Source organism: Haemaphysalis longicornis, unplaced genomic scaffold, assembly GCF_048455015.1.
Source record: "Haemaphysalis longicornis isolate Haplotype H1 unplaced genomic scaffold, Haemaphysalis longicornis Haplotype H1 scaffold_12, whole genome shotgun sequence".
Lineage (NCBI taxonomy): Eukaryota > Metazoa > Arthropoda > Arachnida > Ixodida > Ixodidae > Haemaphysalis > Haemaphysalis longicornis.
Window position 1 is genome coordinate 11,562,504 of NW_027526225.1, and position 72,089 is coordinate 11,634,592.

A 72,089-nucleotide genomic window follows, 5' to 3' on the forward strand; every position below is an offset into this window, starting at 1 on the left:
GATTGTGTCGTTTTGTCGTTTGATTATGTTCTGCAAGCATTTAGCCTTTCCAAAAAAAACTAGAAAACAGCGCGGCAGAGTCCTTAGTGTTATGTGCCAAGAAATTCTCACCTACCAAAACTTTCCCATTAAATTCTTGGACGTGAGTCCAGGCTTGGAGGAATGGAATGAGAATGTAACTCAGCGTTTTTTGCCCAGAATGGAATGGGCTGGATTTTGGGACGACCTGTACATTTCTTCTCTGGCCATCTACAGCCAGACTGGCTCTTGAACCAGCAGAGTTTATTTTATTTGGAATAAGTTCTCATTTTCTAGGGAGGGGATTTAGGTCTGTGGAGTATCATTGGGGGATTAGTGCGGGCTGAATATATTTGCTTGGCGGTACGTTTGTGTTCTCTGGGGTAGCGTTCGAGGAACCATGGGAGGGCTTGCGACACACTCTCGGACAGCCATGTGCACTAAGCGGTTACCTGTGGCCCGCTTCATCTTGCGCGGTGTCCAACCAGACGAACGTATAAAAACCTATCGCTACAGTTTGCTGCAACACGGTCCGCTAAGGGCTCGGGGCGTTCATTGTTTACGGCAATGCTTGAACATTCGAGATTTATGTAGAAAAACTGCCAACTAGTCTCCGGGTAACAAGAGTGGTTCAATGTGATGTGCCTTATTGAGAAGATAGCGTTACGTAATGCAATGACAATCAGCAAACAAAAGTATAAATGTGGTAGAAATGGCGACTTTTGCATGGTGAATGACAAACTAAGCTGTTTCTTTGCGGTATACCATACTGACCCTTGCGTTGCCGCAATACAAATTCCTCCCATTTCTTCGAAAAGGGAGGTAATACAAGTGCATGAAAGTGTAAGAAAGGTGCAGACGACGTTCCTGTGGGTTAGCTAATGCCGCTTCTGTGATCATAAGCAAAGAAGAGCATTACCAAGTAACACTTGGCAGGCTTCGCAAAATAAAGCAAGCAGGCAGTAACACATTCTTCCTAGGCGTAGTGGCCGTGTTGGAGAGGGCCTGGTTGACAAGTGTTGTTAGGATCGGCTGGAGGGTGTGTACATAAATGCACGTGGGTGGGCTATGCGTTTCAGTTTCTCGCGGCGAAACAACCAGAGACAGCGTCGTACTCCCGCCATTTCAACTTGGCCACCTGGTGGTGAGTGCTCACAGCAGTGGTTGTCGGAGAATGGGGTACCCATGTTGGAGGGTCTGCGATGAGCAGGTGGGACTACAGGTTTTTAGGTGTAAAACATGTAACACCTCCCTATCAACCCCCCCCCCCCCCAACCACATGGCCCCACGTTCCCCGGTGGCAAAACGGCCCCACTCTGCCCCGCATATGCATAATTATCACCCTCTGCGGGAACCTAACACGCAACATCTTATTCTGAAGATACGCCCTTCCACTTTGATCTGTATCGTCACAAGCATATTGTTTTTCAACATCCTGATATTGAAGCTGCGCACATAGACCTTCTCGAAATCCCTTACCAAGTAGTCACATTTTTCTAGCGCGGCTTTGCTAGCGGCATCATGGGCGTGATCAAGTAGGTGCCTACCTTCTTTCCCACCTCCCTCTCTTCGCACCACCGATTGAAGGTCCTACCCTTCGAAATAAAGAATATATCGCTCAATGAAAACCTCCTCTAGCGCAGCGGAAGAGCAAGCCATTGCGGTGTGCTGATCACGTAAATACGTTACACGCTCGTTAGGGCGAACTCTGTTAAGACAAATGGAGAAAACTGCTCTCCGGTATTCTGCTCTCCGGTATTATGCGCACAGGAAAAAGAGGCCGCTCGGAAAGAATATATCACAGGACGAATACATTATGGTACCATCGAGTTCGACTTCACGGGAGTTCAATGTATTTTAATAGGTATAGTGAATACTGGCACTTCGTGGCTGGAAAAGCGGCTGTTGGTTGTTCAGCACGACATATCACCAAGGCCCTAGCACCTGTCTGCATTAGCGACGAGACGGAATATTTTAGCAGTTCTCAACGCGTGTAATACCATTGTCTCTGTGGTGCATTTATAGGTAACTAATTACAGCCACCAGTAGCTTGCTTCAGCATTAAGGAATTAGAGGAATGAAATTGGACTTCCCGGCGATTCCATGAGTGTTAATGGGAAAATTGTTGGCATTCCGCGGAATCCAAAGGTTTATAATGGCGGAAAGGTCTACTTCCCCGAAACAGAATCGCAATGAAAAGGGGCTGCAGATTTCGTAATCCTGCTTCCTACTGTACAACATAAGCACTGGTGTGGTCCTGTTGACTTTCTTACCTTCGTAAGGTCGTGGGTTACAATCAAAGGCTTGGCTTCAGGTGGCATCTTCTCAAAGCGCATAGGATCTTTTGCTTGCTTTCCGGCATCAGTGACGACCTTTGGTGGGAACCAGTAGCTGGGCTAAGGAAACAAACGTAGTATACGTGATATGGCAATAAGGCTGAAGGTTGTTAAATGAATATTTCAGAAAAAGAAGGTTTAAACATTTTTCAGTATTTCCTTTCTGCAGCAAGAACTATGTTACACATTTTACAATTTAAAGCCCGAAGTGGCACTAGTGTCGGAAGGTGTGTATTACTTATCAGTTAAGAACACCTTAACACACCTTTTCTCTTCCAGGCGACGTCACGCGCCCTTCTCATTTGAAAAGAAAAAGAATAACTGAGAAAGGTAGCTGCACCACATAAAAAATGTTTTGCCCACGCAAAAAAGCCAGCCTTTTCTTCGTGGTGCCTTTTGCACGTTCTAGAAACAGTCCGACACTTTCTGAGGTAAGGTACTTTGCCCAAGAGTGGATGTCCGCTGTGTGTCGTATGCATGGGGCTGTTCAAAAAACACGAGCGAAGTCCAAGCAGGTCGAAGTTTTCTTATGAGGTATATTCCACAACAACACTAAACACAACAACTACTAAGGCTACTAGGGCTAAATGTCTCAGTCTTCACTAACGTACTCTTTTTAGGCTCGAGTCTAGAAGAAAAATTGACATACCGTGTTCCATTGAAGCCCAATTTGTGACAGCTGGCGCACACATAAAGAGCACGGTTTGAACTTCCAGGTCAGCCCCTGATTTTTTTAAACGTCGATTGATAAAGTATAAGGTTTAACAAGCGTATCCTAAACATGCTATGAGGTGCGGCGTAAGTGGAGTGCTCCGGGATAATTTTGTCCACCTGGAGATCTTTATGCGCGCCGAAATCTGGACGTACATGGGCATTTTCTCTAATTTTTGTAAATCGCCCAAAAAAGTTGAATTTGCTTAGCACAACAAACTACAACATAAAAACCTCACAAACATCCCCTTGCAATCTATAATTCAAGGGCAGAGAAAACAAGAAACAGGCAGAAATCGCACGAAAAGTAGGCAGTTCCACACTTCCGGACGACAGCTCGTAAATCCACGAAGGACACATTAAAAACTTCTAGACTAGCCGCATATTTTTGTATTGTCCAAAGAGAAACATTGAATTTAGCTTGAACTAACACCTTAAAAAGATGAAAAGCCCAGAAACATTATCTTGTTATCCAAAGCTTTAGGCGCAGAAGAAAATTGAATCAGGTAGAAAGAGCGCAAAAATCAAGCGCTTGTCTAAACTCCACTCTTGCGGTAACTTACTTGTAAAACCCTGGAAATGTAAAACGTACTGTTAGGTTAAAAAATGAAGAAAGCTCGCACTAACGCGTAAGACTAAGTCAGCGAAGCTTTACGCAAGTTTAACACCATCACGACGATTGCAACCAATGAGGTCTTTCTTCGTTGCCGCAGTGACATTTGTTCTATTACTATTGCTGTAGGTGTGAGCTTCCGTTGTTTCTGGAAGTGACAATTATTGGACATCCCCTTGGAGGGACGTACGCTATGGCATGTTTTTCTGGTTCCGAACAAGTGTTGCCACGCTAATGGAGAATGCTGGAGTCTCTCGTTCCGAGCAACTGTTGCCATGATTACGGCAAACACTCCAGTATTTTGCGAGTCTTGACCAGCGCCTCTTAGTGGGTATGCATGGCTTGACAAACGTGAGCCACGGACTCTGGTCTGTCACCGTAAGGCATGAACACAACAGCGCTCGGCCTTTTCTTGTTTTTTGTTGTCTGCAGGGAAATCCCCGTGAGGCACTTGCTCACCTGCGCTCGGAATTATTTTGGATTTTTCACTACAGACGCCAAGCTAACCATTCGCTAAACAGCTTCGCTGTAAAAATGGGGCTGACAGTTACGATACTCCCTAATCTCAACTTAGAGAGCAGCGGTTCAGCTGTTCCGTCTGTGCCAAGTATGTTGAAGCAAATAATTTCGAACAGACACGTATATGGTACATATCATTGTTATTCTTTGCACATTACTCCTTTTTAAAGAACGGCGCCTATTACAGCCCTAGATTTTTATGGTGGAGGCATTGTGGTCGGAGAAATGAACGAATGTACGTTCGACTTGCAGGAGCACGGGTGCCTGATTCTCAAACGTACGTTCAACGCAAGTAGCTCGGGTCATGGTGATAGCCTTGGGATGCATTACTAAGGAGAGATTTGACGTTCCCGCACCTGAGTTGTAAGAAATTTTTTTTAGCCTTGATAACTACATTAGACTTCCCCACTACTAACAATGAGTAGATGTACGCGCAAATATTACGACGCGCAGGAAGTGCACTATGCCTTTGGTAAGGGCGGTAAGCGGGAAGTAGACTACTAGTACAAGCCAGGCGGTATAGAAGTGTGTGGCCCACAGGTCCTTCATGACATGTACCAAAGATTTCGATAGGAATTGCTTGCAGACCCATCCGCAAGAGGGCAGCCACTCGTGCTGCATTGTAGTGGCCACCCAGAGGCGCATATCGCCTGTTTTTATTGTCAGGACTCAAACCATTAGGGCGTCGGTGGCCCTGAGCCTCTGCTCGGGCGGCTCCTTTAGATTCGGGCCTCTGCTCGGGCGGCTCCTTTAGCATTGCCTTCATTTCAGGAAGTGGTCGCGTCATCGTCGAACGCACAACGGCTAGCGTTGTCTCGCACGGCCTTTTCATACCATCCTCCCCCTAACCCTTTCGACATTATTTCCTCCTCCGCTTTTCTGCTCGCTCTATCTCGGATATCTTCGACCGGCTTTTCGTTGGGTCGCTACTACAACGCCAACATTGCTGTGAAACCGCAGGAGCGGGCCCTTAAAGGATTACACTCTAAAAGACACGCCGCCATGGAATGCTTTCCCGTTGACACCCCGCCCCCGCGGAGGAGACCACCCATTCCGCAAATAAAATAAAGTCGTTCCACTAAATGTGAAAGTTGTTGGAAGTACTGAGCAGGGATTCGTCGTATGGGCTGCACCGCCGTTATCCACTCACTGCTACCACCCTATGCAATTCACATTTCCCTCCCTTACAGTGCTCGCGCGACCCCTGTCCGCAACGGCGCCAGCAGGGGTTGTGTTCTTTTAGTGCTATGATGGAGCTTTTTTGCGTCATTCCGAACGCGCCACTCTTTTCCTGCGCGGCTGGAGCCTTTCTGCGCCATTTTGAGCGCACATTTTCTTCTGCGCGCGGAAGCTGTGGGCGTCATTTTAAACGGGACATTGTTTTTTGCGGGACCGCTTTTTTCGCTTACTCTCGTGAAAACCAATACAAGGAGCTTTACTAACTAAATAAATGCTGGTGCTGTGGCGAACTATTCGAGACTTTCTCCTTCCCGGTGTTCTCTTCTGAAGAATGTCGTCCTTTCAGGCACATTTCCTCGAAGTATAAAGTCGTTCTTAACGCCCGCAAAACATCTTCGTAGCTGCTGTTCTCTTGAAATCGTGTAAATGGGATATCCACAGTCTATTCTTCCTTTTTTCAATTCTGGATATTTTAAATTATTCAACCGGATGTGGCCGCATACGATAAGGCGCCAAGAACGTACTGCCACTGCTTTCAAATAGGGGTGCTCCGCGAACACATGGCGTTGGCAACATTGCGTTATAGGCTGTATGCTTACCAGGAGGAAAAAGTAGGGCATCTGAGGATTATCCGAAGCCCACGGAACCGTCTTGGAAAGATACCATCCAAGCGCAACAAAGCCCACGTCACTCGCAAGCATGACGAGCCAAATTTCCAAAATGGTGACATTGTCCTTCCCGAGAACTCTCCGGGACACCAAGCTCCAATCTGCGCCATCTGTTGAGATAAAAATTAGCAGTGGTTTAGCTCAGCTATGCGTAGCGTGAGCAAATGTTCAGCTGGTTATTCTTAGGTTTCCTGGTTGTCTAGGATTAGCTGATTATCATGCTTACTGCTGCTAAAACAATTTTTAATCCAATCCAATCCAATTCAATTGAATCCTATCGCGGCGGCAGCGGCGGTGGCTCCGGCGCGTCAGCAGTGCGCCGTGAGACGGCACTGCTGCTCGCGCATCCGCAGCACGGCTTTCCAGGAGCCACGCGAAACTACTCAGTCTCGGACAGTGTAGCTCACGCTACAATATTTTCTTTGTCACAGATATAGATCTGTTATGCCTGGGTACAACAAAGCGCAATATAACAAACAAACAAAAGATTTTATTTCCTCAGAAGTACGAGGAGGCAGGCTGGGACTAAAGGCTACAAAGCCTGACAGAGGCCCCAGCCCCCTTTGATACAGTAGAATGATGAGGCAGAATCAAACAAGCTAGAAATTCTAATGTGAGTTACAAAGATACAAACAACATGTAGAGCACAAGACATTACACAACAATATGGGAAAGGTATCTAACTCTGTTCATTTGTTTGTATGTTTTATTCCTGTTTATTTCTAATAAGTACCGAAGTTATGTTTGCTGAGGCGAGAGTTGTGTGAAAGGCACAAGAAACGGTATTTGCAAGACAGAAAAAGCCGGGTGAACAAAATACCACGTGATTGTCCCGAAAAGAAAAGGATATATCAAGCATGTAATGAAATTCTCAGCAAAGTTGGTAATCAAGGAGAGAACTGAATATAAAAACCTACAACCACATCCGATCTATTGCGTTGGGGGAGGCAGCCATCTCCACAGGTCAGTGCGAAACCGAACCTTGTTTTTTTAATCCTCAGTCTGTGCCTTAGGGAACCACACAGCCAGCCAAAATCACAATGCCATCTACCGCCACACCTATTCCGCTAACTTTCTGATCAACCCTGGACGAACGTAAGGCCTGGATACACATGTGTCTTAATGCGGTCAGCTATAAGGAGCGCTTTTGATGTATACAGAAAGAACGCCAGCAGGTGCTAACGCCAAAAAACGCGTACGGAAGCATTGCCGTCATTTTCAACGAAGTCATCACCACTATCAAGAAGATACTAGAGCATAGCACGCTACCAGTTTGCGGAATGAAGATTCGGTTACAGAAAACACGACCGAAGTCATAGACGATTTAGCAATGCGGGCGAGTGCGTTCTACGCCACTTCTGCGCCTGTAACTTTGATAATTATTTTTGTAACCTGTTGTAAATAATTTTACGCTTACTTTGATGAGGGAGTGACCATCTCAAATTCGGGTGACGAGAAGTTTATAGGGCATATAACGTAGATGCTTACATTTCGTCATCCTATTAATCCTCATCTTCATAAACTGGCTCCTTAGGCTTTCATGATGAAGGCGAATGGCGAAAACACCCGTGTGCTCCAGATTTTGTCACACGTGAAATATTCCTAGGGTAATTAAACTGCTCATTAACCTGTGTAACGTAGGCATGTTAAGCCCCACAATCAATAAATCAACAGCGTTGTTAGGTCCACCGCAGTAGGCCTCTCGCTCTGTCGTCCAATCGTTCTGGTTTTGCGCTTCCCTCAGTCTATTCTTTGCCTCCGATTTTCTTACTTCGTATGGTGAGGTTTTCTTTACCAGCTCAGACATATGGACGCAGGAAAGCCGTTGGCGGGTTTAACACAACATACATTTGATGCACATTTTGAAAACCCTAACGCAAAGCACTCAAGAATGAATTTCACACCACCGCTAAACAATCCAACCACTAAATAAATATCCCAAAATACAATGCAAAAGTGTCTACAATAAAGTCCTACATCATTAGTTCGAATCCACTCAATCCTTCACCTTCTAAGTGATCTCTCTGCCACCATGACTGCCTAGTTGTGTCCTACAACTGAATCCCTATTGAACTGGCCTACCCCAGTCGTGGGCGCTGACGTGTCGCACCCTCGCGTGGCCGCGACCCAGTGGTAGCCGTCCTCGTCTTGCTTCGATGCCAGCGTTCGATGCATACGGTCGTTCCTTGAGCGGCGTTGGCTCCGTGAATCCTGCCTGGTGGCCGTGGTCGCTGCCCCTTGGTAGCCGCTTCAGCTGGAGGTCATCGGTGCTGGCGCTCGATGCCCGCGGCCGTTCCTTGGACGGTGTGAGCTCCGCGCGTCCTCAGGTTTCCTCGTTGGCTACCCCTGGTAGCCGGTGTCGCCGGAGGTCCCAGATGGGCTCGGCACAAACGTAGGCTTTCGGGGCCGTGAAAACGATGGTCGACAGAGCATGGACGCTGGCCGCAAGTGCCCGACCGCCGCTGCTGGGGCCACGGTGACACAGGTTCGTGGTGCGCCTAGAATGCAGCAGCCGATGCGAAGTCGGCCCGCTCCCACCCAGCCTCGGTAGGCGTAGTCGGTGGCGTAGTAACGCCCCCCTGGTTCGTTCCTAAAGGTCACGGGCTCCAACCATCTCCTGGTTTCTGGCCACCCCATCTCTTCGTGCACCTGGCTTTTAACCCCTCCGCGGTTTGTCGTGGCGCATTCTCATTGGCTCCTTGCTTTTCAATGTCCATATATGGCCATCACACCACTGGTCACCTACGCGGCGTTCCCGAATTGGCTAACCAGCGCTCTGCCATACTTGACCATGATGCGTCGGGGTTTGGGCGCTGGCATTCGCTGATTGGTGTGCTCTTGGCGGGCCGTTCAATTTGGCGTTTCTTTGTTTTTTTTTTCTTTTTTCTGGGGAGGGTCGATGCAACCCCTCTCAGATGGTGCCCTGACACATGACAATCACGTCCAGCGCTCCAAGTTCTTTTAAAAACCCTGCTTTATCTTCGCCGCCAATGTCCTCTTGTTCCACAACCCTTCCTCACTTCTCATGAGTCCACTGTTCACCACCACAGACCCTTGGCGCACTGACTTCGCCTCCCAAGAAATCGGGATAGCCGCGAGAAAGCCGAACTGTGGTGACCCCGCCATGTGTCCCCTTCGGAGCAGTGACAACGAATGGCAGAGGAAACAGCAAACGCGGGAAAAGTGGACGGGGTGACTTAGGTGCCGAATTGCGACCAACAATTGCCGTCCCCTGCCGGGGAAGCCGTCATGTCGACCGCCCGAATTAAAAAATTGTGGGCCTGGCCGGCCGTTTTAGAAATTTTAACCTACACAAACGACATGCCACCACTGTCAAACACCGCTCTAAACAAGCGACACACAATACAGGTAATTAGAAACGGTAAGAAAAAGTCCGTAACGTGAGTCAGGGTTCCTGTGGTAGCACAGCTCCGATGCATCGCTGAAGCGCGTAAAAACGGACCCGAGCATGGCCCCACAAGAGCACTTTCAGTCGGCTGTAATGGTTTAATGCACACATTCGCGCGCCACCACCTCGCACACACGTAACTGTTCCAGGTTTTCGCGCACAGTTGGTGCTCACCACTGGCGAACCCTAAATCCACTTACAAGAAAACACGCCAATAGAGAAACACCACACACTTCGTTCTCAGTGAGAAAAAAAACATCCTCCTCTAAAACACGTTTCGCATGCTGAGAAGACACACTCGCGATCCACTACTCTCCACAAAAAGGACGCACACAGCACTGAAAGTTCATCAAGTTGTCTTCACATGCTCCGGCAAGTTACGTTCAGTCCCGACGGCTCATGTATACCGCTCCCACGTTCTCGCTTCCCTTGATGTACTCTATCCGTAAGCTGTACTATTAGAGTTAGATACTCCAGCGAATAACGCGGCTATTGGGGACTTGGATTCCGGAGAAACTTCAACGGTTGATGATAGATTTCAACGAGGGACCGTTGGCCATACAGGAACGACTGAAACCTTTCTATACTCCAAACCAAAGCCAACGCTTCTTTCTTGATGGTGGAGTAGGCTGCCTCCCGGAGAAGCAGCTTGCGGCTCGCGTACGCTAGGGGATGCAGCTTCAAGGGATGCCAGTGCATAAGAACGGCCCCTAATCCCCTACTGGAGGCATCAGTCCGGAGCACGGACTCCCTCTCGAAATCAGGAAGCTTGAGGATTGGAGCATGTGCCAGGCGCTCTTTCAAACCTGCGAACGCAGTCTCCTGCTCGTCTCCCCATTTGAACGCGGTAGGCTGTTCCTTTTAAATGCATAGCATTTTAGTAACTCACAATGTCACGCGGCGTTGGCGTGCCTTGTCGTAGTCCGCAGGCGCGCCTTGTCGTAGTCCGCAGCCAGGCCACCACACCATAAAAGAAATACCAGTTTCCGCCGCCCGGATTCGAACCCATGACGCCGCGGGTGGAACGCAAGCTGCCCGGCGCACTACTGACTGAGCCAAGAAACCGACACAGATGTCGATGCACCGAACGCGCCTTATAGGCCTCCTGCGCTGGAGTTTTGGCGACATGCAGCGCCCCTAGCGGCCGACGCCTCTGGGTAGTACAAAAGCAGACGACCATCGCCGCCCTCCATGTGTTTTCAATTACAAGCCAGAGTGAAAGTTGGTTGTGGCGCTTTGTGGCGTGTTTAAATGACTGCATACTGTATGAAATAGCCCTTAAAGTAGTTGCAGAGGCTAAACAAAATAATATCCGCTAAAAGAAGCCGCTTTGTCTGCTTTCTTTTGAGCGAGCTGTCGCGGCGTGGGACAGTATCGCCAGGTCGGGTGGTTTAACTGTTTGACGACAGTTACAGTTTTTTCTTCTTGCGTGCGGTCGACAAAGGACAAAGTTCACGAGTAGCATAAACACGGAGCGCTGCTCATCCTATATCCTGAGGTAACTGCAAAATGTTGCTTCAGCGGGAGCATGCAAGCGAACGCAAGAATAGCGCAGCCGACTCACCTGACACTCCTGGCCTGGCACCGCGTTTGAAACGAGTGGAAATTTTGTTTCGTATTTTCGCAAACTAAATGATTCTTGCGTAACGTTTTACGCCGCACGATTTACGAACGGCAGGGTACATGTATACTAGCGATCGAGTGGGGGGGGGGGCAATATATAGCGCCAAATAAACAAATTGCGCACTATTAAAGGACGCAAAACATGCACCAAATCACACGCCCGCTGCCTGCAGAGATGTGTACTTCTATAACATCACATAACACAGCCGCATACACGGCACGGGGCCCCGAATATTTACATACGATCATCACTGACTGTGTTGGTTTTCTAGCGCAGGGCTCGTCGAGTCTGAACACCGACACGCCAGTTTTGACTTCAAATGGAGTTAGACAGCAAGACAAGAACAGAGAATCGGCGTCCTCCAGTTGAACTGCCCCCCTCCCATCTTCACACTTCGCCAGATTATTGTTAAATATTATTAGAAATTCGCTGAATTTTTTCTTTTGCATTCAAAGCCTCCTCCTCCTCCCACCCGATTTGCCGTCCAGCCCTCCGCCGTGTCGGCTGCATGGAACTCGGCCGTTGCTGATCATTATAGGCTATTAAGTGCGAACTGGGAATGTATGCTGCAAGAGCGTAATTAAGTAAAGTGAGAGCAAACAAGTAAAGCGAGCGGCCTCTTAGTTCGCCCGACCACTTTGTTTTGCGGCCACTAATTTCGGAATCGCAAAACAGATTTCAGTGACGCTTCTGACGGTCGCGGCATTTTGTCACTGAGACACACAACAAAACGGCAAGCTAAGCTGCACACCATGTATTCGTAACGGCGACGCAAACGAGCACTGTTTAATGAAAGTGCACGCAGAGTGTGCAGGTACGCAAAAGAGCGGCGCACGGCAGCAGGCGAGCCTGCGGTCCGCCGGACTCGCTGGCTTTTTAAAGCGCGATCATCGCCGATTGCGTCACTCTTCTTTTTTGATCGGCTGTTTTTGAGAAGTCTTTGTCACCTAGAGTATTAGTTTAAACTAGAAATTTCACTTAAAATTTCACTTCGTACGACCATCGATCGGTGAACCTGCGAGTAGCAGACGCCGTCACGGTCCCGGCACTTTCGTCGGCGCTGTAAACGTATTTAGCGCTGCAAAGCTTTTTCCAGTAATGCCAAGTTGGTCGCTGAAATAGATCGGACGCGTCGAGGATGAGCTGGTGACCACGTCGCAAAATAATCGGGAGCGTCGAGCTCATTTTGCTTCTGTCAACACGGGATCCTATGGGACCCGCGCAGCTTTGTACTACCCGGAAGTACAGCCCGGAAGCCGTTTGCGCAGCGCCCCCTGGGCAGCGCAGGAGGCCTATATTCTTCACTCATTTCTGGTTTGTTTCAAAAGCGCCACAAGTTGTCCCGCGCCTCCGAAAGATGGCGACACGGGTCCCGCGATCGAGAGATACGACTTGCCGGCGCACCCCCTCGGAAATGCTGTGCATTTGATCGTGCCCCTCGCGAGGGGGATGTCTTTCGTAATTTTTTGAACGGGATCTCACTGTCTGAACATTGGTGGTTGAACGCGAAGCTTTCTTGTGAGCGCTTCCTTGTCGTCCGAGTTTTGACTTTGACTCATTGAGCTTCCACTTTGACTGGCACGCATTTTGGACTTATGATCGCGCCGGATTTGAAATCGACCCTTTGCCGTTTGATTTCACGCGAAGAAAGCTTCGTGTTCAACCATCGTTGCGGAGTGGAGGAGTGGATAATTTTTCTGACTAATTACATGTGCACGTCCATGCACTCGTCTCCAAATTGCTTTGACCATGTTGGAATTGCGCATTGAGATAGACGTCGGCTTCAAAACGCGATGGAGCCAGCTTCGATTCTGATCACGGGAAGCATTTTTCCCCCCTCTCACTTTACTCACAAACATCACCGTCGTCAGAGACAGTTGGCTTTCCCGCAGTGCTTTTTTCGTTAGATGGGAGAGGGGGATGGCCACGCGGGAGTAGTTTGGTACGAACTCTCTGTAATACCCTGTGAGTCTCAAGAAAGATTGAACCTGCCGTTTGGTCATTTGTCGGGGCGCGTCAAAGATCTTCGGGACCGTTTTCGCGATGGTGTTGTTTTCACCTCACCGAATAAAATGGCCCAGATCTCCTGCACGCCTACCTCACACTTAGCTGCCTTAATGGTGGGTCCAGCCTTCCGGGTGCGTGTGAACTTCGCGCAAAGCTCCGCACGGCTGTTCCCACGCATGGCTCGCAATGAGAACATCGTCGTAGTAGTATGCAACATCTGCAATGCCGGAGAGTACCTTGCGCATTAGATTGGTGAAAACGGCAGGTGCAGTTTTGATCCCGAACGGCATATTGGCCGCGAGGCCCACCACTGGAGAGGCCCGCGCTGCGATCGTTTTGACGTCACTTAAAGGATCACCGTTCCTATCTTGCTGCGTAGTTGGCTTGCAGCGCGTGACACTTCGCATAGGAAGCGCGTTCTAAAAGTATTTTCGTGTTAATTTCCTCCGTTTGAAGTTAATTCTCAGTGCGTCAAGCGCAATGCGACCTAATGGTGACTGTATAACCGTATCAACAGTGGTAGATTATCCGCAAACGCCATGAGCGTGGTGGTGTATTACGCATGCCACCTAAGCGCATTTCCCAGATCAACAATGTGGACTACGACGACCGCCGAGTGAAGTTTCTAGATTTCCCTTGTTTGCAAGAAATGTATAAAGCAGAAAATCGTGAAGCGTTAACTGCTCGCAGAAGCACACGCGCCCGCCGTGCCTGCCCGCACAGCCGACGGTGCGGCTCGAACCGACGCAGGTAGCGGCAGCAACAACTTGTCGCCGCTTTTTAAAATCACACAAGTCGTGGAAAAGAAGTTCCAGATTGGTGAATGTGGATGTCAGTGTGATCAAAAATTCTGACAGGTAATGTCATCAGCTGTGGTCTTCAACGCGATGCTCAAATATCTGCCATGATTTACCCTGACCGGCGGCCGAGGTCGGTCCCGGCAGCGCCGGCCCGTTCAAGTACGGTGCGGTGAGCGGCCGAAGGATGCCTATGCTTGCGCGCAAGAATCGGCCGAGGCCGTGCAAGTATCTTGATCTTCGATCGCTTCAACGGAAATCACCGCGCTTACAGAGTTCCCAGCGCGGTGAAACGTTCTGTTAGGGACTGTCACTCGCAACTCTAACGGCGATGAAATATCTGCTGCGACGCCAAGCCTAAAGTTCCCAACATCCGATTACGTGCATCCGAAGCCGGCTGCGAGCTGTTGGCGAAGGCCCTCCCGTCGCGCACCCGCGTGTTGCGTTTGGGTTACTCTTAACTTCTTGGGGGCCCCCAACGCTCGGGTCTCCTATTCTAAGTATCCCCATTACCCGAAATCATTAACGACGTGTTTCGCCTCGTACGCAGCCTCGCCTTCTGTGAGCAGTCGTGAGTTTCGAAATTGATGCTCGAGAAAGGCCAGCTCACTGTAAACATACAAAACACGCTGCAATTATAAATGCCCATGCCGAGCACCTAATGAAAACTAAAGATAGCCTTGTCCGAACCAGCTCGAAGGCGTTAAAAACTCGCGTTCATACCATTCATACATTGCGGACAAGTCGCGAAAAGTAAACATCAGCTGTGCAGAGTACAATCTACGGCAGTGATCGTTAATCAAATCCGTGCATGACTATAAAAACATCGTAGCGGAAATAGGCACTGATTAAGCCAAACTGCAGACCATAACAATACTTTTAAGCATGTGCGGCGAAGCAATCTGATCACCGTCCTCGCGTCATTCATTTACCAGGCAATACGAGCAGTTCGCGCGGCGAGATCATAAGTGAGCGACGCGTTTCCGTCGCGGTTACAAGGTGTTTGCTTGCACACACGCCCCGTCAAAAGTATTTCATAATGGTTGCATCGTCCTTGGCGTTAGCTGGCTGCGTATGTAGGAGCTGTGGGTAGCGATGGTAGCAACTACCTAAACGCGGCGGTGTCGCCGGGAACAAGCGAGTCGATGATTGCCTCCCCCGAATTATTTGGTTTACAGACAACTTTTTTGGTAATTTGCATCAAATTCACAAGGAGCGGGCGAGACGGTGGCCACAACAACAAAAAAAAACACGCTTCCGCATACGCACGGGAAATGTGTTGTAGTAGGCGACAACACGATTTAGCGTCCTACAAGTGATGTCACTCGTAGGTAGCGTCATGGTATGTCCTCGAGGCCAATAGCAGAATTGGTAGTGCCCCTCATCCATCGAAAACTATGCCGACAGTGGAACCCGCCAGTGCCCCTTCGCGTAGTCTAGCCTAGTAAAAATCTGTCTCTTACCTACAGCTTCCAGTAACTCGTCTGCTCGTGGATTGGACTCTGCGTCATCCACGAGAGCGTCATTCAGCCTTCGAAAATCAATGTATACGCTCCGCGTCCAGTCTGATTTGAGCACCGCCTGAAGCAGAGGGTTATGGGCCGCCGTTGAGCATTCCACGATATCGAGACTAAGCATGTCGGTGATCTCCTGGTCAATGATCCCCTTCACGGCAAACGGAAGCGGGTATTGCCTCACGAAGATGGGCTGCTCGGTATTCATGTCCAGCCTACACTGCTCCACGTCTGTTCTCCCTGGCAAATCAGAGAAAATTTTCTTGAACTCCAGCAGTATGTCCCGTGCCTCCTCCTGTTGCAGTTCAGTGAGGCTGGTCCCAACCTCCACGTCATAAAAAAGCTGCGATTGGCGTGGTGGTGGGAGCTCCATATCAGTCGCGTCTACATCTGCCTCAATCTTAGTAGCATCTTGATAAGAGCCGATCGTCGTAATAATGGGACGGACGGCAGAGGGTCGGTACTTGCGTCCAAGGGGCGAGATTGCACGCTTTCACATGTTCTATGCCAATGGTGCTTGTACTTAGGAGATGGCAATTTGGCCGCCCGCCACTTCCTGTCGATCCTGAACTTTCTTGTGCAGCTCCTGGTCGTCCGAGGTATCCGACGGCTACATCAGACATTTACGGGTTTCCTGGTCTTCATTTTGCTCTTGTGACTAATCTTCAGTGCGGCAACAGTGTTGGAGGTTGATTCATATAAGGCTCTGGGCCGAAGACAATTTCTCTCAGACGAGCCCTTCCCGGAGGTAACAGAGTATTCATGAGCATGGTGTATCAATGCCGCAGTTTCTGGACCTTCTCCGTCAAGCAGACTTCCTCGGCACGCATAAAATGATGGCAGCACGCACTCATCGGTACGGTTTCAAGTACAGGGAAGCCTTCACCGTACATGAAGTCTGGGACAAACATGTACTCAAGCTGTCTTGGTAATGGCTCAATGCGCGTTTCCTCGGCTGCTTGCGCCACGCCCATTTGTGTTTCTCCAAGCTTCATGGCTGAGGGTAGGTTCTGATAATCAGCTTTTTTTGAGCCCAATAAGGTATTGGCTAGTGCACGCAGGCACCGGATGGGGTGGAACCCTCTTCGCGGGTCCCATATGCGTCTAGCAGCTCCTGGCCACTGGCTGCCAGCGCGAGCTGGATCGTCAGGCCGGGGCTAGACAACGAGGTCTCCCATAGCTCTCGGGGGTCGGGTGTGGGCATAGGGGTGGGGGGAGAGTGGATCTCAAGAGACTCGCACTCGGCCAGGACGTGTGCCAAAGTGCCTTGTCTGTCCTTGCAGAACGGGCAAGTACTCTCGTACCTGTCCGCGTACATCTTGTTTAGAAGTGTTGGATACGCTAGCGACCCCGCCTTTATTCTTCGGATTACGGTCTGCTGTTTTCGGCTCAATTGCGGGTGAGGCCTGGGAAATCTGCATCTACGCTCTCTGTACATTTCAGTAATTTTTTTATAGCTGGTGACGGGGCGCAGCTGCGCCGGCTCGTCCTCAGCCTGTACGGATAACTCTCGGGCGTGGTGGATGGCGAGTTCTTTTCCTTCCACCTTCGAGTGAGCCGGCACCCACACAAGCTCTAAGGCTCGCCTGGGGGGCCTTCGCATGGACAATATCGCATGTGCCGCGGGGGACACCCTTCCTTTTAGGAAGCTGGCGTACGCCTTCTTAGAGTCCGTGACTGTAGTGCCGGCCCTCGGATGTGTTAGCGCGAGGGCCACGGCAACTTCCTCTGCTTTGATCGATTGGGTCGTGCGGACCGATGCGCAGGTCGCCAAGGTGTCTATGCTGGTGACCGCCGCCGTAGCCTTGTTTCCGTACTTGGGAAGCGCCGCGTCCGCGTAGAGGACGTCGTGGTCCTCTTCGAGCTGGCGGGCCAGCGCCCTGGCCCTTGCGGACCGCCTCCCTTCGTGTTTCCTGGGCTGCATGTTCCTGGGAAGGGGTTGGTCTTTACGACGTCCCTCCACTCGGGAGGTAATGCCTCGGTGTCTGGTTGCGGTTCAATGTTCCATCCCACCTTGCACAGGACGGCTCGTCCGTGTTCGGTCTGACTTAGTCTGATCCTTTAGTTAGAGAGGTGGGCCTCCACCATTTCGTCCACCATGTTGTGCCTGCCCATGGCCAGCAGTTTCTGCGTGGACGAATGGACGGGCACTCCCAGGGCGAGCTTGGTCGCCTTTCTCACCACCGTGTCCAGGGCCTCACGGTCCACCTTCGTCAGCTGGAAGTACGGGGCGGAATAAGTCATGCGGGACACGATGAACGCCTGCGCCAATTTTAGGGCGTCGTCTTCCTTGATTCCTCGGTTCCGGTTGGTGCCTCTTCTTATCATGCTCGAGATCTGCTCGGAGACGGTCTTGATCTTGTGTGTGGCCGCGGTGGCCTTGCCGCGTGACGCAGCAACAGGCCCAGGATGCGGACCTGCTGCGTGGGCTCGATCTTCGTGCCGGCGATCGTGACGATCACGTTCGGCGGCGGTTCCTTCTTGGGCCTACCTGGCTGCACCATCAATAGCTCAAACTTTTGCAGGGCACAGCTCAGCCCGCAGGTCTTGGCGTACTCGTGGACGGTCGTCGCCACCCTCTGCAAGGTTTATTCCACCCAGGCTTCGGAACCCGCTCGGGACGTCCACACCGTAATGTCGTCGGCGTGGAACGCGTGGTCTACGCCTTCGATTTCTTGGAGTACACTCGGCAGGGGCAGGAGGGCCAGGTTGAAGAGCAGCGGCGACAAGACCGACCCTTGCGGAGTGCCCCTGTCTCCGAGCTCGATCGGGTCGGACCGTTCCTCTCCTACCCTTATGGTCGCCGTACGCTTGGTCAGAAAGTTATCGACGTAGCGGTACGTCCTGCGGCCGCAGCACGTCTTGCGGAGGTTCTCGAGCACGTTTCCGTGGGACACGTCATCGAAGGCCCCCTTGAGGTCCAACGCAAGTATCCCGCGGGGTGAGTGTCTCGTGGCCTTATTGAACACAAGTTCGTTTATCTGGAGGAGGACGTCTTGGGTGCACAGGTGCTGGCGGAACCCGTACATAGTAGCCGGCATCTGGTTCGTCTCGTCCAGGAACCCTTGGAGTCTTCGGAGAACCATGCGTTCCACTACCTTGCCACGCAGGCCGTGAGCGAGATCGGGTGCATGATCTCGCTTGTCAGCGGTTTGCCCGGCTTGGGAATGAATCTCACTTCTGCTTGCTTCCATTGCGCGGGAAGTTTCGAGCGTTCCCAGGCCACGTTGATGTGGTCCAGGAGCTCGGCCGTCGCCGCGTCGCCCATGTTGTTCAGGAGTCGGTAGGTAATGGCGTCCGTGCCGGGTGCGCTCTTCTTGTTACTCTCGTCGATGGCCGACAGTAGTTCTGTGGTGGTAAAGGGCTCGTCCAGCTCCGGATTTTCGGGTCCCCCGTATTCCCCCAGCAGCGGAAACTGACCGCGCTCAGTCTTAAGATACTTCGCCTTCACGTCTTCCATGAGCCTCCTGCCGTCCCCGCCGTAGGCGCTGAGGACCTTGGTGAGGTTTCGGTCCGTGGCCGCCCTACCATTTAGCGGGTCGACCAAGTGTCGCAGGAGGTACCACGTCTGCGCGCGGACAGCATGCTCTGCATGCTGTCGCACGTGCTCATCCAGTTCTCCCGGCAGAGCTTGGCGGCGTACTCGGAGATTTGCTTGTTCAGCGAGGCTATGCGGTTGGGCAGCTTTCTGTTCCTTCTCTGCCGTTTCCACCTCCGAGTCAGCGAGTGTCGAGCCGCGCACATGTACGCGAGCTTGGCGTCGACGAACAGTGTCTTTGCTGTCGTGGCGACAGTCTCCGTGAACTTATCGAGGCGGCCTTCTGTTCCCTTGCCCACTCCGCGTACGGTCTTCCACTACTCTCCTCGGCTTCGGCGTAAGGTTCGGCCGCTTCTGCCCCGCACTTGCGCATGCGGTCCCAGTCGGTGATCCTCGCCGTGCCGATTTCCGCTCTGAACTTGGGTCCTCTGATCTTGACGCTCAGGATGTCGTGGTCGGATCCCAGGCTGACGTCCTTGTTGCGCCAGGTCGCATCGAGAGTCCCCGCGAGCCACGAGAGGTCCGGGATGGTGTCCTGGTTCATGCCGGTTCACCTTCGGGTCGCTACCCCAGGCTCGTTGAGGAGCGCCAGTTCCAGGTCTTCCATCGTCTTCGCGAGGGCCTTACCCCGGTTGGATTGAAACTTGTAACCCACGTGGTGTGCGGGGCGTTGAAGTCTCCGAGGACAAGGAGTGGCCTGTTCCCCGCCATGTGCTATGCATTCCCAACCGTCTCATCGAAATCGATGTCCCTGCGTGACGGCCTGCAGTAGGCGCTCATCACGAACAGGTTCCCATCACTGCCTATGGTTCTCGTGTGTATCTCGACCAGGGTGTGTTCGCAGCCCTTCTGGGCCGTGAGGTGCTGGGTGGCTGCCACGTTGCTGCGTACCAGGACCGCCGTCCGTTCTTCCCACGGGTCCGCGTAAGTCACGTATCCCGGGATTCTGGGTCTGCCGCGGGTCTCCTGGAGCGCGATCACGTCGGGCTTCTGGTCGAGGCTCTCGATGTGTAATTGGAGTTATGCCGATTTGTTCTTGATTCCCCTGCAGTTCCATTGGTAAAAGATCGTGGTCTCCCCACCACGGTTGCGTCTATTATTGTTGTTCCTCTTCATCGTCGTCCGACGTCACCTGGTCGCGCCGGCTTGCGACCGCCCCCTTAATTTTACTGGTACTCGCGCGCTCGCTTCTCTTCCCAGAGAGGTCCGTGTACCGCATTTTCGCTTCCAAGGATGAGGTCTTGGCGGCTTGTTGGTCCAGCTTGGTGGATAAGTCCTCCATCCTGCTCTCAGTCTCGACATTTCATGCTTCAGGCTTCCCACTTTGGACCCTAGGAGCTCCAGCTTCGTTTGCATGTCGTCCTGCTGTTGGGTTAGTTGGTTAACGGCCGCGAGGACCGCCGCCAGGTCGTCCTGTAGCTGTTGCATCTGACTTGGCTCTAGCGACACCCCCTCCGGCTTCGAGGTCTCGGCGTCCGTTTTCTCGTGACGGGGCGATGACGACGTTGACGGTTCCGCCTCCCGACCGTGCAGAGGTGCGGGGCCCGCCGTGGCACCTTGCGTTTCGTATTGGCGTCCCCGGATGCTTCGTTTGATATAACTGCCCTAGCGATCCTTCCGCTAGCTAGCGCATCCATTTTCTTCATTAATGCCCTGATCTGCAGGTGCTGTTGTTGAATTTGAGCGTTCTGCTTTTCGATTAGCTTTTTCAGATCCGCGCATTCGCTACATTCAGCGGTTGGAGCGCTTTGGTTAGAGGGAGGAGGAGGGGAGGAAGGAGTGTTGAGAGGCTGGAACTCCTTCTCACATGCGACAGCGACGAAGGACCTGTCGGTCCAGTCCACCTGGCTCTCGGCGTTGCTCCGTAGAAGGAACCCGGCCCGGAACTTGGACTTCGATCTCGAACGGGACCCGCGTCTGCGACTGCTGCTCCCGCCACCCTTTGAACCGCCCGACGTCGCTGCACGGCGGCGACCCCAAGGGCCGTCCGATCGCGTCTGGCCCGCGGCCCTTGGGCCGCGGGACTTGGAGCGTCGTCGGCTCTGGTGGCCCCCCTTGTGGGCCGGTGTTGCCGACCGGCGGCGAGGGCGGTTGCTGCGTTGGGGTCGCCCGGTAGGACCACTGCGTTCTTGACTTTTTTCTGCTTCGGCCCGTCGGCGCTCCCAGCGCCGGCGCCGCACCACGTAGGGGGTCTTGAAACGGGCTTTGCAGGCCCGATCTGTGGTGAGGTGGTTGCCCCCGCCAAGGTGGTTGCCCCCGCCAAGGGTTACAGGTGTGTTTAGAGTCCGGGTTGGCGACGCCGCAGCCCAGCCAGATTCTGTTTTGGGGATTGGGGCCCACATCCATCTGATGACAGACGCGGCCGCACTGGTAACAGATGTCAATCTGCTTGCGGTACAGCGAGCACTCGACCAGGAGGTTCCCATACCGGACGCAGTTGGGGACCTTGGGCCCCGCGAAGGCGATGACGACGGACGTGGTCTTGCCTATCCGGCTCGCCTGGAGGGCCGACGGGTTGTACTCGTCGACCACGAGTTCTTGGATTTTTCGGGCAGTGTCCGTCAGTAGAACGCCCCGTATCACTCCATTGACCATACTGTGAGGCGCCGACTCGTAAGCGCTCACCTCGTGGGACGTCCCGTCGATGACGATGCGTTCCACCAGGGCCTACTTGTCGGCATTCTCTCTCTTTGGCGTGCTTACGATGACGATGTTCTGTTGGCGATTCGGGCATACTGCGTCATCCTTGGCCGCGACCCCGCCGACTTGCGCCGCCGCGGTGATGGCTCGACTGCTCTCCACGCGGGATACCTCGCATACTTAGAGGCCGCCCCGGGGTCTCATGACGATCTTTATGTCATCCCGAGGGAGGTCCAGCATGCGGGCGGCCCGCAGCAGCCTCCCATTGTTCAAACTTCCCGCCTTGTGGTGACGTGGGCCTCCGCCGCTAGCGCCTCCTGGAGCACCGCTATCTTGGGTTCCACGTCGACCGTCGCCGTTGGCGGGTCCGCCGCCATCTTGGCATTCTTGGTAAGGTAGCGTTAGGCTTAGCCTGCCGCTCTTTTTCTGCTTGAGCTTTTCAGCGGCGGTTTTGCAGTCCAGCGCTTTCGACACTTGTCCTGGTAAAATCTCTTCGCCTTCAACTTCAACTCTTCAACTTCGCCTTCAACTTCGACTCAAAGTCCGTTTAGCCGATGAGTGACGGCGTCGTTTAACACAAGCAATTAGCGGCGAGACGTCGCGGCACGATCCCAGGCCTAGCGACTACCACGGCTGACGCCGGGTCTTCATTAGGGTTAACGACGGCTGCCTATTGAGGATCCACAAATGGGGCTCAAATTGTTGGAGAAATGGTCCCCTACCTCGGATTCAGGTGTTCCGATGGTCATTGAGACTTCAGAAAGTCGTACGATGCATTTTTGGCGGGGTCCGAGTTGGTAAGCCGACGCAATTAGTACAAAAAGACGAGCCGATGCAAAGCAACCGTCCCCGTTGTGACGACTGGGCAGGTTTTCGACAAACGAGTATAAGAATTCTCTCGGGGTGTTGAGGTGGAAAACGATATTTATTTGATGTTTAAAGGCTACTTGTTTTTGAGGCACTGCATCCAATGGGTAAGGTAGGCGCTCACTCTGAAAAGGCAAAGCGTGTATCTATCCGCCTCCTCCACAGTCTCCGGCTCAATTCCCTCTTAAAATAAGTTAAATACATCAGAATTCAATTCCACTAGATCGCGTCTGACTTGCTCGAGGTTCTCTAAGTTAGCTTCCAGTTTCCCTACGTGGTGATTTGGTGAAGACCATATTCGGTTAGCATTGGTAAGAATTCTTTTACAATCAGCACGTATATGGTTCAGCAACGAGCGCAGAGCGTCCAGCTCATCAGCTTGCCCCTCGGTGGCTGTAGCATTCGTGCCAAGCATGGAGGATTGGACGGGACGCGGCTTGTCTTCATCGATGAGAAAGTTGCCTTCGTCAGCCAACGCTTGACGAAGGAAAAAAAACCTTTACGTGGATGTCAGCTTTGTGCGCGCAGGCACTCAGCTGCGGGAGCTAAGCCATTACTATAGACGCTAAGCAGGCACTACAACGTACTCACGTGTACGCAGGGCGGCTAACGCACGGCGTTAACTAGACAAGCGGCAACCAAAAAAAAACCCCCTAATACCCAATGCGAGAACACAGCGACACACTCTCTGGGGAGGCTTACACTTTTGCCCTAGGCAACAACAACAACAACAAAAACATTAAGGTATGAACGCTGTAAGCGACATAAGAAAAACTCTAGGGGAGGCTTACATCTTAACCCTAGGCGTGGCTATGGGTAACCGCAAGTTCTTTGACGGAAGGTCCCGGGGAAGTCGACTCGGCTTCGCCGAACAGCCGCTTACGTTTTCGGGGCTCCGGGAGCGGAGTCTGGTCGGAATTGGGAATCACGGCGACGAGACGGGCTCAATCCCGAAGACGCGGCGCTGAACATACTGCCATGGGCCTACCGACGGACATCCGCTCTATCCGCATCACCCTCGGACCCTTCCCAGTGTATTGCACGTTCAAAAATCTCCCGTCGACTACCCCTAGCCGCCGCTCGCACCCCCTTAACTAAACTTCGCCCGATCGCCCGACTGTCCCACACATTTGTATCTCCGCCGTTAGCATTGGTTCCTTCTCTCCGTGGGCCCCCGCCACCACGCCGCACCGGCGAGTGCGGGGATGTTCGCGTGGGTGGGATGTTACCTTCCAGGAATCGGAGACGCCCGAGCTGGACCATGCTGGTTCCCTTGGCGCACTGACCTCGCCTCCCAAGAGATCGGGATAGCCACGAGCGAGCCGAACTGGCGCGGCCCCGCCATGTGTCCTCTCCGGAGCAGTGACAACGAAAGGCAGGAGAAAAAAACAAATGCGGGAAAAGTGGACGGGGTGAGTCAGGTGCCGAAGCGCGAACAACAATCCACCTGTTTCATTGCGGTGTGCTGCCACCTAGTTGAAGCGGCAGGGTTCGCGGGCGTTTCCTCCGGCTGCGTTCTCGTTGTATGCACAGCAATCCCACATTACGGCGAGAAGCAGCCGAAGTTTTTCTTCTGTGTTGATGTTATAACGCCTTACAATGACAGCCCCTGGTCATCACATAACACCAGGCGGCTTCTTATCACTGAATGAGGGCTGGCAGAGAAATCTCGGACAGATCCGTGTGCCGTCCGAGCAGCAGAGCGAGCAGTACTTAGAGTCTTCTGGCATGAACTGCGATCACCAGCTCAACAAAGCCTGGTAGTTCGCACACGGCCTTTAAGCGCTGGACACATGTACGATTGGTACACGCGATTCGCATGCAACTGATCGTTACGACTCTCGCCACGACTAGTCGTACGCGTGAATTTGAGACACATGGCCCGATGCGCGCATGCGATGCGTCGTCGGCGTCGCTCCGCCCACTGTTTTTGCTCCATGGTCAACTACGACGATCGCTGAGCTGAATTTGTAGATTCTGCGCGTTTGTTCGCAAGAGATGGATGAAGCAAGCAAACGTGAAGCGTTTTCTGCCTTCGGAAACAGTCCGCGCACCCGCCGGCCGCACCTGCCAGCTCGCCACATTCAGCGGCTCGAACCGGCGCAGACCACGGTAGCTAGCAACGGCGCTTGTCGCTGCTCTTCTGAATCAATCTGATCGCTTAAAAGAAGTTCCACATGCGAGAACGTAGGTGTTAGTGTGGTGAAAAATTGTGCTAGGGATTGTTGTCAGGGCTTTTTTTAAAAGCGGCGATCAGATATCTGCCGCGATGCAAGCCTACGCTGACCGGTCGCCGCGGCGCGCGGTGCGCCGAGCGGCCGAGAGATTGCAATACCTGCGCAGAAGCATCGAATCAGGCTACGCAGATGTCTTGGTCACCGATCGCTCAAACAGCAGTTATAGCTTAAATAAAGTTCAACATGCGAGAAAGGGGAAGGCAGTGTGGTTAAAAGTTGTGTTACGGATTGTCATTCACAGTTGCACAGATAGCGGCGATCAAATATCCGCCAGGATGGTAAGCCTAAAGTTCCCATCACCCGCGCCGACCCGAGCAACGCAAGCCGCCGTAGCCGATCGCGTGCGGCCGACGGGAAGCGATAGAAGCCGACACCGTTCCCTTTTCGGCACTCCGAGTTACAGCGGAACGAGCACAAGTTGTGGGCATTGTTCCGCGCACAACGAGCACACACAAAAAATCAAACGATGTAAATACAACCACCACCCCTTCCCGCTTGTGCGGGAGCTGTGGGGAATGTCGTCTGCTGCCCCTGCCGGACTGCTTAGGGACTTGGCCGCTAGGGGATTGCGCATGCGCAGTGGGGTTGTGAAAGAGGCGGATTGCCGTCCCCTGCCGGGGAAGCCGTCCTGTCGGCCGCCCGAATGAAAAAATTGAGGGCCTGCCCGGATGTTTGTTACAGTACCAGGGGCGATTTGGCTTAGTTCGGAAGAGCGTGTACAATGGATTGCAGCATTCGAAAGTTGAGCATTTTTTCAAAAGTTAACGTAAGGCAGTGATTTCATTTTTCGGAAACTTAAGGGCCACTGCTTTCTTCGTACACAAATGTGTTAGGGCACCTCCAATAGTAAGTGGTGAAGGTGTGAATATTGTTCAATTTATTCATCCAGTTCTCAGTAAAAGGGTAAGTATATGCCTTGAAAAGAAATGAATGTATCCAAACCATTAGCGCATCCATTCGGTTAAGCGCGCTAACCGATTGCTTAGCTTAATATCAGGAACATGTTCATTCCATTCAAACAAAGCAATGTCGGTGTTGGTAATGCGTAGCATTCTTTACGAGTACCCCCACAGCCAGGACTGTGTAACGCGCTGCATTTCCACAAAAATGCAGGTATCGCAGAAGCTCCTCCAGTAATCGCTATAATGGCGTAAATGGGGATATGTGGTCTCACGAAATTCTGAAAAATTAAGAAAGAAGAAAACTATAAAAATTACTTCAAATGGCGAAGCCTGTAACACCCTGCATTTACACAATGTTGCCGATTTTGCGAACTTTCCACCTGTATTTACTGTAATAGCCTACATAGAGATAATTGGTCCTAAAAATCTTGAGAAATAAAATACAACACAAATAGAAAATAATTACTGAAACTGGCGAAACGAGTAACGTCCTGCATTTCCACAATGATGCAGATTTCGCGAAAGCCCAAATAGTAATCGTTATAATCACGTAAAGGGCATAACTCGTCGGACACTTCGAAAAACGAAAAATAAAAAGAAATAGCACGTTATGGAAATGGCAAAGCATATAACGCATGGTATTTCCACAATAAGAGAGATTTTGCATAACTTTCATCTGTAAATGTTGTAATAGCTTAAATGGAAGTAAATGGTATAGCGAAGTTTTGAAAAAATTACAGAGAACAAAATATGCAAAAAAATTACAGAAAGTGGTGAACTGTGTCCCTGCCTTTTCACAGTAATGCAGATTTCGCTAGTTTTCAATGTAACCGTTATAATAACGTAAATGGAGATAATAGGTTGGACGTAATTTTGAAGAATTCAACAATAAGAAAAATATTTAAAAACGGCAAATGCCAAAACGTATAACGCATGGCGTTTCTACGATAATGCAGATTTCGTGAAAGCTTCGTCTGTAATCGTTATATTAGCGTAAAGGGAAATAATTGGTCGGATTCAGTTCAGGAAAACTAAAGAAACACGAAAAATGCAAATTAATTATGAAGGCTGGCGAACCGTGTAACGCCATGAATAATAGAGATTTCGGGAAAGTTCGAAGTTTAATGGTTGTAATAACCAAAATTAATTTGATTGGGCGGACGAAATGTTTGAAAAAACACGAAAAATACAAATTAATTATGAAGACTGGCGAACCGTGTAACGCCATGAATAATAGAGATTTCGGGAAAGTTCGAAGTTTAATGGTTGTAATAACCAAAATTAATTTGATTGGGCGGACGAAATGTTTGAAAAAACACGAAAAATACAAATTAATTATGAAGACTGGCGAACCGTGTAACGCCATGAATAATAGAGATTTCGGGAAAGTTCGAAGTTTAATGGTTGTAATAACCAAAATTAATTTGATTGGGCGGACGAAATGTTTGAAAAAACACGAAAAATACAAATTAATTATGAAGGCTGGCGAACCGTGTAACGCCATGAATAATAGAGATTTCGGGAAAGTTCGAAGTTTAATGGTTGTAATAACCAAAATTAATTTGATTGGGCGGACGAAATGTTTGAAAAAACACGAAAAATACAAATTAATTATGAAGACTGGCGAACCGTGTAACGCCATGAATAATAGAGATTTCGGGAAAGTTCGAAGTTTAATGGTTGTAATAACCAAAATTAATTTGATTGGGCGGACGAAATGTTTGAAAAAACACACAAAATACAAATTAATTATGAAGACTGGCGAACCGTGTAACGCCATGAATAATAGAGATTTCGGGAAAGTTCGAAGTTTAATGGTTATAATAACCAAAATTAATTTGATTTGGCGGACGAAATGTTTGAAAAAACACGAGAAATACAATATAATTATGAAGGCTGGCGAACCGTGTAACGCCATGAATAATAGAGATTTCGGGAAAGTTCGAAGTTTAATGGTTGTAATAACCAAAATTAATTTGATTGGGCGGACGAAATGTTTGAAAACACACAAAAAATACAAATTAATTATGAAGACTGGCGAACCGTGTAACGCCATGAATAATAGAGATTTCGGGAAAGTTTGAAGTTTAATGTTTGTAATAACCAAAATTAATTTGATTGGGCGGACGAAATGTTTGAAAAAACACAAAAAATACAAATTAATTATGAAGACTGGCGAACCATGTAACGCCATGAATAATAGAGATTTCGGGAAAGTTTGAAGTTTAATGGTTGTAATAACCAAAATTAATTTGATTGGGCGGACGAAATGTTTGAAAAAACACAAAAAATACAAATTAATTATGAAGACTGGCAAACCGTGAAACGCCATGAATAATAGAGATTTCGGGAAAGTTCGAAGTTTAATGGTTGTAATAACCAAAATTAATTTGATTGGGCGGACGAAATGTTTGAAAAAACACAAAAAATACAACTTAATTATGAAGACTGGCGAACCGTGTAACGCCATGAATAATAGAGATTTCGGGAAAGTTTGAAGTTTAATGGTTGTAATAACCAAAATTAATTTGATTGGGCGGACGAAATGTTTGAAAAAACACAAAAAATACAAATTAATTATGAAGACTGGCGAACCGTGTAACGCCATGAATAATAGAGATTTCGGGAAAGTTTGAAGTTTAATGGTTGTAATAACCAAAATTAATTTGATTGGGCGGACGAAATGTTTGAAAAAACACAAAAAATACAAATTAATTATGAAGACTGGCGAACCGTGAAACGCCATGAATAATAGAGATTTCGGGAAAGTTCGAAGTTTAATGGTTGTAATAACCAAAATTAATTTGATTGGGCGGACGAAATGTTTGAAAAAACACACAAAATACAAATTAATTATGAAGACTGGCGAACCGTGTAACGCCATGAATAATAGAGATTTCGGGAAAGTTCGAAGTTTAATGGTTATAATAACCAAAATTAATTTGATTTGGCGGACGAAATGTTTGAAAAAACACGAGAAATACAATATAATTATGAAGGCTGGCGAACCGTGTAACGCCATGAATAATAGAGATTTCGGGAAAGTTCGAAGTTTAATGGTTGTAATAACCAAAATTAATTTGATTGGGCGGACGAAATGTTTGAAAAAACACAAAAAATACAAATTAATTATGAAGACTGGCGAACCGTGTAACGCCATGAATAATAGAGATTTCGGGAAAGTTTGAAGTTTAATGTTTGTAATAACCAAAATTAATTTGATTGGGCGGACGAAATGTTTGAAAAAACACAAAAAATACAAATTAATTATGAAGACTGGCGAACCATGTAACGCCATGAATAATAGAGATTTCGGGAAAGTTTGAAGTTTAATGGTTGTAATAACCAAAATTAATTTGATTGGGCGGACGAAATGTTTGAAAAAACACAAAAAATACAAATTAATTATGAAGACTGGCAAACCGTGAAACGCCATGAATAATAGAGATTTCGGGAAAGTTCGAAGTTTAATGGTTGTAATAACCAAAATTAATTTGATTGGGCGGACGAAATGTTTGAAAAAACACACAAAATACAAATTAATTATGAAGACTGGCGAACCGTGTAACGCCATGAATAATAGAGATTTCGGGAAAGTTCGAAGTTTAATGGTTGTAATAACCAAAATTAATTTGATTGGGCGGACGAAATGTTTGAAAAAACACAAAAAATACAAATTAATTATGAAGACTGGCGAACCGTTTAACGCCATGCATTTCCACAATAATGAAGATTTCGAGAAAGTTCGAAGTTTAATGGTTGTAATAACCAAAATTAATTTGATTGGGCGGACGAAATTTTTGAAATAGAAAATGAGACAATTTTAAAAATTAGGAAAAATTGGGAAAATTTTACACTTCACCTTTTTCGCTGCATATTCACGTCTACAGATTTCGCCACAGTTTCACGTGTAATCTTTAGTTTTTCGAAATTTTGTTTAACATTTTCTCTATATTTACGCTAGAGAAATATATAGAAAATGTTAAACAAAATTTCGAAAAACTGAAAAAGTAAGAAGAATATCAAATTCCGTAAACCCTTGAATCGTGTAACGCCCTGAAATCCTACAATAATGATGATTACGGTAAAGTTTTAAATGTAATAGTTGCAAGAACGTAAATGGAACGAGTTGGTCGGACGAAATTTTGGAAATATAAAAAATAAGAAAAACATTCAAAAATTGCGGGAAATGGAAAGACGTATAACGCACGGCACTTCCACAATATTGCAAATATCGCGGAAGTTCCATATTTAATTGGTATAAAAGCATAAATGGAAACAAGTGGTCGAACGAAGTTTCGAACAACTAAAAAATAAGAAAAGGATATAATAATTACGGAAACTGGCGAACCGCGTAACGCCCTGCATTTCCTCAATAATGCAGATTCCGGGAAGTTGAAAATGTAATCGTTGTATTAACGTAAAAGGAGATAATTTTTCGAACGAAGTTCTCAACTATAAAAAATACGAAAAGTATAAAAATCACAGAAAATGGCAAAACTGATAACGCATGCCGTTTCCCCAATAATGGAGATTTCGCAAAATGTTAACCCATAATCGTTATAATAGAGTGAATTGAGTAAATTGTGAAAAACTTAAAAAAACAATAATATGAAATAATTAATAAACTGGCGAACTGCGTAACGCCCGGCATTCCCACAATATTGCCGGTTTCTGGAAAGTTCCAAATGGAATCGTGGTAATAACGTAAATGGAGATAATTGGTCGCAAAAAATTTCAATATATAAATAATATAAGAAAAATATTTAAAAACTACTGGGAATGGAAACGTATAACTGAAGTCATTTCCACAATATTGCGATTTCGCAGAAGTTTAACCTGTAATCATTAAAATAGCATAAATGAACATAATTGGTCGAACGAAACCTTGAAAAACTAGAAAACATGAGTAATATACAATAATTACAGAAACTGGCGAAGCGTGTAACGCCCTTCATTTCCACAACAATGCTGATTTTGCGAAAGTTTCACCTGTAGTCTTTTTAACAGCATAAATGGGGATAATTGGTCGAACCACGTCTTGAAAAAAGAATAAATACGGATATAACAAAGAGGAAAAAATGCCAAATCAAAAAACGACCTGCATTTGTACAGTATTACAGATTTCCGGAAAATTCTAAATCTAATCGCTCTAATAACGGAAATGAAGATAATTGTTCGGACGGAATTTTGAAAAGGTAATAAATAACGACATGAAAAAATTCCGGAAAAGCCGAGTCGTATAAAGGCCCGCATTTTGACAATAATGCATATTTGGCGTGATTTACACATTTAATAGTTATGTTAACGTAAAATAAGTAATTGGTAGAAAAAATAATGAAACACTAAAGAAACAAGGAAAATATACAAAGATACGAAAAATGGCGAACCATGTAACGCCCTGCATTTCTACAATAATGCAGATATAGCTAAAATACGACTTATAATCGTCATAATAGCGTAGATGAAGATAATTGGTCGGACAAAATAAAAAATTCCCCGCATTTCCCCGAGGGGAAGAATGTGAAAGTGCGAATGCAGGAGTTGAATTTGCGCGGTTCGGTAATGTTCGCGAAAGAGAGATCACACACACACACACAACTACAAAGAAAGAAAGATGCATTTATTCACAGACACCTATTTGTGTTGTCGTTGTACTTGATTGCTAGAGCGGATCTCAGCTTTGAAATTTCGTGTCAGTACTCCTTTAAGCGGGTGCATTAGCCCTTCTCACGCCCGATTCCTGGCCAATCCCCCACGTGGGTATGTGCCATGTCAGCGGCCAGGCAGCGGGCGCCCATCTCCCCCCGTTGCCAAGGATGACGAGGAGATTCCTGGCCAATCCCCCACGTGGGTATGTGATGCGGACAACGCCGGTGGACGCAGGTTCAGGGTCGCTTAAGAAGTGCATTGCACTTAAAAAAAACCAACCGAAAGGTCATACACCAGTCTTCGCGATGCAAGGCTGCTAAAATGATTGCCTTGTATTTCTAACCGTATTTCGCTTGATAATGTTGCAAAAAACTGCCCCGATTTTCTATTTACTCACCTTCATAGTCCTGCGCAATGAACATGATGCGCAATGTCTCAATGAGGCCAAGTGGCGGCCCGATTGCCTTCAGAAGCTTCGGAAGTCTGCTCATGATTAAGTACTCGGCCAGAGAGGGTGTCCTTCCGAATGGTAAAACAACTAGGACTGCGATGACCAGACATGACACCACAGCGGTGCTCAATCTTCCTGCGAATAAAAATTGCACAGGAGGACACGGTTACTCGTTTCTTCCTCTACAAAAGAGCGCGCAGTTGCTGTTGCGTACGAAAGATGCACAGGACAGTATGTCGTCGAGAGATTAGTCTACACAAGGGCGCGGTTTTGATTCCTGGCCGCTGTGGCCGCTTTTGTGATGGAAATGAAAGACAAAAACGTCTGTGTGTTCGAAATTACAGGGCATGTAGAGGTCCCCAGGCGGTCACTATAAACTGCGGCCCTCCATTACGGCGCGCCTAATCACGTGAGTAGCATCCGCTAAACCCTACAATCAATCAAGGACTAGTCAGCATAGACGTGCGTCTATATTATCGCTATTAAACAAAACAATCCGGACAAACAAAACAACACTAATTCTTCCAAAAGTTTGTTTTGCAAATTGTGCCCACGATGTTATCTTGAACGATTATGGACCTGTGCTCGAATCGATACCTCTCCGGCGGGAGGAAAACAAAAAAAAACAGTGTTGACGGGGAAACTCCCGCCACCATCTCGAACGGTTTTCAGTGAGATTCAATAATATGCATGAACCACGCAAAATAACGCAAGTATTTCTTGGTTGGAGAAGTCCGCTTATATACGCAATTAGTTTCTATACATTACCCTCTGTTGCGCAACATGGGTTCGCAGCAACATCACATTTTCCTAACCAGATATTGCGATGGAAACCTAGCTGGGTTTCCTTCTTTCATAGGACTGCTCTTCCAAACTGGCTACAGAACAATGCAACCCGAACACTCAATAAAGCCAGTCCTGTAGAAATGCTACATAATTCGGGAACAAACGTTGCACGGTGAAGTTCCATTGAGGACTGGTAGACGAAGCATCGGTGCCCTATGGAAGACGTTTTCTTAAACTCTCGCTGTCTGGTGTCTGCGTCGTAATATTTATTGTCTGGCTGAAACTGTCCAGTTTCGGAATCAATACAAACGACTGGCGGCTTCCCCGCAGAAAATCTAATTCAATTTCGGTTAACATTTATCTCATTGGCCAATGCAAACCGTAAGCCAGCCTTTGCGGATCGTTGAGCAAAACGCTTGACTAGGCGACCCTTTTATTTCTGTAGCTGTGTAAAGTCAGCAAAGGTACTCCTCAATATGTGTATTATGTCTCATTTTGAGCAAACGTTGGGGAAAGAGAGCAACAATAATGCATTGTTATGGTCTTGGCGGGTTACAGTTGTATGTAAGTACTTATTGCAGGATTATGTCCATCGAAGGATTCTTTGGGAAAAGTGCATGGTAAAGGATATTATCATTTTAACTTAACGTAGGCTCCCTGGTACCATTTACACTTTTTAGCCAATGACAATGATGTTGGATTCAACTTCTCCGGTGTTCAGCCGCTCCCTGCTGGTATCAATGCAACAAATGGCCCGGCCAGTAGGATGGCCACGTTCAGCTCGGCTCTCTACCGCGATTTCTGAAATATCGCCAACGCCAACTTCTAACAGCTTGAGGACAACATCGATGCGATGGAGGAAAACCGTCAAGCCGCCCTAATATTTTGGTGTCAGGGGCCTTTTTCTAATTATTTTGGTGCTTTCCCGCTGCCTCTCTATATACCTAACACAGCGAACGTCATGCGTAGTCAACTATACAACCTATTTTCACTTTAAACAGAAACTACTAATTAAATGGTGCCGCAGTGAGGAAGAAATATGGCGCCACCACTGCCACCACGGCTCCGGGCCCAGACGACTAGAAAGTGTTTCTGAATATTGAAACACAATCGAGCTTCGGTGTATTCAAAACACAATTGAAGCGCCGTTCTGCTGGGCCACAGCCGGCCCTAAAAAAACCCAGGTGGGAAGCGCGGAGTGCGTAGTTTGGGAGCAGCTAAATGTCATATCAAGCACGCGCACCACTGACCACACACGGTGCTGCAACTACTGTAACTACTCGAAGAGCACAACCACAAGCAGGACACCGCGGCATTGAAATGGATATTAACGCAACAGCGTTATTAGGTTCCTTTTTCGATTTACCTGTGGCTCTTAGCCCTCCGCCAACAATCGTGCTCATCAGGCGTCCAGGGAAATACGTCACCGCTCCCACCCGGAAGCTACGACTGAGGCAGCAAGATCCCAGGGCTCCGTTAAACCTTTAATGTGGCGCTACGGCATTAGGAGTTTTGAAAGGGGGACAATAATACAACGTCGGACACGATAGAAAGGACACGCGTTTTCACCAGGTGTCGCGCCTGCACGGTGAAGTTTGTTCTATGCACAGTCGGGTGGTAGCCTGATCGGCAGACACGGTCTCCAGCCGCGCCCGCAATTTACGCCATCAAACCATATCGTGTTTGCACCAGAAGATCAAATACATTTATTTCCGGTAATTCATGCCCCGAAGCTACTCGTGGGCTATGAGACATGCCTTAGTGGGAGCCTCCTGAAGAAGTTTGACCACTTTCAGATCATTAACGTGCGCCGAAATCTCGACAGAATGGTGTTTTTGTTCTCAGCTCCCATTAGAAAAGCCGCCGCCGTGGACGGGAATCGATCCAGCGTCTTTGGGCTTAGCAACGCAGCCTCTCGCCCACTGAGCCACTGCGCTGTGTTTTCTACCGGAACTTATGCCGGCGCCAACAGTGGGTGAACCAGCTAAAACAGGGGACAAAGGATTAACACCGGTCCCTCATCAATCAAAGAAGGCAAAGGATATAAGTCAGAAAATAGCTAGAATAAAGCCCACTACATAGGGTCTAATCACATAGGTTTACAAATACTTTTCAATATTTGCACGGTGATGTCTCCGCCCAAGCTCGATTTGGTAAACGACAGGTGACACTATGGGGCAAAGTAAAAATTACCCTAAAAATAGGTGCGAATATCCGCTCAGAGAACAGCCACGTAAGAATGCTTGGCGGGGTTTATTTATTTATTTCTTACTGCAGACCACAACACGTGGTCCAAGCACGACGGGAAATCACGAATCACCATGAGCAAAACAGTGAACTAAGCTTAATCAAGAATGCAATAAATAACAAAGTACGTAAAATGAGGAAATATATACAGTGCTACACAGACAAATATACACAATGCGACAAACATACATACTATGCAAGGCACTCACGCTCTGACACAAGGAGTTCCACTCAGACACTGTGTGCGGAAAACAAGAAAATTTATATTTATCTGTTTTAGCAAAATATGGTGTTAAAGAGTTTGGTTGGCGATGTGGTGTATTTCTGGTTGACAAAGGGGTAAATACAATGAAGGGTCAATCGCAAATCCATGCTTAAGCAAGGAACTCAGGAAGTCTAAGCGGAGTTGCCTTCTTCTTGATTGAAGTAGTGGAATGTTGTTAGCTGACATCAGTTCCGATGAAGAGTTCATGCGACGAAATCTAGAATATGTAAAGGGAACTGCTTTTCTCTGAACTCTTTCCAGTTTAGCTATGTTACATTTTTGTAGGGATCCCACACTGCGCAGCGTATTCTAATTTTGGTCGAATGTAGGATTGATAGCACAGAAGTTTTACATTTGGTGGTGAATTGCGAAGCTTGTGTTTCAAGAAGCATAATTTTCTGAAAGCAGATGCACAAATGTTATCAATGTGTGAATCCTCGACAGGTTAGCAGTGAACGTAACGCCTAACTATGTGTAGTTATTGGCCTGTTTAACGGCTCTACACAAGCGGGTAGTTCCTAACTCACAATTGCCAAAAACAGAAAATCTTTAACCAACTATTGCCCAAAAGCCAAACGTCTAACCAAAGAAGAGCAAAAAATAGAAAACAAAACCCGTAAGACTCATGTAACCACTGATCATGACCAGAATATTGCACAACCTGCTGTACTTTACCACCGCAAAAAATTGAACAAAACGGCATCATTAGGACAGCATATAAGGCAGTTCGCAACCTTGCAATTTTGACCGGGAGACGAACTAAGAAAGGGTGGTCTACCGGGTAACAGAGTGAACATGTATAGATGGATCTAAAGGAAGGGGATGGCCATTGACTCGGTGGAGGGATGAAATAACAATATTCTGAGCAAAGAATGGACTCTGGAAGCGCAGGACAACAGGGAATAAAGGTCAATGGGTGAGGCCTTTACGCGGCAGTCGTCCTCAATAGGTAGATGGTGAGAATGGCGACGAATAGGTCCTCAACTTATGCCTGCCTAGTGCATTTCAAGAAATCAGAGAAGCCACTCTTCTAGCACCAAGAAAGCGAATGCAAAAACCAAATCAGGAAGGGCCACCATATCCCCCTTTGAAAAGAAACAGGCACCCCCAAATAGGCACCTCCAACCAGATAAGAAAAGACAGGCACTCCCCTTTGAAAGAAAACCATTGCACGCCATGATAGACATGGCACCGATCCAGCGACCCCGCACGAAAATTCTCCTCTACCAAAAATATGTATACAATCCTACACAAGGAGGGGCGGTATGGCAGGCTCAAGTGCATTCGGGAAAGTTACAATATCGTGAGACCACAGTATAGACCGACTTCGGGATGCACGAAAGGTCGAGCCCCCAATTGCCGTAGTTGACTCCTCTGGCAATCTTTGTGACTGCACGACCCTCCAACAATCAAGAACAAATAAGTAGAAGTTGGAGCCATCCTCTTTGCGATCAGAAAAGCGGAATCATCAAATAGAAACACAAAATCATTACAGACTCACAGAAAACATGATCCAGTTTCTGGAGGCAGAATACCACCCACTTCGGCAAGATTTTACTATACATAAAGTAAAAAGTTAACAACGTCCCCTGTACAGCCGGATCCAATGGTTGCAAAGCGAATGACGCACTAAGCAAGAGCCACATTAACTCGCATACCATGCTACTTGTGACCACGACTACCACACTGTCCTCTTCGACAAACGTTAAGAACGAATTTTCGTCCTATGCCTAGGAACGCATTCTTTCGCCTCGCTACAACGAGTTGTCAATGCTGGTGAACCATTAACTCTGTGCACGAAAACCAACACAGTTATTTGAAAATCCATGACAATTAAGGTGCTCAGAGGGAACCAGACATTAACTTAGAACTCTGCTAAAATCCGCCCTCTTGCACGCGACTGTCACGTGGTAAGAAGGTCGCGGGTAAGAAAAGAAGACCCCATACCCGAAGGGGGATTGGCTCGAGAAGAAGATGATTGAAGAAAAGGCGAAGAGAAAGAAGGAACAGCTTTCGGTATGGCTAGAAGGACTTTGAAGAGACCAATGAAGAAGATACACAGGGTGATCGAAGAGGAGGAGTAGGTTAGCTGGACCAACACAGCCTCACACGGTACAATGCGAGCTGAAGAGGTGAACAACGAAGTTGGTGTAGGGAGTGTGGAACGAGGTCTTGGGAGGCAACGTGGGAAGTTCCGGTCTAGCATCGGGGCTTCCAGGTGGTACTCCCGCCACCGGGACGAGAGCTGGCGGACCGGTATTGAGCCCCCTGAACCCTGTACGCGCCTTTACTTGAGAGCCCACCGGCGGCATCGAACCACCGGCGACCTGCCGGGCAATGCCCCTCAAGGTACCAGCGGCCTCACACCGTTGGCAGCGGGGAGCTCGGAACCACCCATTATCAGCGGCTTTGCACTGCTGGCCTCCTTCTGAGCCGTGCTCATCAAGGAACCTGTGGCATCGCACCACGGCCATCCAGACCACTGACGACCAGCACGGGCCATCGCTACGTGCTGCTACGTGCGTCTATGCGTAAGCAAGCCGACCCACCGGGCCACGTCATGGGCATCGCAGCGGTTTCGTCCTGCTGGAGGCTGTAGGACTTGTTTCCCTTTGGTATAGACAGTTAATCTATTATAGTGACTTTTAAATCAAAGCTTTATACCTCTACCCCAAGGGTTCTTTCGCGACCATTGGTGCAAACAGAAAACTCCCGCGAAAAAATAAAATAATTTAATGGCACCGGCAAGAATAGAACCTTGCACGAAAAGCGTAAGAAAGAGAGAGCCCGTTGTCTTACCGAGTTTGATACGAACCCACGCGGATACGGGGAAGACAGGTGGTGGACTCATCAAGCACATCTATGGGTTTACCCACTGCATTCTCACTAAATGCCACGTGATAGCGTCACGCGTTTTCACGCGCCGCTGTGCACTTCGTCCATGGCACGTCTAGCGGCCGTGTGCGCGCCTTGCGCGTGGACCAGGAGTTACAAAAAAATACCGCTATCTCCACGAAGTGAATGTTGATTAGTGGGGTGAAGCTCCAATGCTTATTGGTAAAACCGTGAAACATTCGCCCACACATCATATTAAGACTCGACACGTTGTTAGCGCGCGCCCGAGTATGCTGCGGAGCAGCGGAGACGCTGGAGTAGACGTGTGTGCCGCACCGTCTAGAGCGGCGGCGCGCCATCTAGCGGGTGACCTATGAACTATTGCACAGCTACGCCTCTAGCGGTCGCCTCGAGAACTAGTGGACACGGCGCGGCGAGGGACTTGCCCAGACCAAGAGAAGCCTCGCCCCTAAAACTAGTGGACACGGCGTGCCGAGGGACTTGCCCCGAGCAAGAACAGCTTCGGACACGGCGCACCGAAGGACTTGCCCCAAGCAAGAGGAGCTTCGCCCCTAAAATTAAAGGAAGCTCACACCAACGCATGGTATCTCACTTCTAGTACGCCTAAGTGGTAAACCCTGTGGCCCCCAGTGTTCACGTAAAAATCGCAGCGCCTTGTCGTCCGCCCTTACGCCAAACGACACATCAAGGAACACATTTCAAATACTCCTGGATGGTCAGGCCATCACTCCGAGACCCAGCATCAAGATCCTGGGCCTACATCTCCAGGCCAACCCCAAGAATGTCTTATCGTTGCAGTGCCTCCAACACAGCATCAATCAAATCATACACATAATCAGGCTAGTTGCCACCAAGAAGCGATGCCTCAAGGAATCCGATACCATTCAAATAACTCAAGGTTTTGTCCTCTCGAGAATCACTTACGTCAACCCCGTGTCTTCTCGTCGGCAAAGAGCGCATAAAGATGCTTAGAAACGCGGTTGAGCAGGCCATCGGTCTTCCCCTTAGTTCATCCACAGAGAGGCTGCTTAGCAAGGGGCTTCACAACACGCTGGAAGAGCCCATAGAGGGCTATCTTTGTAACCGGAAGCTGCGAATGAGCAGAACTGCTGTGGGTCGCCGCATCCTTCACCAGATTGGTTTGGCACAGAATGTCACTCCGCTTGATGTGCTCCCGCACTCTTAGCGACAAGAAATAAAGATGCTCCCTTTGCTTAGAAATATGAACTCCTCACGCGACGAGGGTCTCCGACAAGCACGGGCTCGAGCGCTGAACACCACCCTCTGTGGGGATTACGCAGTTAGCTACACTGCCGCCTCCCAACATCGAGAGCAGTAGTACGCTGTCACGCTCCAGAACCGACCTCCTTGTGTGTGCCTCACTCAAAGCCCAAGACATCATGGCAGCAGAAGGGGTAGCCATCGGCTTGGCTCTCACGCAACCAGGGGTTCGGAAGGTAGTAACGGATTCCTGACAAGCCTACCGGAATTAAATGTCGGGTTGGGTGTCCCGACGTGCACTCCGTGTGCTAAAAACCCACTCTCCAAACGGTTCCATAGGTGCATCTGCACACCCGCTCACGCTTCAAAGAAGGAAACGAATAGGCCTACCAAGACGCCTGCGCTTTTACCCCCGTGCTATGGAGCTGCACGTAGATAGTCACCCGCTTCTCTTGTTCAGGGACATAACCCAGCGTTATCGCCTTCATAGACAGACCCTACCTTTGCCTTACCATGATATTTACAGACAAAAACAAACGCTCGTCTCGTAAATCATACAACAAAACAAAAACAAAACAAAAACAAAACAAAAACAAAACAAAAACAAAACAAAAACAAAACAAAAACAAAACAAAAACAAAACAAAAACAAAACAAAAACAAAACAAAAAACAAAACAAAACAAAACGAAACAAAACAAACGCTTGTAACATACAATCCCTACGGCACATACAATTGGGCTCCTTCCTACACCCGACGCGTCTTCACTTATGCATCCAAATCGCTACGACGCTGAATGTAACTATTGCTTACAAGTAGGAACGCTCCACCACATAATCAAGGTGTGCGACTTTAGCCTTGCGCACCCTTCTCTCTTTACGCCAACTACCCAACAAGAGAAATGTGAGATGCTGCTGTGCAGTGCCTGTCTACGTACCAAACTTCAGTTTGTGGACAGAGCACAGGCGGCGCGGACTGCATATGGGCTCCAACCGCCCAGGGCCGCACTCTGGGCCGTTGAGAAATCTGATTAGATGTACTTCTTCCTTCGTGTCCTCCTTCTTCTTCATCTACTCCTTCTCCGCCTTCAACTCCTCCTTCTCCTACTTCTGGTGCTCCCCCACCGTCTCAGCCGCCGATCTCATCGCCTACGTCCGCGGCGGCAGAGATGGAGAAGTGAGATCGTCTAACACAGGGTTTGAGCTTTCTTTAATTTTATAAAAAAAGTTTCCACTCATGTGTTACACCAAAACAAATAAACCAACCACCGGTCATTCATCATCATTGATTTAATCTTAACAAGAATACCCTTTTTAAGTAATAACGGGTGTGGTTAAGTGCATTTCCCTTATCTCTGGTTTCAGTCTTTGTAGAGCGACTAGACTGAATTTAAGGGACGTCGCATGTGTAATTGTTGTCGGTGCCGTTTGCAGCTTTGCTTTTCAAACCAAATTCACAGGATGGATTGGCGGAAATTGTTTTGACTATATTTTAATAGTGAGAGGTTATGCTTGTTTTTTGTGTTGTGTGATACGCTTGTTCACTTGCTATGATCACGTTTGTTAGAGGTTTGGTTTTGTAAATATATTGTGTGTGCATCGAATGCCTCAACCCGACCCTCATTTCTTTGCTGCGTGAGACGCGTGACAGCGGCTTAGCCACGTCCAATGGTATGGCCAGGGAAGAACAACTCGAATATAACATATTCCACTTCTTTGAGGCATGGACGGGAGATTGGACCAGTTCGTCACCACAAGATCAGTGCGAGCTGATTGAGAGGGTAACGGAAGGAGCTGCTTCATCTGGAGATTTACACTCAGGTTCCACCTTTGATCTCCATGCCATCTCTTTACACCGTTTTCCTAAACCACAACTATTTCTTCCTGTACAAAGATCTTCTCTCTCGCTTCCTCCCTCTCTCTCTCTCTGAAAAAAACGAAATTGTTCAGCCCGGCCTAGACATTCCAGAAGAAGAAACATTTTTATAGAAGTGAAGTGAAGTGAAGGTTCTTTTCTTTTCATAGAAAGGAGGGGACCGAGGCAAAAGGCGGTTAAGCCTGACGGGGCCTCGGTACCCTAAGCCTGTAAGTAGTACAGATGCAAATGCAAAAACACTTAATATATAGAAGGGGCAGCAATCAAAATACAAAAGTAATATATAAGCAGTAACACTTACTAGAATACAAAACGTGTGCACAATCATGGGCAAATACAAATTGATACTTTTACGAGTACAATTTCGTACATACGGATGAAATAAAGTAAATCATTCGACTTAAGTACTTGTGAGAAAAAGATAGAAAAATAGATATATACACTTACATTCATGTACACACATAGATACACATACGCATATATATCGAAGACGGTAAGCTGCATTTTTACATTAGAATTTCACCTTTAATCAGATGTTGTTTGCTCTTTTTTTTAAATGTTTCCAGATAGAAAAAACTCATCAGGAAAGGGGAATTTGTTAGCGCGTTGCGTACTTGACAACTCAGTTTTTGTTCACCATAATTTGTTCGCGTTCGCGGAACTCTTAGTTTTACCACGCGAAGATTGTAACCTATGTTGCTATCAGGAACAGAGTACAAGCGATTCTGGTGAATGTATTGAAGAAGCCGCAGATAATACACTTGGTCGGCTTTCGTGGTGCACCATAATATCCCTCAATAGCCCGCAAGGCTCTTTTTTGCAGGGCAAGTAATTTTTGGTAATTGGAAGACGTGGTCGTACCCCAAACAAGATTACAATAAGAAAGTCTTGAAAAAAACAGGGCATTATACATAGACACTTTTAACCAAACAGGCAGTAGATTAGAAATCCTATAAAATAGGCCAACAATTTTACTTAGTTCAGAAGCAAGTTTGGAAATATGAACAGACCACGAAAGATTTTCATTAAACCACACACCAAGAAATTTTTGGGAAGAAACTTAATTGATTGTTATACTGTCATAATGAATATGTGTACAATTAGTTTCCACGGTGTTGATGGGCTTGAAAATAATATATTTCGTTTTACTTATATTTAAACTAAGCTTATTCTTGTGTAACCAATCACGAAGGTTGATTAAATAAGAATTGACCATATTTTGAAGCGCCGGTAATGAACAGGAAGAGAAGAAAAGATTAGTGTCATCAGCGTACATCACCAGATCGGGAGAGGTATGTATGCCGGCTAGGTCATTGATATATGTAATGAATAATAACGGCCCTAGTACTGATCCCTGTGGGACACCATGCTTAACCACCTGTATATCAGAGGATATGTTATTTGTTGAAACATATTGGGACCTATTGCTCCGATAACTCCGCAATAGGTTCAACGCAATACCTCGAACCCCATAGTTACAGAGTTTCTTAAGAAGGGTCTCATGGTGTACGCAATCAAATGCCTTGCGAAAATCTAAAAATAGGCCAAGGGTACATTTTTTGTTTCCAATATTATCTATTATTTTGTCTTTAACAACTAACAGTGCTTGCTCTGTGGTCTTATTTTTCGTGAACCCATATTGTGAATCAACAATCACATTGTATTTGTGCAGAAAATCGGCTATCCTAGAATTGATAATACCTTCAAAAATTTTTGACAACACAGGCAGAACAGAAATTGGTCGGTAATTCGACAGTTAATTTATATTGCCTCCTTTATGTACTGGAACGACTGGGGCCAATTTGAGATTTTCAGGAAAAACACCAGTTGACAGCATTAGATTTGCAATGTGTGACTAGACATCGCATATATCGGCGCAAACGTGCTTTAATGGAACCACTTTTATATCATTGTACCCCGCAGATACGTCATTTTTTAAAGAAATGATCAATGTAGCTACTTCTTGAGGAGTTGTCGGCGCGAGTACTATAGAATTGTGTAAGGGAGTGTTGAGGCTCAGTGAGCTATTTACAGGAGTTTGCGTGACAGAATTTGGAGAAGCGACATTATTAAAGTAGTCATTCAGGGCATTTGATAGCTCGTGACCAGTTAATTTACCATTTGCTGTGATTATTTCATCAAGTTGCATACATTTGGTTTTATTAGTCAAGTTGTTGACCTCTCGCCAAACTTTCCGACTATCATTTTGAATGCGGGAGAAATGTCTTACATAGTAGTCCGATTTCGCGTTTTTTAGATCTTTCTAGAGTTTATTTCGATATTTGTTATACTCAGCAAGTGGAGTTAGATTTCTGCTGTCGAGAAAATCTTGATACATGTTTTTTTTCTTCCTGATCCTTGAGTAAAGTGATCGGTTCATCCAAGGCTTCTTGAACTTCTTAGGAATAATTTTTCTTTCTATTTGTGGGAAGGCGGTGTTATATTGGGTTATGAACATGTCTGACACTGACACTGAACAAGACTGACACTGACTCGTGCCCGCTCAAACTGACCAACACCTCGCTTTCGCAACCTCTCACACTCACATTTTAAGCCACAGACGTGCAGAGAGCCTATGTCTTTTCTGGACCACGGCGATTAAAAATCCAGGTTGCTACTCTTTCCCTTTCCGATAACCTGTCGTTGGTATGCCGCATATATCGTAAACTTAGCAGCTGCGTACGGAAACGCTTCGTGGGAGTTGAAGTATCGCTATTGCGTCTTACGTCTTAGGATACATACGTAGATGTCTCTGAACAAAATAATTGTTGTATAATATGTTTACGGTATTTCTTGAGGGTTTCCACAGGACGGTTTTTTTTTCGAATGGAACATAATATTTCTCCGGGTAGAATCCATGTCCTCCTTCTCCCTTTTTTAAACCAATACTTCTCTCCGGTATCTCTCTACGCGAAACAAAAGAGGTGACTAAGCCGACCAACTTCATCGGGATTTACGGAACAACATCGTAGGGACCCACTGAAAGTTGAAAAGCGGTTAACACAAGGCACAGGAAGAACATCAGTCATAAGTACTGCGTAGCAACTGCTTATTTCAAGAGAAAACAAATAATTAGAGGTTCGCTAAAACGCGTTGTGCATACATAGGAGCACTTTGGGTTTTTTTTGTTTCGCATCTGTGAAAAAGCTCCTGGGCGCGCATGACGCTGCTTAGTCAACATCTGCTTGCTTCCTTCCCTAATTAAATAAATTGTTGCTAATCAGCGCACTGATTTGTCTTTTCTTCCTGTGCGTTATGTTAAGTGCAGTACCAGCTTGACTTGCACCAACAACCAAGTTCAAAATCGTTTACCTGACGTACTTTTTGCGAACGTATGAAAACTACCATGCCTGAACTTGCCCATACAACTAACAATTTTCAGGGCGATGATGCACTCACAATAGATGTACGTGGAAGGACACTCTACCCGTGAATATAGGGAAGAAATAGTACCGCGCTTAAAGTAACACTGCAGCACTCTTTTAACAGCGCAAATAAAGCTGCGCGACGTCTGGATTACAGTGGCAGGAATACCTGAGCAGGATAATACACGTGCACGTGAAGTTGTAAGCAGTCAAATCGTTGTGAAAGACGCGGAAAAACCAACGACGCTTTCCTCGGTGTCCCTCTTTATGAAGCACTGGCTCGCACAAATACGCAATTTCAGCAGTGGCTGTTCTACTGGCTGTTGCTGGTCTACTTCACGGCTTATATCTCGCATTTTCTGTAACAATCCGCCGTCGTCGTCGCTGTGCACCAACCTCCTCTATGCCTGAATATTTTGAACAGTTTTGGCAATTATTTTGTGTTTTGCGTGCGCGCGTTTCAAGAGTGACACTCTCCGTGCTTTCCTTTCAACCAGATTGTTCGACAACAAACGATTATAGCATCAAAAACGGCCTGCCGACCTCAGCGCACGCTTGCAAGCAGGCAGCAATGCCTTTTTTTTGCACACGAGCAGAAAAAGAACCCTAAACGTTGGGGAGAATAACAGAAAAAAACCCAGCCTGTGATATATCGAAAGGCCGCTTAACAGAACGGCAAGATCCGCCCCCCTGGGAGGGTGAGAACGCGAAGGTTTCGTCGCGTCGTTCGCGGTAGAGTTGGAGAGGGAACGATTATGCGCAATTTTTTATCGCAACAAGCTTCGATGATGGTGACCAGGTTTTTGTAATTCTTGCAGCAGGAGATTTCTGGGAGAAAATATTTTATTTTAAAATACAATACCAGAAGTTGGTGGTAAGTGCTGCAAGTTTCACCACCACAATTTTGTCCGCCATGACAAACGTGTCTGGCCGACGTATACCTACTCTTGCTATTTCCGGAGACTGTAGAGGTGTTCAGTCGATGCCTACCGTAATGTTGAGCGAGGGCCAGCACATCCAGCCACATACGTGTTCTTATGTGTGTAATGCACTACCATGCCCATCACGCGAGAATCATGACCGCCCTGGTCCTACTCATTTATTCAAAACCGGCCCGAAGTGGCTGAATATTTTAAGGCTTCGCACAGTCTAACAAAACGTGTGGCATATCAGATAAGGCATGACGTATATAAAGAATTCCGATAAATCATTTATTACTGCAAAGGTGTTTCTCCGTTGCGGGGAATATTACCTTAATTTGACCGCATCTACGCCGTATGCTTGGCAAAACATTATGTGACCCACAGGGCCGAGCTCCGCCCACAGCCACGCCCACCAGCCGCAGCTGCCTCTGCCGGCTTGGCACATGGGCTTTCCGCAGCTGAGCCGCCGCCTTACTACGTGACTCGCCGCAGGTACGAGAACTAGGTCACCGTGGAGATCTAGGCCGGGACCTCTGTTCTCGGAGCGTTGCGCGTGATCTGGAGGGTTTGAGCCATCGTTGGCAAGCGGAAACTGCGTCTGAACCCACCACGAATATCGCCCGGCGAGCTGCTTCACTGGAGAGGGTCCGAAAGGCCAAGCGCGTGAAGCTAGCGCCCAAGACTGATGAAGAGCCAGCCGTTCGGCTGGGAAAATGCCCGACGCGGAAGTTCAATCATAAACAAAGGCAGGCTTTGGACGAATACTATAATAATTGCAGCTAAATTAAAGATTAACCAACTAATAACAAGACTTGATCAGGCTAAGCCACGCTTTCAATTTGGATATCCAGCATTGCAAACTGAACTGTATTTTTCAAGCCCCTGTTTTTGTTCGCATTGCGTAGGCAGGCTTACGTAAAAACCCTTTTTATAATTAGTACGGTCGATAAAGCCCCATTTAATTTATAAAGCTTGCAAAAAATACCATGTGACATGCGCGGAGGCCACAAAATCTATAGCAGTGACCTGTCTTCGAGTTGCGATGTGATTGGGCAATGCCCAAGATTGTAAATGAAACCAGCTTTGGTGTCGGTTCATTGAAAAAATATGCTTCTAACCCGAAGTTATTCCTAATTAGGCCTTCTCGATACTTTAGGAATCGGTATGCCATGCTTAAGCAATGTTGTCGGCTGTAGAATGCATCAGAGAAGCGTGTGAGCGGTGCTTGTAATTGTAACCTGCACTAGCCGAGCGCGAACGCCCTCCTCGTCATCGGATAAGCTCAACTGCGAGGTGATTCGCCCATACCTCTGAAGCTTCCCTTGCTTGTGCTTGTGCCATAAGAGGTGGTTTCGGTTGATTCGGCACTTTGCCGTCGGTGTTTTTTTAGTTTCGTAGCTGGAGCGCAAGAACTAGTACCTTGTAGCTGTATGGCGGTGACACAATTGGCTAACCACAATTTTTCTGTTCTTTTTTTTTTCTAACCATGGGGTTTTTTTTTATTAGTCAGCCAACTCCGCTAGGCTTCATGCCATGGAGGAAAGAATACTCAGGAGAGGCCCCTAGACCCTGGCATACCCGCCGCGGTGGCTGAGTGGCAAAGGCGTTGCGCTGCTAAGCACAAGGTCGCGGGTTCGATTCCCGGCCGCGGCGGCCGCTTTCTGATGGAGGCGAAAAGCAAAAACGCCCGTGTGTACGAGATGAGACTCGCCCTCCACTACGGTGCGCCTCATCGCCTGCGTTGCGTCGGCGCGTTAAACCCTACAATCAATCAATCTAGCCCCTGGCATCCCAATGCAGTGCAAAAAGTGTGGCGGAAGTGACGTCATTTTTCTTGAGCCCATAGACAATGTTGCTTACTTTTTTACAACTGCGGTGGCCAAATTTGGGCACATAGAACGGACAAATTTTAAGGCGCTTGGTATGTGGCTTCCTCGCTACGCTTGCAAACCAGCGCAGTCGCTACGACAAGCGTTTTTAGATTAGGCCAGTTTGAAAACTCCGCCGTCGGAGCGCCCGGCCGCAGCGGCGCTTACGTCGCGTCGAGATCGGGGGAGCGAGCCGCTGCCGCCGCCGGCGACCTGCCGGGAAAATCCCTTCCCTCAGCGTTGGCGAGAGCCACAGTTCGTTCTTTGCTCACATTGTGTTTCTTCGTTGTGAAGTGAAGCGAAATTCATTGCTGCTGAGAAGTAGCGCGCAAGGACCGCCGTGCTGTATGACCCCAAACACTGCTCCCGTCGACTGCGTTCGCCATCCCGCGAGCCTGTTGCTATGACGACGACAAACGCTACTTTGCCAGGCTTAAGAGCTGAAAAATTGTCCTTCTATCTCAAAAATAAAGGCCGTTTTTCGATTGAAACTTTGGGTGAGGGTTAGAATGGGCAAATTCAAGGCGAAATCAACAGCTTAGAACATGACATCGCACCGGGGAATTAGCGACGAAGCTGTTTTCGCTGCGAAGCGGGAGGGCAGGGCGACGCCATGTTAGTCAAATCAAATCGGAGACAGCAAAGGATGATGATATAGAGTGCTGGGCTCAGTGGGCTCAAGTCATGGCGGGACTCGGCTTCACAAATGTGACGTCAGGGCCTCTCCTAACCTTTTCTTTCCTCCATGCTTCATGCCTTCTCTCGCCCGCACGCCGCCATGACCACAGGAGCTGAGGTACTCTTATAAGCACTTCTTCCGCATTCCCACTGTCGCAAGGTAGCTTTCCTAATTATTTTTCCCCACCTTCTGGTGGACAAAATTCTTTTGCCGGTTGGCCTGTTCATGTACTGTTTCAATTGGGTACTAAACGGGATGTACGTCATTGGTACCGGGGAGCAATTGAAAGCTCCATTTACTCAATGTCACTGACCTCTATCTGTAGCCGCCGTTGCTCTTTCCTTCGCCTTTCCGGCAACACTTTCGCTCGGCGTCCTTTCTGCGCGCACTCAAAATGCAGTAGCCGCCCTCCCGTATTTCAAAAATCTACCTCCTATTGTATTTACATTTCGTCCTATTACTTCCGGCTATCCCATCCTTTATGTACCCTTTTCCACCCCCCACAGGCACATGAGGTGTCGCACCCCATGCGAGATACTTTTGGGCCCTTTTCCCCTCTCCTCAAAACCTATTAGCTTAGCTTAGCGGTGACATACTGGAGTGGTCTGAGCAACCTTTGGCTGGCTACTCAAGACGAAAAATATTCGGTACAAATAAAAATATTCAGACTGAAATTGAGGCGACTAACCCGTCGGCAAATTAACCGTGATAAAAGCACTCCGCTCGTAATCTGTTGTAAAAGCTCCGGCTCTGAAATTAATGATTTGCGGCTTATTCTACTTTCGCGCCAAACTACGAAATTTTAAATCTTGGATTACAAAATTGCTGAGCTCAAAACGATTAGATAAATATTTGATAACATAGAATGACCACGAGAAATATTAAGAACAATCGTTGAATAAACCTGTCACGGTGCGTAAGTTCCTCTGAAATAACTTTTTTTTTCTTTTCGGAGTGTTAAACAATCATGGCCAAGCATACGCTTCTCACAAAACGTTTCTCGGACACTAAAACCGAATGAGGGTGGTAGACTTGTCCAACACCTGCAAGCAATGATCATGCAGAAATTGTTCGCAGCACGGAATATTTTTTGAATTCCCCTCCTTTTATCTGTCGCTGCAGCTATAATCACATTTTTTCTTGCTTTAATGGCTGCCTTTAGTATATCCGCAAACCACAAAGGTTATATTTTACCTTTTTAATTAGTTTTACACACTAGCAATGAGATGAGGTTAATTGCTGAATGAAAAAATAAACAGTAAAATATATACATCTGTATGTCAAACGAGAAAAAAAATTCCGCCAATCCACCCTATGAATGTGGTTGGAAAGCAAAGCTGTAAACGGCACCCACAACGTTTACCCATACGACGTCCCTTAAATTCAGTCTAGTCGCTCTACAAATAGTGAAACCAGACAAAAGTGAAATGCACTTAACCACTCCTTTTTTGACTTCAAGGAGATATTCTTGGTAACGTTAAATCAATGATGATCCATGAACCGTGGTTGGTTGAGTTGTATTGTTGTTGCACATAAGTGGAAACATTTTCTATAAAATTATAGGAAGCTCAAACCCGTTGTTAGACGATCTCAGGTCTCCATGTCTGCCGCCGCGGGTGGAAGCGTCGAGATCGGCGGCCGAAACGGTGGAGGAGGACGAGTAGGAGCGGCAGGCGGAGAGCGAGGAGGAGGAGGTGAGGATAGGAGCGAGAGAAGGAAGTACTTCTATTCAGATTTCTCAACAACGGTGCAGAGTGCGGCCCGGGGGAGTCGTTCTTTCTTCACTGGAGCCCGTATTGAGTTCGCGCTGCCTGTGCTCTGTCCACAAACTGATGCTGGGTAGGCAGACAGGCGCTGCACAGCAGCATCTCCCATTTCTCTTTTTGGGTAGTTGGCGGAAAGAGAGACAAGTGCTCAGGGCTAATTTCGCGCACTACGATTATCTGGCGGAGTCTTCCTACTTCTGAGCAATATTTACATTCAACGTGGTAGCGATTTGGGTGTATTAATTGAAGACGCACCGGGTGTAGGAAGGAGCCGGATTGTATTTGCCGTAGGGTAGTTTGTTTTTCTCTGGAAAGGTCAGGTTAAGGCAAAGGTAGGGTCTGTCTCTGAAGACGATAATACTGGGTCATGTCCCTGAACGAGACAAGCGGGTGACTGTCGTCGTGCAGCTCCATAGCACGGGGGGTAAAATCGCAGGCTTCTTGGTGGGCGTATTCGTTGCCCTCCATGGAAGCATGAGCGGGTGTCCAGATGCGCTTAATGAAACCATGGGGAGAGTGGGTTTTTAGCACATGCCGTGCATGGCGGACACCCAATACGACTGGTAATTCCGGTAGGCTTGTTAGGAATCGGTTACTACATTTCGAACCCCTGGTTGCCTGAGAGACAAGGCGATTGCTGCCTCTTCTGGTGCCATGACGTCTAGGGTCTTGACTGAGGCACACGCAACGAGGTTGGTTCTGGAGCGTGAAAGCGTACTACTGCTCTCGATGTTGGGAGGCGGCAGTGTAGATAACTGAGTAATCCCCACAGAGCCACAGAGGGTGGTGTTCAGCGCTCGAGCCTGTGCTTGTCGGAGACCCTCGTCGTGTGAGGAGTTCATATTTCTAAGCAAAGAGAGCCTCTTTATTTCTTGTCGCTGTGGGAGTACATCAAGCGGAGTGGCATTTTGTGCTGCCCCGCCAATCTGGTGAAGGATGCGGTAACCCACCGCAATTCTGCTTATTCGCAGCTTCCGGTTACAAAGATAGCCCTCTATGAGCTCTTCCACCGTCTTGTAAAGCCCCGTGCTAAGCAGCCTCTTTGTGGATGCACTAAGGGGAAGACCGATGGCCTGCTCAACCGCGTTTCTAAGCATCTTTATGCGCTCTTTGCCGAGGAGAAGACACGGGGGTGACGTAAGTGATTCTCGAGAGGACAAAGGCTTGAATTATTTGAAAGGTATCGGAGTCCTTGAGGCCTCGCTTCTTGGTGGCAACTCGCCTGATCATGTGTATGATTTGATTGATGCTGTTTTTGAGGCACTGCAACGATAAGTCACTCTTGGTGTTGGCCTGGAGATGTATGCCCAGGATCTTGATGCCGGGGCTTCGAGTGATGGCCTGACCATCAAGGAGTATTTGATTGTGTTCCTTGATCTGTCATTTTTCGTGAGGGCGGGCGACAAGGAGCTTTGATTTTTTACCGGTACACTGGAGGACAGAGGCTTTAGCACATTGGCATACTAGAAGTGAGATGTCATGCATTGGTGTGAGCTTCCTTTCATTTTGGTAACTCCTAGCACACTCGCAAGTCGCGCAAAGGGCCGCTAGACGTGCCATGGACGAAGCGCAGAGCGGCGCGTGAGGTCGCGTGACGCTATCACGTGGCATTCAGCGAAAATGCAGGGGGAAAACCCGTACAGGTGCTTGGTGAGTCCACCACCTGTCTTCCCCGTCTCCGCGAGGGTTCGTAGCCAAATCGGTAAAAAAAAAAGTTCCTGCGTTTTTGGCAGCCGCCCCTTTCCATAGGGGCGATTTCCCGTGCAAGCCGGGTGAACTTCCCAAGCGTTGTAGTCCCACACAAGGGCCGAGCACCAGGCCGGGGAGTCGCTTGTGCCTATTTTACCTGTAGGGGACCGGCGCCACCAAAGAACACGAATTCACATTGTGCCTTCCACAGCCACGATGGACGCTCGACTCGCAACCGCCTGTGCCTGGACATGCCGCCAGACTCTTTCACCCCCGGCAATGGCGCAACGCGGCATGAAGGCCCGGGGGCCCCGCCAGAAGGACAAGGGTCAGGGGCCCCTCGATAGGGTAAAGGCAGCTTTCCAGGCGTGGATTCCCCTTTCAATGGCCAGGACTCGACCAGGGACACCTGTACCCATTAAAAAAACCGGTGGGTGCCCGGCGGCACCAGGATTCGAACCCAGTACCTTCCGCATACGAGGCGAGTGCTGTACCTCTAAGCCACCGCTCGCTTTGTTATGCTATTAGTTCCAGGTTCGATTGCTGTCGGTGCCAGTAAATGGTTTTATTTGTTCGCAGGAGCTTTCTGTTGACACCGATGGTCGCGAAAGAACCCTTGGGTGGTAAAGGTATAAAGCTTTCCTTTAATAATGAATTTAATTTCTACAGATCCCACATCGGGTCGCTTTAATTAGTACATGCAACATCAGGACAGGAAGGCGAAAATGAACGCACATCTCGTGGAGTTGCCGACAATAATAGTGAAACATTTTTATTTATAAAGACGCAGCGTGGTGACAACAAATAATATTTGTGAATGTGACATCATTTTAAAAACATCTGTTAATAAGACAAGTTAAAAGCAACCAGTAGTTTATTCAAACAAAAAACGCTTCTCTACACTAACAAAGCAGTTGACAATAGACACATCAAAACCGTCTCTACTAAGTTATTACGATCCCTCAAAGCTGGAGAGAACCATGAGTATTTGAAGCACTTTTTGGAAATGGGCGTTGGATTTGAGTTAAGGAGTGTTTGTGACCTGTTTCTCTGATTTATTAGAGCTGGTAGAACAGCCACGGTTCTTCAGTAGTTGTCGCTTTCCATCAAACAAATGCGCGCTTCTCCCCTCAGCACCAAGCTGACCTCAACGCCTTGAAGTAACACAGACTCGATAATCAACACAACAAAATGGACAGGTGGCGGCGTTCCACTCTACCTTAGTTTTCATATGTCTGTGTCAAATCCGTGCTACTCCGAGATGTTTAACAACCGCACCTCGCATACCCGTGCATCTTTTTAATTAGCGCATTGTAAACACAGTGGTCGCTTCACAGTCGTCTGCAGCACATCTTAACATTTCCGTTTATGTCACTGGGTGTATATGGGGCGCGCATAAAACTTCGAGCACTGCAGTAAGGGATGCATCAAGAAAATGGGGAGCACTAACCTCAGCAACGCGCTTGGAAAACATTTTTACTGCTTGTTAACATGCTTGGTATTTTATTTACGGGTATTTACAGAAAACCTTGTCACCTCAATGTTGCTCTGATTATGTCTTATTTGTACCAACTACTTCTCGTCTTGCGTTCCCGTCAAATGTTTGCTAAAGAACACCCTAGTCTGTCACCACAATACAGCTACAAGGTCATATTTCGTGCGTTGTAGCTACAAAACTAAAAAAAATGGTGCAACGTGTTTCAAACGTGCGGTATAAAATAACGTAGGATTCGATTTTAGAAAGTTTAAAGAAATCGTAGGTAGTGTTTTTTTCGTTGGTGTCCGTATTATAACGACATGCGCGACTAAACCGAATTCATAGAAATTTTCTATATAGTGAACCATTTCTACTACACAAACTAAAAGTGGCACTCAAAACGGAAAAGGAAGAAGAAATAATACAAAAACGACAACTGTCAAGTTTGTCTACATGCAGAGGTATCGCTTGTCCTGTTCACACCTCGTCCTCTGTTTTTTACTGCGCTTCTTTCGGTGTGAGAGATATAGGGCTCGCAATTTTGGCAAGTTTTGAAAATGTGTCAATTTTAATTTTTTTTGTTGGAAAGAATTTCATGTGAACATCACAAATGAGCTTGTAAACCCATTTCAAATTACGCAAAGTCTGCACAGCAAAACTCTTCTGCCTAAAGCAGAAAAAGTTTGTGTTTTGGGGCGGCAAAAGTATGAATTTCGTGCGACTTGTCGAACGCGCCTGTGGGTATTGCCAGCTTTGTGAAATTGTTTGAGGAAGGCCAAATAGAAAATAACCTCAGCCATGTTTTCCCCTGTGCTCAAGAAGCTATATAAAATCTTCATCGCGATAAAACATGTCGACCAGACACGCGCGTCCTATCTCTCTTGAATACACCCGGCACCCGCTTTAGTGCCCACTCGCTTTTCTTCAGAAAGGGATGCAGGCCTGCAGTAAAAAGATCGAGTAAATTAGAGGCCACCACAGCGGGGCGAGTGCCGACGAGTGAAGGACACATTGCTTTGTGACTTCAGTGCAGACTTGCTTAAAGCGCCGTATGTTGGCTCGCTTACCACCGCCCGGGAAGATACACGCAAGCACGATGGCCAGAAGCACGACGCCGATCGCGCACATGGTGAAGCACGCGAACACTAGGGTAATGTCCACGTTGTTCAAGATACCAAGCCCTGAAAACGAAGAAACACCACAACCTTTTGTGAAGTGGAAATGTCACAACCGTTATCCTTTGTCACATCTAAACAGATTATTTCCTCCAGAAGAACAAAAAAGTGGGAACCAATTTTCGCACACTTCCCATCTTCTGAAGACCAGCGGTAGTGTCATTAACAGCTTTAGTACCAGTTTTTCCTGCCACACAGCTGTACTATTGACGGGGCTTTAATCAGTTTTGAAGATTCTGTTACTATTTGCAACGTGCAACGCATGGGAGCTGGTGTCGGGAGCCAGAATATTACCAGTAATTGTTCAATACTGAAATTATTGATACAAGCCCAGTCCAAACAAGAGTTTGTGTTCATGCATTCTGCCTCAGAGTGAACAATGATTGAACGCTGTGCTGTCAAGCCACCTTGAAACGGACAGTCGGTGTGATACGAGCGTGTTCACAATGAAGGAAAAGTTGTAAAATTTTCAATTAACCTTGCATAACAGTCGCAAAAATGAGCGGATACCAATAAGTTTTAGATAGCTTCTTCAGGTGGGTAAGACAACACCGAGATGGCTATGACACTTTCCACGGTAAGTATGAGCATCATAGAGGTGAAATGGCCGACGAAGAACTGGCGTTCGTCCAAACCCATGATTTGCTGATAGTCCTGCACATGAAGAATGAGTTCGTTGTATGATCCCCAATAGACAGTTTTAGTTTCACGTACGTACACAGTTCACGCACGCAAACGTGAGAAGTATACGTAGTCCACGCGCATGTAGTTTGAAACTTCTATAGCCCCAACGAGGCGACACACGCTGCGCGTAAGGTTTCTCAGTGTCTAACGCCATCTTCAAACAGACACAGACGTTGCTGTAGCCACTCGTGATGTCTTAAGACCATTGCTACGATGACGACAAATGCTACTTCGTCACGTTTAACACCTGCGAAATCGCCATTCTAAAAAACAAAACCTATTTTCTGCATGGAACTTTATATTAGGGTAAGGAAGGGCATCTTGAGGGCAAAATCAACAGCTTACAACACGATATCGCATAGAGGGATTAGCGACAAAGCTGTTGTCGCTGCGAAGCGGGAGGGCAGGGCGTCGCCATGTTGGTCAACTCTATGTACAGGAGCAACATAATACCCGCAGCGTACGAATTTGAGTTTCACGTACACACGTGAGACTCACGCAAACTATTTGCGTTCATAGCATACACACTCGTCACCCGCGCAAGCTTTACGCAACTGAAGCTTCTACGTACGAAAAACTAAAACTGTCTAATATTTCTTTTTACGTTGCAGTAAAAAATGGATAGCAAAAAATATGCGCGAGGCCGCTGGGTCAAGGGGCAGCACAAGGATTGTGCATAACAGCAGAGTAACAACGTACCAATTCTGTTGTATCCCTGCAGTATCTAAAACTACTCTTTTACACTCATACTGTGTTGTGAGCGCACGAATGTTGAACTTGCGGCTGAAATAGCGGGGGTATCCCACTCCACGAAAGAGTAGTTCTGCTGTTGATAACTGCAACTTTTTTCTAACCACCAGAATACCCGACTTGAATATATGATGCGAAAAAGCTAAAACGATAAGATCACATCAGTTCACAAGTGTACAGCAAAATAGTTGCGGGCGAAGCTAAACTTGTGTGGCTTCTGTAGGCTTCAGCAGGCTTCTGTGGCAATGGCTCACAGACGCGAAGATTGGTGCTTGCACACAACACCTAGTTAGAACATACCAGTAAAAAAAAAACAGCGGAGTAAAATCTACAGTAAATACAAATACAACACAAAGGAGAAATACCTAATGAAAAAAGTGTAACAATAACATTGTTCACCACTGCATCAGCCATCCACAAAAGAAAGTGTGGCCGATGTGGGCTTACCTCACAAAGTTATCAAAAGCAGATCATCTGGGAGGTCATTACTATTTTCAGGACATCCAAAAGAACGTATGGCTCACGTGCAGTGTTTTAATTTTTGGTTTCACATGCCCAGCCACATCTCATAGAGCAAATATCTCGTGTTTGAAACGTTGCTATCACCTTCCACGAAGATTTCGAAATGACGGTGGGAAACCCACAAATGTGTGTCCTAGTGGCGCCCGAGAGAGAATACCCAAACCCAGGCGTCCACATCAGCGACCGTCTTTCTCCGCCTCGTGCACAAAGCACAGAAGAGATGCACGCGCTGAATCACGCTAGTTTCTTTAATTAGAAAGTTTGCCTGTGACAGAGCTATACACAAGTTCACAGGTACAAGAGCAAGCTGCCTTCGTGAATAAATCCGGTAGTTGTAGATAACATTGTCCATGAACACTGCACTGTAAATATGCAGCGCGGCAAGGGTGGAGGCCCGTTGCAGGAAGATGCCGTAGAAGGAATTGATGCGGTCAAGGGCAGGTTCACAGCAGATGCTGCAGTTTACCTCCCGGTATGGCGGAGTCCAGGAATGGACAGGAGGAGCCGTATGGCCCGTGGTGGTGCGATAGGCATAATGCAGTCACAGACGGCTTAAAGGCCATTCCAACGCGCCAGCTCCGCAGCACAACCTGCTCTCGGCCAGTTCGGTCACCGGAGAGGTTTGAACTCCACCGGGGAGGGAAAACTGGCGATTTGCACGGGCGATTTTTCATCTCTCGCGTCAGGTTTCTACTACAATCTTCCGGCAGAAAGTATTCGGAATGCCCTGCAGGCTCTCACGGACTACTCAGAATGACGCCGATAACAACTTTGCCAACAAAGGCCTAACTAACACGATTGCTGAGCTGATGCACCAACGCCGCTCTGCCTGCGCATGTAAAGTGGCCGTGGTCGGCGCAGCCGCTGAGTTACCCTGGTACATGGGGTACGTTTTACTAAGGACAACCGTGGAAGGTTCAATCCGCCATTGCAGCTAGTACGATTAACCAACAACAAACCAATCAGTCGCCCCCATCCCATAGTACTTCGCCAGGCCACTTCGCAAGTCTCTCGCGTACATGATGGAGACACAGAGGCGGTAATTGTATATTTAGATGACAGCGTGAACAATGGCGGGGTGCATGCTGCACTCGTATGCCCCCCGCTGCCGGGGATGTACCACACTTGGTCTTAGGACATGTTTTGATGTGGCACGAATTTCGACGACCAGCGGTGAAAAATGGCCCGAGGACTAGGGGATAACCCCCAATGGGATAAGAGCAAGACAGAACGCAAGCGGAAGAAGAAGACGGTTGTGTGGATGTCGGGGAAGATTTGCGATTGAAAGGCCGTGGCCGTAAGTACTCTACTCAGTAGTCGCCTCAGAGTTAGCCTTCCCATGTGCAATACACGTGATATTTACGTCTGTGAGACTTGTGATTGCCCAAAGTGCAATACCCGTGGCTTTCCCTATTACCGAGATGGACATTGTTTTTTGGTTTTTTTAGTACTCACTACTCTTTGAACTCATCGAAACCGTTCAATGGTGGGGAACGCAAGCGAATTGTTGTGCATGGCAAGCGTTTCTAAAACGGGGTGGGGGAGAGGTGACATTCTTATGAAGTGGCCCATGTGGCACGAATTTGGACAAACAGCCATGAAAAATGCCCTGAAGGTTAGGGAAGAACCCAAATAGAATATCCGCTAGACAGCAGGCAGGAGAAAGAGGAAAACGGCTGAGTAAAGGGGTGGAGGGGGGGGGGGCAAGATGTCCGATTCAACGGCTGTGGCCGTAAGCAGTCACGTCAGTCGAGACGTCAGTGCCAGGCGAGACGACCAGTCCGGGACGCGCCATGACAGGCTGGGCATCTCGCTCAGCGTTCCGGTGAGGAAATGGCCCACACTTCGAGTTCCCCCGCGCCCTGTTGTCCTCGCAGCTCCCCTGCCAGCAGCCGGGCCCGGGCCGCATCACTCCCACTGGCGAGAGCGATAACGAGACTTCCCCACGAACAGCGAGGCGATGCCGCTGCACCCACAACCCCGGCCGCAGCGAAAGGCCTACATAGGGCATTTGGTTTTTCAAAGACGATAGTCTTTCTTGGGCCACTTAAACCCAGAAATTTTGGTCTATCTGTATGTCTGTCTGTCTGTCTGTCCGTCTGTTTGTCCATCTGTCTGTAACTCGATTCAGCCATCCGGCCAAAGTCAAATTAATATTGCGCAATAGTTTTATGTACTCACATCCAAATGTAAACGTTTAAGCCGGGTTTATATGTTCATACTTGTCAACTTTGTTGAACAAGAACAAGACATTACGCAAATATGACAGGAAATCAGTACACAAGGGATATTTACAGTGTTCCTTTATTAAAACATTCATGGATGCTTGGTATTTCGATAACAAATGATATTCTACATCTACTGCAGAAAACCGCCGCCTCCTGCCGGCATATAAAAAATCACGCGGCAACAGCAACGAAAGGTTCCACAAGCTAGGTTCCACGTTCTGCTCGGAACGCACGTATAGCACGGCCACGTGGTTCCATAAACCTTGTAGTCAGCCGCCTCCATTCACGCGCGTCTCCGCCGTACTGCAGCGCTGTCATCCAGGAACCCGCCCTGTAGCAGTGGAACGTGGTACATTCAAGTCGCCTTGCGCAAACCTTTAGTGTGTTTACCTTGGGATCTTGGCCGTGCGTCCAGAGAGGAAGCGGGAGACCACTCTCTGGACGAGCGGAAGATAGGAAGCGTGGGCACACCCCAAGGCTCGGTGATATCGCCGCTGCTGTACCTTGTTATGATCGGAGTCGCGAGGCGCTTGGAAGCCATACCCGAGGTCCGTCACACCATATACGCGGACGACATCACGCTGTGGGTGCCGGGAGGATGCGACGGGCACGTTGAGTCTTCCCTGCAACAGGCGATGGATGCCATAGAAGACCAGTTGAGGGGCACGGGCCTTATCTGTTCCCCGAATAAGTCGGAGTTACTGGTAATCCCGCCGAAATCCTGACCCAAGCGGGAGAGCGACATCAGACTGCGCACGAGCAACGGGCAGGCGATCCCGAAGGTAGCCATGATCAGGGTGCTGGTGTTCCTCATTGAGCGCAACCGCCGGAACAATGACACGGTCACCCGACTGGTAGGCAAGGTAGCGGCCGCAACGCAGCTGATCAGGCGAGTGGCGAACAGAATATCCGGGATGAGGGAAGACAGCCTGCTCATACTTATCCAGCCCTTCGCGATAAGCCACGTCGCCTACGCGGCGTCCTTCCACAACTGGTTGCTTCAGGAGCGCAACCGCCTGAACGCGGTCATGAGGAAGGCGTACAAGGCAGCCCAAGGCGTGCTCGACAGCGCGTGCACGGAGAAGCTCTTCCAGCTGGGAATACATAATACGCTGGAGGAGATCATGGAAGCCCAGCGGGTCGGCCAAATAGAGCGGCTCAAGGGTTCGCGAACGGGGAGGACCATTCTCGCCCGTCTTGGAATGGAGACGATGGCCGACCCTCAGAGTCTCGGCAAGCAGGAAGAGCGCAAAGTACCGGCGGCAGTCCGGAACGCCGTCCGAGTGTACCCGTTACCAAAGAACATGGATCCGACCCACAACGCGGACAGGAGAGCGTCCAGAGCGAAGGCTGTGTTGGAACATCACCTGAACGTTCCGGGCACCAGATTCGTCGAGGCCGCAGAGTACGGCGACCGCCGGTGCTTCGCGGCGGCAGTGATAGATGGGAAGACGGGAGTCAATGTGAACGCCGCGAGCATCGTCACGAGAGACGTGCAGCGAGCAGAAGAGCTGCCCATCGCCCTGGCCATCGCAGACCCAGAGACAACGACGGTGCTTAGCGACTCAAAGAGTGCAGTGCGCAGTTTCGCCAAGGGTTGGCTGTACTGTGATGCGGTGCGGGTGCTCGAGCGGGTAAACATCGACGGACGCAAGGTGATAATCAAGTGGGTTCCCCCCGATGCGGGGAACGAGGTATCAGAACTCGCCACCAACCACAACGAGACGGCGAACGCAGTCGCGCGAGGATTAGCTGGCCGCGCGGCAGCAGTTGAATCGTCTGGAGAGTGGTGGACCGAGACGAAGGACAGGTACGATACCTTTCAGGGTATCACCAAATATTATAGAAATTGTAGGAGGGTGCTTGGCACCGCCTCACCCCGAGCTAACCAGGGAGAAAGCGTCCACGTTCAGAGAGCTGCAGACGAATTCACTGATGACCCCGGTCATGAAGCATATACAGCCAGAACTCTATACGGACGACACGTGCGTGTTATGTAACAATGCTAGGGCCTCGACCGCCCACTTACTCTGGGAATGTGAAGTGCGACCTTACGAGGCGGCAACCAGGACAGACCTACCGCCGTGAATCCAAGAAGCAGTGCGCAGTTGTGACAAGGACACTAACTATCAGCCGTCCAGAAGGTCCTGGAGGCCCTCGAAACGCAGCACCGGAGCGAAAGCTGCGGGGCGACGCCCTCCCTTACGGGGCAGCGGCGTCCAACCCCGTAGGGAGTAGCGAAGGGGTGGTCCGAGTAGGGGTGACGTCGGGATCGACGAGTGGCTACGTCCGGGCGCAGTGTACACACTGTGTCTGTTGTAGGCATTCAACAGTCTGTCTTCCTTCCTTCCTTACCTTGGGATGAGCGTCACGGTAAAGGAACAGAATGAGAGGTGATCGGGAAAGCAAAGGGGGCTATTTCCTTTTCAAATGCCTACAAAGGGTATCGTCTTTTGACGACATTTGCAACAAAAGGAGCAGATACGCGGCCAATTTTTGTGTGGGCATTCAGCCTTAGTGTTACTTGAACCATCCCGTAGCATAGTTTCGTTCCTTCTGTAGTTTATGTACTATGTCCTCGTTCGTCCTTTTGGTTTTCCATTTTAATAGGCTGCGTGGACTCATGCTTGACAACCTGTCTCCAGTACTCTGGAGGAAGCCCACTCCTTCACGGGAGCCCAATCCATTGCATATCTCAGTGAACTAACCGATAATATACAATGGGATATGTCCCTGTCTGTCCCTTCGGTTTATCAATGTAATTGCCTGCGTGAAATCATGCCCCACCACCTGTCGCCAATACTCTAAAGGAAGCCAAGTCCAGTCATGGCCGTACTGGCGACGACTTAAGGAAGCCAAGTCCAGTCAGGGCCATACTGGCGACGACTTTTACCATTGGTCTCTACGCAAGCCATCCATAAAATCCCTCGCGTGGCACAAGCCACATCGTTCGCAGATGTTATTCACCACTGGTGGGTCGCCTACGTAACGCTAGCCTGGGAACCGCTCTTCACGTGCTAGCATTTGCACAATTGTCCCGCCGTAACGCTTGGCGGCTCTCCCGTGACTCCCAACCCGCCGAGCGCAGAGTCGCGCGTGGCTCAAGGTTCAGGCGAAAAACTTACAGCACATACTCGCAAAAGAACAATAAGCTTTCGTATTTCAGCGAATATTGTTGCGTGTGATAACAAATAGAGGACACAACAAGCTGGACATACCGGTTCTACTGTGGCATTCTCGCAAGGGAAGACAAAGGGCCTGGCGTACTGCACCAAGGTCGCCGGTGCGGGTGGCGGCCGCGTTAAGGGGGCAGCGGGGCAAGACAGGCTTACTTCCACGGAGGTCGTCGGGCCAAAAAAACTGGTCCATCCTCGCTTCCCATCTCCGACCTCGGCTCGTGCCGTGGACCCATTTTTAGCGAAGCACTCATTGGGAGCTACGAGTGCGCTTTCGGAAGCGTCGCGAAGGAAACGGGAGCCGGTACGCGGAGTGGGTGGCCGCGGGGTGGTTGACCCAATGCGCCGGCGGTGTCTGGCGGTTGGGCCATAGCCGCTAGCGTGCACTAGAAATGGGAGAGGGGGAAGCGCTTGTTGGATCCCCACACCACTTAGCAGGAAGCACTCGCCTGCAAATCCCCATAGAATGGGTACTCCCTTCAGCTCTAGCTGCAGCACACAGGAAGACATGGATATTCCCCCGGCTACCGTGATGTTCATGCTGCAAGTGCATCGACCCTTCGCCAGCCCCTCCGTTGCGTGGCTCAAGAGAATGACATGGAATTTCGACTGGAGCTACGAGCGCGCCCTCCGAGGCGTCGCGAAGAAAATGGGAGCTGGGGAGCGCAGTGGGTTACCGCGTTGCGGTTGACCCCATACGCCAGGGGTGTCGGCCGGTTGGGCCATACCCGCTAGCGAGCACTCGAAATGGGAGAGGGTGAAGCGCACGGCTGCGGTCCCCACACCACTTATCAGTAAGCACTGTTCTGCAAATCCCCATACAATGGGTACTCCGTTTAGCTCTAGCTGGCAGCACCGAAGCAGACATGGCTATTCGCCCGTCTAGCGTGATTTTCTTGCTGCAAGTACATCGTCGTTTGCCAGCCCGTTCGTTGCGTAGCACGAGGAAGCCACGTGACATTGGCGCCAGAGTTTAAAATTCTATCTCCACCCTCCACCCCCGAAGTTCACTCACCCTACTCCAACCAGCTCCACAGCCCTTCTGGCATTTTAACTTTTCTATCTTCTGGTAAGGTAACTTCGAGTACGTTAACATGAATATCCCTCGATAAGTACACCGCACTACTCTACCCACTTTACAAGACGTTGGCACCTTGTCATGATGCCTGTGTTTATTGGCGCTTGGGCTTCGAGGCCAAATAGCGCCAAAAAAGTATGTTGTGTCTCAGGTGAGTTATACGTTGCATGCTTTCCTTAAAAGATAGATGTGTAAAATTGGTGTATTGGGCCAAATATTGTCATTAAAAACGGAATAAAACTAGTTGAGAGCGTAGGAAAAGATTTGGGCAAAAAATCAGCGAGCCTCGGGGAGAACTTTTGCTTGAAAAAAAGGATGAGCCCCTGAGTGACGGAGAAGTACCTCAGCAGTGTCCTCATTATAGACGGACAAGCTGTGGTTATCTGCGATAAAGAATTTTCCTTAAAAATTCAACCTGAGCCTAGTAGTCTAAAAGTTGTTTTGTAACTAATTATTCCTTCATCAGAGAGAAACTGTGCCGGGTGTAGTGGTATGTGTTGTCTGTAATGATTAGCGAAGGGACTCTGTGTTTCCAGTAGTCTACACTGAACTACGATATGCAGTACAGAGAGAAATCCTCAACACTTATCACATTTTGGCCGTGGTGTTCCATTCAAAAGGCATTAATGCGTGCCATGTGTGCGCCCTATTCTTAAACGACAAAGAGCAACTTCTACAGATCTTCGTAGTTTTTCTGTTAGGTGTCTGCCTATGCATTGTTTTTTTTAAGTTCGTTTTCTGTCTGTGTGTCCCAGTGTTTCAGCCACAGTTGCCGGAGTTTTCTATGAATCCGCGATTTGAGGTCGCAGTAGGGCACGGACACAATGCCACCATTTCTACGAAGAGCAGCAGCAGCTGTCTCTCAATCAGCAGCCGCATTTCCCGCTATTCTACATTGGCCAGGAGCCCAGCAGCCTTTGATTTTGAGCCTCATAGAATATGCTGACATGATAGTGTTAATGAGCGAGTTGAACACTGCATTGTTATGGGGCTTCGCTAATGATAGGAATGTCACTACAACCAGCGAATTCTGTGTATATGACTGAGCAAGCTATTTTCTTTTGTATAATGTGTTCTATAGCTATCCCAATACCTTGGGCTTCACCTGTGAAAATGCTGGTATTCGGATGTAGCGTTTTTGAAGTGGAGAGTTTCGGTCCATGCAGAGCACAGAATACTGCAGACTTTGTTTTTGACTCATCTGGCTGTTGTGACTCTGTACTTTGATATTTATTTTGAAGGGTTACGAAATGTTGACGGATCAAGGCAAAGGTTCTTTGTTCTTGTCTATTCTTGTAAAATTCATGCGACACACCCCTGGCGCTAGCTTGCAAGGGGCTATAACATCAGACGAAGTGGTTTTTAGGCGTCTTTGAAAGAAATCGCCATGATTGTTGCAAGAGTGTTTACAGTTATCGTGTAGGGCTGTGGAAGTTAAAGTCTTTATTGGAATAAAGATACAGTGGAAGTGTCATGTATTAAGACGTTCGATTGATGCTTTACGATTGAGGCTGTTTTTACTGCGTATAGCAAGGCCGTGTAGGCACACTGATTTTCGAGTGACCAAATATCTGATTCAACACATAAACTGTTTTTTGGGCTGCAACGAAAAGCACCAGTTGCCACTCGCAGGCTTAAATGGTAAACAGGATCCAGCAGTTTCAGCGCAGCCTTTGGGGCGGACTGATACACCGCCCTACGATGATCAAGACTCGATCTGATAAGGCTGCTGAAGATTGTCAATAGGCATGACCTATCCGTGCCATACTATGGACGAGAGGGAATCTTAAGAATTGTCAGGGCTTTTTATACCTATTAATCGTAGTTTTATATGGGCGGTATGAAAAATAATTTTTCATCCAGCAGCACACCAAAAAAATTCATGATCTTTTTTTACTTTAATGATTGCTTCATGACGACTCACACATGTGTGCGACCGCACACCTCGAAGTTTAGTAAACAGAACACAGGTGCTCTTTTCTCCGTTAAACCTAAAACGGCTCTCATTTGCCCCTCTCAAGATGCTGCTGACTCCTAGCTGAATTTTCCTCTCACAGATGGCCAAATTGCATGATTTAAAATTGATCTCAATGTCATCCACGTAAACAGAATAAAAGAGTGAGTGGGGAAAAACTTTCCCTGAGAAGTTCCTTTTCACTGTACAGAGTGAGCAACTCATAACGCCTCCTGGGGTACACCATCTTCTTGAGTTTAAACCCCCGATAAAATATTGCCAAGCCGTGTGCGATGTGTCCTGTGCGAAATATAGTAATCTGTAATAATGAAGGTACTGTGAGTAATAAAAAGTTAATTACAGGAAAACAGTAGCTATGGCAGCTCCAACATCCAAGAAATAGCGTTCGCGTCTGCAAGGCTCTTAGCCCCGCTGTCTCATTTTTCCAATGCGATGTACCAGCTTGGCTTCCGATCAGTGCAGCGGCGCGTATCCCCGGAGGAGAGTGGCCATAACTGAACACCTGGATAATCTTCGCTCCTCCATTGAAGTGCTTTCCTTGGGCAAGGTGCAACCGCCCGTTACATAACCTCCGGCCGCGAGAGCACCGGCCCGTTTCAGACGTCGCAACAAAGTTAGAGGCAGCTTGGATCGCGGGAAGACTACGACTTCAGACAGGATACGTGCACAAGTTCTGACGTTGAATGAGATGACGGCGAAGGTGTGAGGGGTGTAATTTTGTAGGCCACGGAAACTACCATGCGCAGGATGCGCTAAGGGCACGTAAAACGTCAAAGAAGCCTTTCCGACAGGCCAACGTGGTGAGGTGGGGGTACAGGAGTACTAAAGTTCCAAGGGCCAAGAACACATCGCGATGGTGCTGGTCACAGCAGCCCTTCTGGGCTGCTTGTGCTATCGGCATCCTTGCAAGGGCAACCTGCCAGGCCACATCAGCGTGCGCTACCGCGTCTCGTGCGTATTTGGTGGTCAACGTCCCAGAGTTCGGCCATACGGTGTCGAATGGCAAGGCAGGGCCACGCCCAAAAGGCGAAAGAATAGAGAGTAGCCAGCAGTGTCGAAGCGAAAACTATAAGTAAAAGTAACGTAGGTTAGTGGTACGCCCAAGTCACAGTTTTTGGTGGACACGTACATAGCGAGCATATCGGTGAGGGTCTTGTTAAAGCATTCGGTAAGTCCTTTTGTCAGTGGGTGATAGGCGGTGGTAAGGTTGTGCTTCGTACGGCAGGAACGAAGGAGGTCACAAATAACCTTAGACAAAAAGTACCCGGTTCGGGAGCAGTTGACGAGGAGCCCCGCGGTGCGAGATTACATCATGCGGGAGGAAGTAGGCTACGCGTGTCACACAGCTGGTGGGGAGGAACGTGTGATAGTGTAACGCGTGGCATAATCGGTGGCAACAGCACTGCACTTGTTTCCCAACCGGGGCACGTATTCCTAAACCATATCGCTTAGGGGCCTAGGCCGACCACACCCCCTTCAAACGGTGACTTCACAGCGTGATGTAACTTTCTCTTCGTGCGGGACTTCATAAGCCGCTGATTTTTTTTCTCGTTTTGGACGGCGGCCGATGGTTTCGCTCCGTACGTGATGCTGCGGCTCTGACGTCCTCCGCTGGCTTCACGCCGTGCCTACAGCTGGTCACCTTGTCGTAGCTCGAACTTACGACCGCGCGCAGTGGTGCTTTTGCTGGCCAGGCTTTTACCAGTCCGTGAGGTGATACGTCACGGCTTGTGACCGTTGCCGACGCCAAAAAAGGCCTCGTTTGCTTCCAGCCATGTCGGACAGATATCGGCGTCGACGCAGCGCGAGAGAGCAGCGGAAAGCTGGCAGCAGCGGTCGGGTTTCACGCCCTTCTCGTGCTTTGGGGTCATTCCTTTCAGCAGAAGAACAATCAATTTCTTTTTAACTTACGGTTATCGCCTGCACGGTTATCGCCTGCCTCGAGACAAATTGCAAGCTGTTTCTGTTCGAAAGCGCTCATTCATTTGTGGCTTGTTTGGTTTTCATCGGGGATATCGGGTATTTGCGATAGCTTTTTTTGAGTTAAATAAGGGAGCTCTGGCTACGTCGCTTGTAGTATTAGCATGATAGAGCTTGGCTGCAAGATTGGTGTGTGACGACCAAGCCTTATCAACGTCAGAATGCTAGCGGCGCATGCCATTACATTCGTTGCTACCGTGGCTTGCGTAGGGAAGACCGAGGTTTTGCGATAGCTTTTCTTGACTCAAATAAGGGGGCGGTGGTTACATCGCTTGTAGTAATAGCATAACTGCTCTCAAACATGACCAAAGCAAATCACCCGACAATACTCGTTGGCAGCCTCTGTTAGGGTGCCAAATTCTTGGCGCCCGTGCCTTCTCCTGTCGTCGTCGAGTGGTTGCGCGCTTGTGTGCTGTCGTTTTGTTTTGAAAGTCCGTGGTTCGAATCTTGGCAAGACCTTGTGTTTTTTTTTTTTGCAATCAGGGTTTCACCGGATTTTCTTTTTTTTTTCAAGGCAAACAAAGGGGGCCAGAGTGCCTTACCGTTTAACCTACAAGTGACGTTCGACGGTACCATCAGTATCAAAGCAGCCCCGATATTTGCTTTGCTCACACTCTGAATTCATGAAGCTGCAGTCGGTACATAACATCAAGGTTAAATTAGGTAGCGTGTAAAGTTGTGCTAAGTGCGTCTTCGTTCATCATCCTATCTTATTTTGTTCAGATTTGACGGTAATCACACAATAATAAAAACGGATCAACACGTTCGCTGATTTTAACAGCAGATGAGCGACCGACATACGCGTGTGCTTTCGGCCGATTGGGAGCAAACGTTCTACGCTACGGTACAGAATCTAAAAGACCACCCAAGATCAAAAAACATGTTCGTCTTCACTGTAATGATCGAGAGTGTTCGCTTTCAGGAACGTAAACAATTACCACACGTACGTGAAAAAGCGTCCGCCTGCGTGGGCACTTAGAGCACCGCGCCCAGCGCTAGCTTAACTAGGAACAGGATGGAAGACGAGCGTCTGCAGGCTCGCAAGAGAGTGCGGAGAGTGATAAGCGAGAACAGGTATGCAAAGGTACACTTCGTGCTTCAGCTTCCCAGCGCGTACGTCACGCTCGCGCACGGAGCGAAACCGTCGACCGCCGCGAAGCAGCGCGACCACAGAAGACCAAAACAAATTTTTGTCTTTACTTTAATGAGAGTGCTTTCCGGAACGTATAGGTACGAACAGGTTAAACTCCGAACTACAAAAACGCGAAATCACGCGTCGCGCGAGCGTCGGCGTCGTTCGGCGGCAACGCTCAGACACGGGCAATTTCAATCGCGATTGAAGTGAATCGCGGTCGAGTTTTCGAACGAGCTCGACGCACTGCCGCTGTTACACGGCGCCTTTCAATCGCGATAGAAAAGTTGCACCGGTTGAATTCGTGTATGCCAGATGGCGCTAACAATGTACTTTCGGCCGGCGTCTGGTAACTACGCGCGGCCGTAGGTATACGTAACTATGTAAATGTTAACGCACGCTCATTTGGGTCAAGTTATTTGGCAGAATTTGTGGCGTTAGTTGAAGTTGTCACCTTCTGTGCCATTACTGAGCGCGGACGAGAGTATCGCCGGTTTCGTTTGATCGCGCTTGGAAGCCTCGATCGCGCTTGAGAAACCAGGATTGAGTTCGAGCGGGATCGAGCTCGATCGCGATTGAAACTGCCGTGTCACAGGGGAATCAGACCTGCGAAGTGCTAGCCGCCGCATCGGTGCGCTGCTGGACACGTTTTTATTAAACATGCCATTAGTTGGAGTCATTTATGAACAGTTATTGTCGATTGTTGAACTGCACTTAACAAGACCCTAGCCTCATAAAAATATTAGCGTGCAAATGTTGACATGCTGCGAAATGTATTTCAAGTGATTACCGTCAAATCTGAACAAAATTAGTAGCATGATGAACGAAGACGCACTTAGCACAAATTTACGTGCTACTTGATTTAACCTTGATGTTATGTACCGACAGCAGCTTCATGAATTCAAAGTGTGAGCAAAGCAAATTTCGGGGCTGCCTTGATAGTGAGGTTACCGTCGAAAGTCAATCGTAGGTTAAACGGCAAGGCACTCTGGCCCCCTTTGTTTGCCTTGAAAACAAAAAAGAGCCGGTGAAACCTTCATTGCTAAAAAAACGAGGTTTTGCCAAGATTCGAACCAAGAACTTCCAAAACAAAACGCCACCACACAAGCGTGAAACTGCTCGACCACGCCAGGAGGCGACTCTGGTCCCAATAAGTTGGTACCGTAACACAGGCTGCCAACGAATATTGTCGAGTGATTTGCTTTGGTCGTGTTTGAGAAATCTGAGCCGTGGTTACGCTTGTTTCTTACGCACCCATCTTGGATCCGGGGGCAGTTTTGCTACAACTACAAGGGATGTCACCAGAGCCCCCTTATACGAATCAAGAAAAGCTATCGCAAAACCTCGGTATCCCCTACGCAAGCCACGGTAGCAACGAATAGAATGACATGCGAAGGTAGCATTCTGGCGTTGATAAGGCTTGGTCGTCACGCACAAACCGTGCAGCCAAGCCCATCATGCTAATACTACAAGCGACGTAGCCAGAGCTCCCTTATTTCAAGCAGACCTGCTATTCCAAGCAGATCTGAAGTTTTCAGTGTTATGCGCACCTATCGAGACAGAATCGCTTTTTTGTAAACTGTATTTCAATGGTCGCACTTTCGTAATCGGCGTGTTTTATCGCCCTCCTGGATCTTCAGTTGAGGTATTCCACAACCTTGTCCAACACATTTATGACCATAATCTGTTTTCCTGTGAGCTGATTTTCATGGGTAACTTTAACGCTCCTTCGATTTTCTGGCCAACCTTAACGTACTCCGCCCGTGATTCATGTGTTAGCCTTGACATTATCAACTTTTCCTTAAACTTCAACCTCATTCAAATAGTCCACGCTGCTACTAGAGGGCAGGCTATTTTGGACTTTCTATTTCTCAGCTCCAGTATCACTGAAACAGGGTACGAATATGAAATAATAGAGGGAATTTCGAATCATAAGGCAGTTATCGTTTATTTAAACTCGTTAGTCTCCAAATCACGCTTTACTTTCACTACATTCCCGGACATTAGCAATGCTGACGATGTTTCGATCACCGATTATTTGACGGATAGCTTCGACGCGTTCAACGAACTCGCCGCAACGAGTGACGTCGATTCATTGGTTGAAAAATTTGAACATTTAGTAAAAACGTGCATAAGACGATTCGTTCCTCTTAAAAGAAAAAAGAAAAACGCTAAAATTCCTTGGATTTCGCGAGAGATTTTGCATCTGTCTCGTCGTGTTTCTAGATTAACGCGACAGAGGCGACTGAATGACCAGGAAAGCGTCTTTCGTTTTAACGAGGCAAAGGAAGAACTTAGAATAAAAATTAGCTCAGCAAAGGATTTCTTCTTCCGCGTAGAATTAAATAACTTGCTAACAACCAACCCTCGTAAATTTTTGAGTTCTGTCTTGCCACGCAACTCGTCGTCCACATCAATCATTGTCGGTAGTGAGACTACGAGTGATGCGGAAACTATAGCAAATGCTTTCGACGCTTATTTCCAATCCGTATTTTCCTGCGACTGTATGGCGGTTATCCCCTTCGATGTGCCCAATCACTCTTCTTCAATCCGCGACATTACCATTAGTGAGGATGGAGTATTAAATCTTGTTCTCAACTTAGACATAAAAAATCTGCTGGCCCAGACGGCATAGCTAACCAATTCTTAGTACGTTATGCCTTATGGATGTGCCAATATCTCACAGTTATATTTAGAAAATCGTTGGCTACGGGTGTTGTACCAAAATCTTGCAAACGTGCTAAGATAACTCCCTTGTTTAAGTCGGGAGATAAACAACTCTTAAATCATTACAGACCAATTTCTTTGACAGCCTATTTTCGCAAACTACTAGAGCACCTAACATACAAACACATAATGGAATTTCTCGAGAAAACAACATTTTGACTAAAACCCAACATGGTTTCCGGCAGGGGTTTAGTACTGTAACCCAATTGAGTGAATTTGTTCATGATATTTCAGCTGCCCTCGATGCGGGAAGACAGGTCGACGCGATTTTCATTAACTTTGCTAAAGCCTTCGATTCGGTGCCCCATACTAAATTGTTGTCTAAACTTAACGCTATTCTACAAAACCCGCTTCTTGTCACCGGAATCGCCAGTTTTCTTTCAGATCGTTGTCAATATGTGTCCTATAGGTCCCGAAATTCCAGCACTGTCACAGTGACTTCGGGAGTAGCACAGGGTTCAGTGTTGGGACCATTACACTTCTTACTATTTATTAATGATTTGCCATCTGACATTGACTGCGAAATTCGCCTCTATGCTGATGATTCTGTTTTGTACCACACGATCACTTCACCTGCGGACCACTGCCTTTTGCAGGAGTCTTTGGCAAGGTTTTGCAGATGGTGCGATAGCTGGGACATGAAAATTAACTTCCGCAAGACGGCTCTACTGTCCTTCACTAACAGTCCTCACTTCTCCCGTTTTCATTACATCCTCAACAATAAAACTCTGGAAAGGGTCACAGAATACAAGTACCTAGGAATTATAACCACCCCGAACCTCTCTTGGTCCCTAGACATTGATTACATCTGCAAACAAGCATTAAAAAAGTTAGGTTACCTCCGCCGTGCACTAACAAAGGCTCCTAAGGACACTAAATCAACGTTGTATAAGACCCTCATACGACCGCTTCTCGAATATGCCTCTCCAGTTTGAATCCCTCACAAGAAAACTGAAATTAATCAAATTGAGGGGATTCAAAAGAAAGCTGTACGATTTATTTTCCACCGCTACGACCGTTATTTTTCTCCGTCCTCAGAACTGTCTTCTTTGAATTTGACACCACTCTCGGAGCGCAGGCGCATTGAAGCTCTGAAATTTCTGCACTGCATCATAAATGGCTCCCGTCTCCTTTCACAGGATTCCCTTACAACTTTTTCAGAACCACGCACCACTAGAAGCCAGTCCAAGTTAAACCTGACCCCTACTTCGACCGCACCAACACTTTCAAATACAGCTTTTTTCCACGTGTTGTAGAGCAATGGAACTTACTTGCTGACTCCACCTGCTCTCTTTCTTTGTCTGCATTTCTATCTGCTGTTTCTTAATATGCACCAATGTATCCATGCCATCACCGTGTTCATTATAGTGTGCATTTGGAGTGCTTGTTATTTTTTTGTGTGGTTCTGTTGAACGATTTCAGTGTACGTTGTACGGGTGATGTATCCTTTGTTTGCCCCACTCCTGCGATAGCCCCACGGGGATGCAGTATGTATAACTAAAATAAAATAAATAGATTTAACTAAAAACAAGCTATCGCAAATACCTGATCTCCCCGATGAAAACCAAACAAGCCACAAATGAATGAGCGCTTTTGAACAGAAATAGCTAGCAATTTGCCTCAAGGCAGCCGATAACAGCAATTTAAACAAAAAATTGATTCTCTTCTGCTGAAAGGAATGACCCCAAAGCAGGAGAAGGACGTGAAACCATACCGATGCTGGCCGCTTTCCGCTGCTTTCGCGCGCTGCGTCGACGCCATTACCTTGCGAGCGTAGACATCGTCCTTGCTCGCGCGTCAGCTCGCGTCGCCACTCGAGAAAACGCCGAAAGTACGCTGCATGTGGTTGGGCCTTTAACTTCTACTAAATGTGCGTCAGCTCCCCAGCGCCGCAGCCCCAGCCTCGCGCACTGAGCGAAACCATCCGCCGCCTTCGAAAACGAGAGAAAAAAAAATCCACGTCG